Genomic DNA, 60,948 nt, shown 5'->3' on the forward strand with positions numbered 1-60,948 from the left:
TCTCCTCTCTTATGATACGTTGAGAACTGATTATAAATGCACCATATACGAACGATTGTAGATTATTGTGTCTACTTCTCTCAAACTAAGCAACATTCTTTAACACAATTTTCTATACTTTTCAGGTAAATACGAAACGCTTCTCGACGATTCTCTACTAGCCCTTCACACGATCAACGCCTCACATATCCAGTTCCCCCGCCTCGCCCACACCTCGGGCACTGCCGAGAAGCTCCACAGGTACTTCTCGCAGTTAGAATTACCCCTCATCAGGCGACTCTACAAACTATACAAACATGACTACAGAATATTCAACTACGATTTGGACAATATCGTTGGTTTTGATCTGGGATAAGTCGTGTCTTTGAACGCTGTCAAGTCTTCGAACAAATGGTTTTTGAGACTCGGCGTTCAAAGTGCCGTTTCGTGAACCAGTGATTTTTTGTGTTTGATACTGAAGTTTTTAGATTGATTGATACGTAAAGGCTGTGCCTAAATAAAGAGCTTGTTACGACACAGGATGACTGCGTTGAATTGACTTGACTATTCGTACCTACTGATGTATTCAACTGTTCTTCGTGTTTTTAAGTGTTCGCGCTCTAAGTGGCCTAATTTTAAACTACAAGACCGCATTTCATGACAGCTTTTTGCTGCATAGGATTAAGTTGTTACTTTCCTTTTTCATAAAAAAAAATCTACCTGCAAATGACATTCATTGAAGGCCATCAGAGTTTTCCTGTCTGATTAGGAGTGATTATCGATCATGTCAAATTTGCGATTTTTAAGGACAAAACAAAAGGATAGTTTGATACAATTAGAACGTACTAATAGTCAACTCAGATAGTTTAAGTAGATTGAATCAAGCGAATTGTAGATTAAGGGATTGTAATTATACATGATTATACTTTTTACGAGGTTACGACAAGGGCCGTTGTTTCATTTAGTTTATAGTAAACCTGTATCTTAGACATAAGTTTCTAAAAGAACAAATTAATTGTGCTACTAATATAGCTTATTTCTAATTATTAGTTCAAGAAAGTATAGTTCTCAGCTCCATACATTTTAGAAACTTTTACGAGTAACGTGTAAGTAATTGGTTAGTTCTCTACCGTACCTAATACATTAGTCTAGTTAAATTACTGTTTATTTTCTTAGTAATTGGATAGTCCAGTTAATCTCTAACGCTCTTGCTCCCGCCTGAAATAACATCAGCTAAATATTGTTTATGTAAAACCCGAAGAAACATAAATAGCGCGGTTGTTTACATTAAAATGTTATAAGGTAAAGTAGTTCTGAAAACTGTTTGAAGAAGAACAGGGCCCCAATTTTTCTATTTACAAAGCAGTGGCGAAGGGTGAATTTTCTTAGAAGGGAAGCCGGACCAAAAAAAACCTTACCTTGCTTGTGATGCGTGAATTCTAGTTATTATGGCTTGTATCTTATATCTTGTACGATGAATTTTCTTTAGCATTCTTATTATGAACTACATGCGTATTAGCAAAAAATGTTTCTATCCTATGATTTCCGAAATCATGCAATGATAAACAACTACGGATATGTTTTTCGGTCTGAACATGTTTTTAAATGAATTTGTAAGATTATTGATATCATTAAATCCCGTGTGGCTCCATAAACTGTTAGAATCTGAGCATAACAAGCAAGGAAAACAAAACATTTTATTTAATTTACAATTTCCCGTGAGCCAAGGATACTTGTTGTAAAAAGAACTATTAAAATGTTTGAAAAACCCATCGCGTCGCTTATAATGAAATAATCGTGTCAGGGCGAGCACGGCCTAAATGAATTACGTGCTTTTTATTTTCAAAACTCAACTTTGAAAAGGATGTTTCCTCAGTCAACAAATAATCTGTCAGGCAGCATTCTACATTCACTAATGCCGCCATGCTATCGAAGTTACTCTATTATAACATATTACTACTTAAATAACAACTGCTTCTATTAAAACTACAAAATAAAACAACTTACCTAAATACCTGCGTGAAATAGACGACTACCAAACAATATAACTAAACTGCACCACACTGCAATAACACGACACAAAACTATCACTAATTCACTCTAGTTTACACTAATTTACTCAAATAAATATTAATATCGAATGAAATGCAAATGGTCTGTTGAAAAAAATATAAAGTTTGACAGATAAATGACCGCGAACCAAAAGTGAAAAGAAACTATCATTCTATCCCGTTCCGGCGGACAACGAAGTTCGGTATCATTCTATCTCGTTCTGGCGTATCTCTCCGTCCCTATAACTCGAAAAATTGCGGCTTCCCTAGCTCCTAAGATTGGCACGCTTTGTGACGTCAAGGTCACGATCGGTGCAATAGAAACTTTGTACTGGATTCCTGTTTCGCCTTACGAGTTACCTTAGTCCTTACTAACGACGACCAAATGTGCGTGAGCGGGATTTATTGCGCGGTGTATAATGGTAGGCGGATTTTTTTTATAGTTATTTTTAAAAGCAATTTTATTGTTATATCTATACTATAACTTCGTAAATTATTAATTTGTTTCAATGATAATGAAAAATAATAGACACTAGTATTTTCTATATTTCGAAAGGGAAGCCGGTAGGAATCGAGTTGTATGGAGCCTTCGCCACTGTTACAAAGACCGATGAATGAATGAAACTTCGATTAGATTTGACAATATTCGGTCACTGTAGATAGCAGAATCGGGGCCCTGGGGGCCTACCATCATGTCTCAAAATAATATAAGAAATGCCGGTAAACGCCTTGTATTGTATTGTCTCACTCACAAAACCACAAAAATATTTTGAGATGTTTTGGTAGACATTTTGATCAATTTCGGTATTTTCGGTGACCTACTTTCAAACTACTCACTTTTATTTTCAAGAAGTCGCAACGCCTCACTGATAACAGTGTTTAATGTAACTTACGTGCGTCCATAGATTTTTTATTGCCCGATAAATTTAATCTTTCTTATCAATAGCAATAAATTTATATGTATTAGATATAAGAAAGTTATAAGGAATAGTTCGATTATTCTTTGAGAACGGAAGACATCATTTTAAAATGCTGCTCTGTTAATAAAAAGTATGGTATTTTCCGTCAAGATTAAATGAATTTGGTATTTCCATGTTCGTCGAGTTTTTAACAACAAAAACATAGTCGACTTCAAATAAAAACTACTGAGCCAAGCTTGATGAAAGTGACAGCTACGTTAAATGAAAAATGAGAACAAAATCGATTTATCCAGATCGAGGTTCCGAGATCACAGAATTGTGAACCTCTGCCTTCTTGAAGTCGGTTAAAAGTTAAATGTTTTTGTTCAAATACTATTTTATATTCTACAACATTTCGATAATTTTGATACGCAACAAAACAAATCGGTCAAATAAAAATACTAGGTATCATTTTATCTCAGAAGTACAATTAGCGGAATAAGAAAATAATATAAGTACTTATATTGGAGGTAATGAATCAAGCATTATTTGAATTCCTATCTATTAAAATAATGCAATAACATGTTACACATTTAGAATAGTTGTTGTGGTTCCGATCGTCTTTCTATGTATACAGTTCATTGTTTCAAACGTGTTATGATGTATCTAAGTAAAGTGCTACTATATATTGGTTTATAAAGTCGGGCCGTGGTTTTGACGTGAATATTTATACATGTCATCATCGTCCTATGTTGGGGTCGGCTTCCAGTCTAACCGGATTCAGCTTAGTACCAGTGTTTTACAAGGAGCGACTGCCTATCTGACCTGCTCAACCCAGTTACCTGGGCAACATTTAACCTTTAGTTTACAACCCTTAGTAAAACTGGTTGTCAGACTTTCAAACTTCTCATCATTCCTGGGTTAGCGCTCCAAAACAAACACAACTTTTCAGGTTTGTAATATTAGTATAGATATCGCTCCATAAAAAGAGGTACTTTTATTAAATTGAAAAGATTGTTTTATTCATTCTTGTTACCTCAAAATTTATTTAAAAATATCAGCAACATAGGTATAAAACTCAGACAGTGTCAAAATAATATATGATAAGTAATAAATTTATCCGAGAGTCAAAACTTGAAGTCATTGAACGAGCGTTATCATAACACTAGAACCGCAATATTTTACAAATAACCATACATATGATAAATGATGGAACAATGAATTTTACACAATAGTACGGTAGTATTAACGTCCTTAACTCAAAGTAATAAGATCCAAATTCGCTATTAAATTACATAGGCCTATACCTACTTACAATAGTTGGCTTCCTTGTATGTATAAACATGAAGTATACCTAATTGTTATTGATAATGTCATTAAGTGATGTTTAATATATTGTTTTTGCAAAAGCAGTACTTGGAAAACCCCAATAAGGTTGCAAGCTCCAGTCACATAGCATAGTCGTGTGATTTTATCTCAGGTTGACCTTTAACCTTGGAATAACACGACTCAGACTAAAAATATTTTATTATCTTACTTCTTGGTAAGGCCTGGCCACTGCCACTTACGTAATTCAAATTTTGTGAAGGCCTTGCTACTAAATGTTAGGAAATTTTCCTAGAAACCTTACTCCTAAAAAGCTCTTTCTATAGTGCACTACAATTTTGGTTTAATATCATTTTAAACCACACATTTATCGTGTCGTTTGCGGAGATTTAAAGACGTCAAATTGAAAATTGTCTCTTTTCATCGTGTCCAGATGGCGCTGTGCGCTCAAATTTTGTCGACCATTGAAATCCTAGCATCTTTCGGCAATTGAGGATCCACCATCAACTGTAAAATCACAGCATGCAACTTGATAGTAGGTAATTGTTAACACAAACCAGCAAACAATTAAATAATATTTCAGCCTATACTAAACTGAAACAATCCCCAATTACCGAAAGACCCATACTTGTTGTGGAAAAAATATTGATATTTCGTAATGAGTACTTGCTTTGTACCGATAGTAATAATTTAAACGATCCGAGCATTAGGTTAAATGATATTAACGAATAAATAGTTGATTAACATTCCACAATGATATTCCAAAGCTCCCTGTGATAAGCTTAAATGCGGTAGCCTTAATTAAATGATTGATAACAACTCGTAACATACGTGTTAATTGTGCGATAAGAATCCTTATCGAGTCTTATCATTGCTTTCGAATGTAAAAATAATGATTTCATATTAATATTACAATTGTTTATAGTTTGTGAATGTTTATCAGTAAATGTAATGATTTATGTGAACAGTAATTATTGTAAATAGTAGTACTTATTTAGCAATGACGTGAATGTTAAGCGCCATGTTTTTTTTTTTAATTTTTATTGGTGTAAATTTGGTTTATTTTTATAAGTACATTGCATGTTTATCAAAAGATGTTAATAATTGAAGAAATTAATAAATTGATCCTTTAATGCCTTTCTAAATTATGTTTTTTTTATTTAACAATCTATGGAATTTAACATTGTCTGTATTGATAAATGCACCTTAACACCCACTTACTAAAACACAAATTGGCACAAAGACAATTTTTGTGTTTTATTGTAAATCCTCTTCAACAATGACACAATTGAATGTAAAATCTATATATTCGATCATTTTCATTATTGCTGCATGTTGCGTAATATACATAAGTGAGTCTAACTCAGTATTAAGGTCAGTGACATTAATATTTCCAACATCAGCATCTCACTCAATTATTACAAAAAACAAAAAGGGCATACTGCTGTTTCGTGGAGTGACGTGACGCGTCATAGGCCAGATGTAGCTCACCCCTGTGTGAGACACGACAAATGTTTTAAACATACCCTTAGCGAACGTTCCTAATGTAGTCAGTTTTGTCTTCCAAATTCCAATAATTCTTTACTCTTCTATTTACTCTGTTTTTACCTACAGAAAGCCACACTTTGCTCAGTCTGCGTTCAGCATAACTTTAAATTATGTTACTATGTAAAGTCAAGAGTTTTTTCATTCTAATAGTTATTTTTCTATTACCTTCTACTGTAAAAACGACTTCAACAGAAATATCTTTAATCATATTAAATGTATGAATACGAGGTTTGGTTGCACGTCACGTCCCGTCGCGACACATCAGTATGTCTCCGACTAGACACTTGTCTCCACGAGTTTCATAATGATTAACTCTGCAGTTTTGGTTAGGTATTGTTTTTGCAGACGGTTTTATCATTAGTCACATGTTTTATTACTTCGTTGGTTGAGATTGTTTTTCCAGAAGCTATACAAGGAGTTGGTAGGTAAATGACGATTAATTGCAAGATGCTATTCACTTGACCCAACCTTTCTAACAATTGTTAAGAACCTTTGAAAATTATTATATTATATATATACTACTATACTTATACCATATTATGTACTAGTTTGTACTGCACACATCCTCAATAGATTTATTACCTTAGCCCTGAAACACGGTGACTTACTTCTTCTGTCTGCTTATTTCATGCATTGAATTAATGATTGTATCAACACAAGTCTGAACGGAATGGAATTATATTTTGAGTTAAAAAATAATATCTAATCGACCTTTAAAGCCAGTAGGTAAATATATGTTTATTTTAGCTGTTTATAATTGAAGATGTAACTATTAGCTATTAGGCCGCCATTGTACCCGTTCACTGTTTCATATTATTTAAGTGCTTTAATTCTGATGACAATACTAAATATATTTTAACAATTTCAATACTCAATAATGGTGCTACAAATTCCATAAATTGGAACAGGCTGATATTATTATAATTAAATAAATGTAAATAATTAATTAAACCAAGGTTTGTACGTAACATTTCTGTGCTAATTATTATTAAAAAGAGGTTATCAAAAATAATAGGTGATTAGTTAACTATTTTTTTAATTAGATTGTGAATTGGAATTTATTTTGATAATACAAATACTTATTATGCTAAAAAAATATTTGTTTTATTTTAATTAATCCTCTGTTACTATGGCAGTCCTTGAAGATTTATGTCCTTGCATCCGGGACAGGCGATACGTCGTTCCTAACGGACCTACCTAGTAATAAATATATTAGATACATCTGCATAAAGTTAGATACGCCATGTTTGAAGACTGGAATACTCTCAATAGAACCTCTGGGTAGGTTCTGTGGTACTGTTATGAAAAAATATAATACTTTTTCGTTTGTTAGCTGTTGCTAGCGATTTCATCCGCCTGGATGTCGATAACAGCTGCAAAAACATTTTTAAGGGAACGAAATTAGATAAATCTCTATGAGCTATCTATCAATCTGATAATCTATGTGCTATCTAATCGAAGGTGTCAACTACCCACATTAGAATTTTTTATCAAAATAGATTTATCCTTTTAAGTGTCACAATAACATTAGTGAGACTTGAAAATAAATAAAATACTCAACTGTGCCGATGGTTCAATTCTTTTATGAAATCTTTGATTGATGAGATTTCAGGTCACACTTGACAATTTGTGGTTAATTATAGTTATAACAAATAATTAAACTAGATTCATTTAAATTAATATTTATTTTGGTATGATTAAATTAGTTTAACAATACACTGTTAATATTTACACAAATGTCTTTATTATGAGTAGTAAGTAGTTTTAAATGATGACCTATAAATTAGCTATAAGTAAACATGGTTTGTTTTTTTCCAGAAAAGTGGTTGTTTGGTCATTAGCATTTTAGCCTAGCAATCAAAGTAAGTCATGATATTCGATTTGACTATAAATTGACATTTTCCTATACTAGCAAGTTGTGAGAAGCTTTAAATAATGAAATTGTTAAGAAAAACCTTAAACAGATATGAAATGATATTTGCTTTCGTTTAAGATTTATGAATGAGTTTTATCTTAAATTTTTAATTTCCTTCAAGTTCAATTTAATATTATGTTTTTTAACTATGTGCCAATAGGCCTTAAATAATTCTGTCCAATGATGTCCGAAGGCAGCTTGCAGTCTTTCCATTGCTCTGAACGTATCGTAAAAGGTCCAGACCCTGGTAGAATCACTGAAAATATAGAAATAAATGTTTAATAGCTAAGGAAACTAAACGGTGCGAAATTAATCCTGCTTCTTGCATTTATTAAAAATTCTATTATATTATCGTTCAATAAGAATGTTAAAGAAACATCTTTAATCACAGAATCTACGTAAATACATATTAAATCATATGAATTTACGTACGTTACGTACTTTTGATATTATTGCAAAAATATCAATATGTCAATATAAAAAAAAAAACTAAAACATCTTTTTCTAAACTGGCAAGCTCTACCATCACGTCTTAAAGTAACATTATTATGATTGTGGGAGCGTGACAGCGCAATACACAGCTTAGAGCTGTATCTCTTCCAAACCTGCTATAAAAATTCTTCAAGACTTGGGTGTAGACCCCCAGGCCTTTGAACTATCCTGAGTATTTATGTCAATATAAAATAATCTCACCTGTAACACCGGGTGCTAACGTGATGTTATATTTGCCGTCGTTCAGCAAAAGCTGCCAGTTATCATCCAGTGACGTCACGCTTAGCCTCGTGCTGTTATTCTGTAACTCCAGCGTTAGGTTTGCGCCGAGGTATTTGATTCCTTCGAAAAAAAAGGGAAAAGGTCTTGTGTGTTCTAAACTTCTGTTTTTTCTGTTCGTCCGTGCCTTTGTGCTTTTAACTTAGCTTATTCCATTTAAAATCGTTAAAAAACTTTTGCCATTTTGAGAATTAGGTAAAAATAGTTCAAAACATGTCTTCCTATTGCACGCCTACCTTTTATAGTTAACTTCGTTGCATCAGGCGGTAATCGAGGCTTGTCGATCTCCAGCCGGTCCATGTGGATGCTGAGGCCTGCATATCCGAATATCAGGGCCTGCAGGAAGCCTCCCATGCCGGTGAAGAAGTTTGTAGCACCGACGTCAGGTCGACGGAGTTCAGTCCAAACCTGCAAAGACGGCAGAATTTGATGACAGAATGATGTAGACCGAGCAATTGGGTGGTTGATAATTGTATAAGCTGGATTTCCAAAAATATGTGGTACCTACACGTACCACTTCTGTATCATATACGTATAAACTTTCTTCTGTATCATTTCACTGTGTAAGATACGGTTAATTTATAAATATATATTATTATTTAATGCATAAAACAAATAAATCATTTTTAAGAAATGTGCCTGACGCACAAATTCTTTATTGCCATCCGTATTGCACGAGTTTATATCTAATTTCCAGATAAATAACACGATCATAACAGTTTGTTATAGAAATGATATCCAAAATACTCGAATCAGGTACTGATTTCTCTCAAATTTCCTCACCTTAAATGGTTCCCTAACGAAACCTTCGTAGCTCATATTGAAGACCGCCTTAGCTTTCCTCTGGTCACCCAGTTTCAGGTGGCCTATAGTGTGCATACTCCATGTCATAGCAGGGCCGTTCTCGCGAGTCACCGATTCGTAGTAATTAAGGTCGTTGATCCGTGTTGATCTGTTAACAGAATTTTAGATTGGTGCTTAATTGTCTGCACATAATTTATAGGTCTTCGACTTTTGATCGCCAATGCATTGTGTTAAATACCTGAGTAGGTACTTAGATTTATGAGTTACCGTAAGAATTTTCGCTTCTTCTTGTAATATCAACAACCGGTATTTTAGACAAAAGTTATTTTAGCTAAATTTGGACAACGTTCCCGGGACAGCCGTGAATTTAATGTTTGCATAAGCATTTGAAATATTTTATATTTACATTCTAAAGCACCTAGAAGGATTCCGAAATAATCCAACCAGAAAAATATTTTGCAATTTTAGTGCTCAAGATTTGTGTAAGTGTATTATCAATTTGAACCTCAAATATCAGTGTCAAGGGAGTCACGAACTCGCGATTTGCTAAAGCGAAAGAGTTATTTCTGGAGTTTAAACATTTCGTCACTGAGAATTACCCACGGCAGTATCTACTTAGTTTAGTAAATAAAATGTTTTGTTAGTTGACTATGAAAAATAAACAAGATCTTTGTTAAGGCTAACCTAACCAAGAAACTGAGAGTGGATTCGAAACTATTCAGTAGGTACTTACTTCTAGATTGAATACTATACTTTATGCTTCTCCTTGTTTATTCTAGATTGCAGTCCGTTTCGGAATCACGTATCGTGTAAAAGCACAGCAATTGGAAGCGATGGACATTTAAGTTAGGTATCATCTTGACAGCAATAATTTGTTTTGCCCAGAAAACCCTCTCATCGATACCGCTTTTCACGACACGTTATACTTTCCACTTCCATTAAAATACCTACGTATTCATAGCATATTGCAGAGGGAATCCCAGCAAGATGGCGTCTGCCTGCTTGATTTTTTCACCTCGGTGGTACCCGGAGAATTGGGGATGGTAGTTGTGCTCCTGGTCATAAGGTAGAGCCAGACTCCAGGCAATGTCTGCCCAGTGGTCGGGGTCCTTCGCCATGTAGTATGATTTGCACAAGCAGGACACGTATCTGCAAGTGGACGTTATAAAAATGTTGTTTTGCAAAATTTACCCTTTTTCTAGTATTTGATTTTCATTAAATTTTGAGTGCTTTATAACAGTTTTCTAGGGAGATAACGTTTGTATAGAATCTCCAGATACTAGAAACTCCCTCCCCCGATAAAGAATGAATTACGGTCAGTAATTTGTGTACTCACTGTGCTAAGTAAAGAGAATATCCAGCCACTACGTTTGTAAAAACAGAGTTGGTGACATTCCTGTGATCTTCGTCGGGGCCCATCACATCTGTAAATGAACAAGTGTAATCGGTGTTTCAATATTTTTATCATATACTATCATAGTATTCAATTTTCATTCACTACATGACTTTGTTTGCGGGGACAAATGACTTTAGGCAGTATTTTTTTGTATATTTGTTCAACAATTTTTCTACATGATATTTGCATGCACGAGTTAAAGGTTTGATCCCAGAGCACTTAAAATACCTATGTACATATGTAGTATATATGACTTTTCCGAGCTACTTTATTGATTAAATTCAAGTTCCAATGAAAAAAGGTGAAGGAACATCGTGAGGAAACCTGGAGTACAAATGTACAGTACAGTGAGCTAACACGGTAATTAATGCGCAAAAGCTTCCCTATATGGGAAGATACCTGTGCCCATCAGTAGGACGTATATATGTTGGTACTACAAGAAATTTTACTTGATATATCGTAAAGCCCAGTGTTATAGTTGATCACAGCGCGTGAAGCCCAGAAGTCAGCAATATTTGTAACGATGTCGCAACCGCCATGCTGGAAAAGTTTGTTTTACGATAAGTGTCAGTAATCACCAAATATTAGCACACCATCTGCGTGTCATAATTACAAGCAGGCGATGTGTTACTATGGTTTAAAGAAAGATTACAATGATTTTAGGTCGAGGATACCTAGTGCTTTTTATAGTAACTATCGTGAGACTGATTAATTATTAAATGATGTCGTTAATGAAAACGGTTTACTCACGCGTATCTATCGGGAGTGCCCGACTATTTTCGGACCCAACCGGAATCCGGAGCTGTGTTAATCATGATTAAAAACTCCGGTTGGGTCTGAAACTATTCGGACACTCCTGTTGCATCATTTACCAAGGATAGTGCTTTGTGCCTGCAGGACTCTTGGCTTAAAGTATCTTTAAAGTTTCTTTGAAGCACAAACTCTTAGATATTTTAAAATTCGTAACTTGTAGATCATAATATAACTGAAGGCTTACTTTCAACCAGTCCTCATCCCTGGTAGTGGCGAGGTACTGCCTGACGGCGAAGGCGACGCAGCCGCTGATGTGCTGCTCGTACAGCGCCACGTCGGGGCAGCACGGCTGCGTCACCTCCACGCCCGTGTACGCACTCTCCCATGGGAACCTGGAAATTTACATCATTCAAACGTTATTGACTGGCCTGTTGGCCTAGTTGGCTGTGATTGCTTTATGGGAGGCTTTGAGATTGAATCCAGGACAAATGTCTGTGTGATGAGCACGATCGTTTTTTCTGTATCTGGGTGTAATTTATCTAAAAATGTATTTATTTAAAAATAAGAAATAATTATGTCTATCAGTTGTCTAGTATTCATAATTCAAGCTTTGTATAGATTGAGACTACATGGGGTTTTATGTGAAAGTTGTGGAAATGTCAACGAAATCAGAACATTTTTTCAGGGCGCAGTGGACAATGTGTTGATATTTCAAGTTTTTTAGTTAGCCCTATGTGTGTCTTACTCTGGGTAAACATAACTGAAATTGCTGTATTGTCAGTTCGCATTTTACATTATATCGTACTATAATACATTACACAGGATAACCCCTCCAAGCACCCTAAAGATTAGTTGTTTACCTGTAACCTTTATGTCCAGTTAGCTTCGCCAGTTCAGCAGCCACGTATGCCATGTCAAGCCGGTACTGCAGTAGCTTGTTCGCGTACTGAGGGTACAGCAACAAGATTGAAGGGAACATCCAGGTTTCTGTGTCCCAGAAGTTGTGACCTGAAACATATTATTGTGATTTGAGGAAGGTCAATCATAAATTAATTGACGTCTATCGATTCTTGGTTGAAGTCATGAGCATTTCTTGGTGTAGCATTTTGCTTTTAAACCGAAAGTCTTCGATTGGACCAAAGGATTGGACAGACATGATTGAAGAATGCAACATCTTGGCTTTTTGTTGCAAGATTTATTAGGTATATATTTGAATAGCTACCTTCATAGTCTTCAAAGGTTCCACCTCTAGCTAATCCAGTGGGACTGAGGCCGTAGTATTTGTCGAGAGGCTGGTAAGACGACTCTGATGGCAACGAGCTCAGGAAGTAGTACCAAATACCATTTACTATTTTGCCCTGAAAGACATAACAAACGTATAAATGTAAGTATTAAAATTTAAAAAAATTAAAATTAAAAAAAAAAATTCGTTATTATTATAACCATTTATTGTAAATGGTTACAATAAATTAATTTAGGTCAGGAATCCCTATTGAGTGAAAGCAGTAAGACCCAATTTTAGGAGAGTAGTTATACCGTTCCCCCTTTCCATATTATTTTCAAAAGATATTCCTTCGATTTGTACAAAGTGAAATCTTGATGCACAGATACTAATAAAATTCCATTGCTTCACTTCCATTGCATCCACGATTGCTTCCGTCTTATTTGTATTACTATCTGATCTTGATTGTGGATTTGCAATAAATAATATAAAATGAATGAATTAAATCTCTCACCAGCTCCAAGTTCCCTTCAATATCGATGCCGCCCTGCTGGTACAGATGCTGCCAGTGGTCCACATGCATCTGGAACAGCTCCTCCCCATCCTCCTGCAATACTATTCAAGCGTGTAACTTTACCATACGGCCACATACATTATGTTTAATTAGTTAACTAAGTGCTGCAAAATAGACGGTATAAGATGATGTGTTATGTCATCTATTAGCATTATTGTGTAGTCATAAAAGGTCTTCGTTTAAAATTGGTCGATATTTCATCACGTACCGACGAATATAAATATTCTTTATTTTGGTACTTCTCAGGTTATTGAAAGTTGTTACAAGTTTTCAAAATACAGCTTTGGCATAAAAAAACAGTTTTAATCTAAATAGGACTAATCAACGAGATTAAGCCAAGCTATTTTAATAATCGCAAAAATTAATACAATTTTTCTTTAAACTTTGTCTCATAGATTTAAAAGTGCTTACAATCCGGAAGCAGTACTTAAAACTGAGAGCTGCTTAACTCCAACTAAAACTACATTTATCCTACTCTAACTAACGAGTAATGACCCAGGCAGAGAATAATCAAGCCAAGCGCCATTTAATATGCTAGGTCATGGTTTTAATTTAACCAGTGTCAGAGTGATATCACCTCATCCTGTATGATCTTTACATGACTTACGACCACAAGATTACGAAAGATAGTAAGTTACATAAGAATTATATTTGGAATGACTCTTGGAACATGTAATTGTAATGCTTAAGTTTTGACTACTAATTTAAAACGAATACTTTTCATATTTCTCACAGGGTCACCGCGTCATCCAATGAGCTAAAAAAGCTACGTGCAAAAGGAGATCGTAAAATTATATTTTCTTAATAAATAATTTCCTTTTCTGTCATTTTATGACGGAATAAGCCCATATACTTATGCTACAGGTGCTAATAAGTGCTTCGAATTGGTTAGAAAATGTGTTAGTTCATAAAAGTCAATAATCACAAATAACCTTTGATCAGCTCCTGTCTCGCAACCGTCTTATTTTTATCAGCTGTCATCGCGAACGTGAAGACTCTTGAGCCTCGCTGAGGGACGACGAGGTGGTCAGGGACTGAAGTCCAGAACGCACAGACATCGACGGGAAGTGGCTGGTATGTTAGGTCCTCAGATTCCATTGTTTGTCCGCAAGAACTCCAGATTGTCCTGCCATCTATGATCTCCGGAATAGGGTCTTGGAAGGCTATGTCCTTGCTTTCTGGTCCTGGCATCAGCTTTATTGCTATCCAGAGTTCTTGGTACAGAAAATTGAGATCTGGAAATATTTTTTTTCGATAGAGTATTTTTGTTGATACTTCGAGAGTTATTTATTTTTAGCTTACAAAACAAACTCGGGCTAGGTAAACCACTTTTATGTATAGAACAGACAGCGCCTGGGTAAAATAGTATAGCAAATTTGTGTGGCTTAGTTTGTCTTTATGAAAAGTATTAACGTTTCTTAATGATTACATAAAAACATATAATTACAGTATAACATACCATAATGCGTCTTCGAGTCCACAGAAATCTGGTTAACAATAGCTCTCGTATAAAATCTATGAGCGTAAATCCGTTGTGTTACAACAGACCTTTCTCTGTCGACCCTTACTTTGAAAACTCCTTCTTTCGTATCAAGGCTGTATACGGGGCTATAGGGGTGATGAGTAAGGGTAGAGTTCAGTCTTATGTTAGCCCAGGCCGGGATCCGAGCACGATGACTGTAGCCGGCGCGGCCGTTGTAGAGACCGTTCATGTAGACAGTATCGCTGAATACGTTGGTGGCGATGTGGCCATTGCCAATAGACGGCATGAATTTGTCGTTTGATGGGAGACTGAAATAAATTTATATTTTTAAGTTAGGCAAGAACAGCATGTAACTGTTTTTCGTACCGTTTTTTTTTTGTAACGCCTACCTGTTTACTACATTTATTTTGCTAGCCGTGTAAGTTTTTTAGTTTAACATTTTTATCAGGCGCTTTGAGCGTTCGCTTAACTGTTTGGACGCCTCTTTAGAGAATGTTATTGGCTTAACATGTACTGTTACAGGAGACTTTGCATGGATTTTTACTTTCTTCTCTCAAGAAGGAAGGCGTCCAAAGGAATCTTCTAAAAATTAGAACTCGAGACTGACCGAAGAATTTTGTCATTAAATGTGTCTTAAATCAATAACTAGTTTATGTTTCTCACGAATAGTTCATGCTTGATATCGGAATTAAAACAGTCACAATAAAACAAAATGACATAACAACATTTACATTTTTTTACTGCTTATAACAACAACGTTACCTAATGCATTCATATTTACAGAAATAAAACAAACCAACCTGTAAGTCGAGAATACATGAGTCGCGGGACTGACGTCTTCTGGCTCTTCGACTCCGTTATTTTCTTCTGCATGACTTCCACCCTTAGTAGTAAGGATAATAGTTAGCACCGCCGCCACAGACAGCAACCCCAACATCGCTCCCACCTGCTTGTTTCGCGCCAAAAAGTTCCACATCCACACAATAATATTAAAAACTCTTTATAAAAGAAAACAAATACTGTCACTTAAAAAAACAAGTGTCGATTTTTAAAAAGATTTTAAGACTGTCAAAGTTTGAATTTAGAAGGTGTTATTCGCGGTCGTCAGTCGGTGGGACACTCCCGTGCGCTGCGGTCAGCGACAATGTGTAGATTACACGACCTGCGACCTACATGACACACATTATTGTTCTATTAACAAAGATAATAATAATTAGGGTCATCTCTTTGTTTTAAATCACTGAATATTTGATTTTATCGCAACCTTTTAGCTTTATCCTCATTAGTTTGTTGTATGACGATGCTATTTCAATTATTTCTTTATGTATTGTTAAAAAGAAAGGAGTTACACAGTATCATGTCAAGCCAATTTTAACCTAGATTTATCTACACGTCCTTCATAAAGAATATAAACCTGCTCAATATTTTTATACCTAAAACTGCTTATAATAAAATACTTAGTATTCAGGACAGCCCTACAAATAGAGAGATCGGTCCGACGCTAATTCAATTGTCGCTTCCTTATTACACGACTAGATACTCAGCTTAGCATAAGTCATCGTGAGATTAAATTAATTGTCCCAAAGCCGATTAGACAAAGCTTAATGAAAAGTACACGAGACTCTGGCCAATATGACATTACCTACAATATTCTACGTTGGAGGGAGATCATAGTATATTTACAGGGTGTGTATAACAAGGACGACGATAGTTTGTCTGAATATCGACTAATCAACTTAATAAGTACTTTCTGTTCTTTCATATACCTGCCCCTTTTTTTTAAAAACCATGCGCTACTTTTTAAATAACATAAAAAGAAAGATTTACAGAAAAAAATGTTGGTGCAACAACCCTAGCGAAAAGAATGCAAATATGCATTGTAGGCGTCATATAGGTAAACATTTTTTATCGTAGATCGCGTCATGGCGTCATAAAAACAAACTGCAGACAATACAAAGAGGTCTCATTACGGACAGTTTTATAATCTCCTTGCATTTGAAACTATTTATAGCTTTTTCTATTTTGTTTAAGGATTAATTTAAATGCGACAACAGCTCCTGGTAGCGAGGATCTGCAATAACACCAAGGAATAACCGTCGAAACAATTTAAACGGTGTGTACCAGGAGTACGACTGGCCGTTTTGGAAGAAGCAGTGAAATTAATCAGAAGAAATTAATGCGAGGAGAAAGAAAAAATGTATTTGAATATATGGAGGCAAAAAAGGTACCTCTCAGGATTGTGTTCAGCAATTTCAAGTAGGTATCATTTATAATATCTTTATCTTTACCAAACCTATTTTATTCTTGGCTACGTTTAATGGAAGATGTAGTAAACCTTTTTCTATCCCGTCTTTCCAACCAAATCCTCATTTGGTAGATTTCCAAGGATACAGATTTTACCCTAGAAAGACAACTAAGTTATGTTGCCCTATACAATAGGCAGTATTGTTTCAACAATTCTGTTCAGCACTCTTCTTTATAAAACTAAAAAGAATATAATTTTTCATTGGCCTCCAAAATACATCAAAATCTAGTACAATAAAAACACATCATTTTTAATTTTATTATCATAAATGTCATTCATAGAGCGAGCTGATCGTACGATTGGCGTGCGCGTGCGCATCAGACCGTGTGCCCTCTAGTTACGCTCTGGTACTTCGAATGAACTGGTGAAAACTTTTGGGTAACGATTTGCTTTGCTACTGGCTACATAACCTGTAATATAAGTTCTTTAAATAATTGTAATTGTGGAATGTGTGATGGGCAAGCGAGACGCCGTTATACGCAATATAGAGCGCCATCTCTCTCGCACATCAGCAATAGCCATCGTTTATCAGTTCATGGTAGTGGTGCAGGTGTCATAGATCAGTTGATTTACAATAGTTTGTTCACAGCGGTTGAGCAATAATTGAAATTGGTTTGTTCGACGGGTAATTTTTATCAAGTGTTGGATCGTCCTTCGGTTAATGGTTTATCTACTCTATTCAATAGGGCTAATTTTTGATTCGATTAATGACTATTTAGTTTAGATATCGTACAGGCAAAAGGGCAAATAAGGTACACAAATGCTTTGAAAATGTACTTGGAATTCTTGGTTTAATTACTATTTGTCTGTTATAAGAATTCACTTCGAAACAAAAAGTATCATGTATACACGATCGCCATTAACTGTCTGTTTATACAACAACACCAAACTGTTTTATTCTAAATATTAAAACACCATACATGCATCAAAAATAATAGTAATTGTTTTGTAGTTATATCGTACTACATGAACACAAATCATCAACAACCCACAATAAGTCCACTTATGTCATATCGGCCTGTGTTCAGCCTGTGTCCGCTATTCAATTTCGTGAATTATTTCTGTGTTAATTAGAAACCTATGCAAATCTTCTGTCTCTTTTATATCTTGAAAATTATTATAACTATTATCGTGATGCGGATTCTTATTTGTTTAAGATATTTTGACACGGTTAACTTTTGTATGTTTATTGGGATTGCCAAACTAGTTTTGGACCTAACGCGGACTTGAGTAATAGCTGGCCAGTCCGTTCTCACACAATATCTTGAAAAAAATTACTAGAATGTAAATAATTTCAAACAATTATGATGGTCAAAAATGATGGTGACAAAATAATTTTACAAACTTGCTCAAACTGCCCACTTAATAAGCAACAGTGGACTATCACTGTTTTCGGATTCAGAGAGAGAGAGAGAGAAGTCTGGAAAGGATTGGTTACGTCCAATTCGTGTAATATCAACATCTTGAACTCGAACATTCACGCTACAGTGATTTACACAACTTCCATAAAAGCCTCTAAAACTCCATGTACACTATTAAACAAGACATAAACCTTTCCGTAGAACCTGCTTGAATTAATAATAAGTTAAGCAACAGTGAGATATGATTGGCCTAAGATCCAGTGTCATTACCGCGGCGCGCGGCGGAGCGTAGCGCCCTCCGCTCCGGTCCGCTTCCTCGGCCATCCACCTCACACTTAAGACACCATTGAATTATTATGACGGTTAAGAACCAAGATTTATATTGAACGGAGAGAATAAGTATGAGTTCATGAGTTAAAATTTTCGTTATATTAAACGTCAGTGGACCCTTATCTAAGCTGAAGCTTGTATATTTTGGGCCTGAGTGGTTCTTAAATGATTTTTCTTAGATGCTAAAGAAAATACTTTACTGGTGTTTCGAAAATTGCTTTTCCATGATACAAATACCCAGCTGATTTTATAGACAAAATTGAATCATGAAAGTCAACATGTACCTGAAGATAGAAATATGGAGAAGTGTAAACGATGTTTACGGCCACGTGGTTTTTCCAATTGGAGTTAGAAAATCACATTTTATATAGTGACATCAAAAAAAAAAAACAAAATGTTTTTATTTCTAGTATGCCAAAATAGACAGGCATCTGATTACAGAACTAGTGTAGATTGAAGGTTAAATTTGAAGCTGAAATCATCCGCGGCTCTCAGTAAAAGGGTTCCGTTTTACCTCTTTGATTAAACATCCAAAAGAATATGAATACTCGGTGTTTCGTTTTTCCTCATATTTCAATAGCGGCTTTGCCCACGTAGTTTATGTTATTTGCCAATAATTACGTTTTTCAGAGCTGAAATAAGAAAATTTGTTCCCTGATTTAGGCGTATAACTTAACAGATAGACTTTTGTAGGAATTTAAAAGTTAGTCATGATTGGAATTTTATTAAAGACAAGAATGCAGTATGAAGCTCTATTACTAAAAGTTGAATTTAATCTTTATAGATATTAATAGTTTTACCATAACCATATTTAGACATTAAAGATCTTAAGGAACTTTTCAGGAAAAGTATCTTCAGAAACAAGAACATACTTATTATATTATATTTAAAATTACTTTTATTTAACTCATAAAGTGTTATAAAGAAGGTTGATTAATAGCTGGAAAACTTACCTACGGCATACAGATACCAGAAATATATTTGATGAAAATATAGCGAACAGAGATCAAGCACAGGAAAAACATTTGATGTGCTTTCCGAAAAATGGAAGCTGTGTATCTTAAAATCCACACAAAATTAGACAAGTGGGCAAGTGGCTTCGGATCTAACTCGAGACCTTTGTCGTGGCAATACTGTGATCTTCAAATAAGATTGTTGTAAAAACTGCTATCGGAGTGATCCACTAAACAGCGAGGGTGTAGCGTCTCTTCTTCAAAATTTCTTCTTGTTTTAGGGTTAATCACCGGCACATAAGGCTTAATCTAAAAAAAAACAGTGTCTAATTGCTAATTGGTTGCCGCATGTGTCCGACTTATACGTCATTAAGTATCATCACATCTGACCTTCACTTTACAAGTAACTCTTCTTCAAATTACTGAACTAAAAACCAATCCAACTACCACGAAAACAATTAACAAACTTTCTACAGTACATTTAAAGGAATCAAAACAGCTATTTCATATCTACAAGCATTTGTTGGTCACGCTACGCTGACCTCCACGCTCCAGCGACCCTCGCCTCATGACAACAGGTGCTATACTTGGATGCTACTTAAAGTGATTATTTAAACCATGTTAACGAGCCCTTAAAGGCAAGCGCTAGAATTGTTTTATTGTTTTATGAGCAGCTGTCTCAAGCTGCTATTAATTTTTGGTACTTGGTGTAGTTTGTAGAGTTGGTAAGGCAAATGATGTTTGTATTTTGATGTTGAAGATTTCTTAGCAATAGCACTTGAGTGATACCAGATTCTCTTCTTATTGATGTTGAGCCGGATTTGCTAGGTGTACGATGGGCCTAAGTAGATCTCAGAATAATGTGCTTGGAGAATATCACGGCGAACCTATGCTACTTACTCAACTCTAGTTAAGTGGACTACCGATCATTTATTTTAGAAAGGCGAAAATTAAGGGCACAGTGTAGTTTTATTTTATATTCGTTACTTCAAACTTCGGAGCTGATAAACCGATTTTGTTTTTTTTTTTTATTTAATCTGAAATAGCTAATAGTTAGGATCAGACGGCTTTTGCTTTTGTCATAAAAACTACCTGAACTGACACGACACGAATTTCATCAGACAGAAATCGTCACTTAAAGAAAGATGACACCACATTAAATGATTTTAGTGACATGTGATTACATTAAATGGTCACACGTGGGTTGTTCCCTGACTAATAGTAGCTGCCCACTGCACCGATGATGTTTGTGCCCTGTCATACCCTCGTTATAACTGTGAGTGGGTGGGCATTTACCCTAATGATTGTTTGTTGAGCAATCATTTGCATTAAGTCGGTCTACTGTGAGATTTTCTCTTACATCACTGCTGTGTTTGGTATTGAAATGTAAATTAAATAATTTTTGTGCATTTAAGAAAATATGATTTTATCAATCAAAGTATTATCAAACTATGCCTCAATTTTAAATAATTTGAGGAAGCCAGGAAGTCGTATACCGTTCAAATATATAAAACTAGTAATTTCACTTTTTTTTTTTCGTTATAATTTACTACAGTCTCAACAATACCAAACAGCCACCGAGACAATTCCAGTTCATTGAAAAAAGATAGCAAAACATAACTTGCAAATAGCATGGATAATGTAAACAAACTCCATAGATACACCTCTAAGATTCCAACACAATATTCTATTCGCCCCACTAAAATACCTGAATACAACCAACGTCACATCATAAACAAGGATTAAACTATTAGTTCATAAATAGTAGAGCTTCTATATCGTGGCCAGCCTTCCTGACATTTCCCCTATTACTAAGGGAATGTTGCCCAGAAGAAAATCAATAATTACCGCTGCTAACCACAATTGCGTGTGTACTCGTTCAATGCAGGGTGCGCTTAAATTGGCCGCTACTAACACCGATGTGTAATAGGGACATAGATTGTTACTTGATATAGGCGGCGAATCTAGTTTTTTAATTTATGAAATATTTTTAACCAGTCCCTCACGATACGACAACCCCTTTCGATGGTGACTTTCGTTACGGTTGATGGAAAACGATAGAAATAAAATATGTACTTTCAATACGCTAGGGTGTTTTCTTTTGATGCTGATTATGGCAGAATTGACAAATAACTTAGGTTAGGTTCAAGCTAGAAAGATGGCGCGTGGTGTTTCCACGTACCTCTCAATTGGCGAAACAACATAATTTGAATGTTACGGCTACCTAGTAGCGTCCCTGCCTAGAATACGGCGGTTTGCATCGCATCCCCGATGTTCCAGATAAAAGGGAAGGCACTCAGCACAGTGATTTTAGTCGGTAAAAGTCGATACTGGTCCAAGAAAAAAAGTAATTAAAAAAAAATCTCAATGACAGTCTCCAAGTATTGCAATTAACGATGATAAACAATTAGCAATGAATTTAACATCCAAGTAATTAAAATAATCTGGGAAAAGTGTCTTAAAAAAATTACATTGACACTACATCCACAGTAATCCTACTTCGTGTACACTAATAAATAGCCAACATTATTTTATGTACCAACAATACAACTGCATTAAAAGCATAAAACACATCACCAATCAACAAGCACTTAAAAACCGATACAATTACTTAATTTAATCGCTTCGGTGTGAGAGACGGCTATGTTAATATATCGTAGCACGTGCGGTCGGCCTGCTCGTTAAGGCCGCGTAATGAGCCGCCTATATTTACGAGAGCACCTAATACTACGCGTCTTTGGACTAGGACTAACATTTACGCGACTATCAGGAATCGGAAAGATATCATGCTGTTTCTTTACCATCTATTGCTTCACCAAGTTTTTGTATAAGCAATTGAACATATTTGACGCTGACCTTAGTGGTATCAATCATACCAAAGAGTTTTCATTTTTATTTTAAATGCTGAAAAGATTGTAGAACAGTTAAGTTTGGACCAGTCTTATTTATGCATATAACTTCTTAAGATCTTTTTGGTTTAATTAAGGTGTCATGTCGGCGGATCATAATCAGAAGGCGTCCGACTTCTGATTATGATCTGGGTTCAAGACACTAGTCGGACAATCACAGGAAAAATGTGTGACTAAACTGAAGTAAAAACAAAAAACCGCCTTACAAGAGCAAGAAAAAGAAAAGAATTTTGGGATATATCTAATTACTAGACTTATGTTTCTAGATTTAAAACATATTTTAGTATCTATCCAATTGGAGTTTTTATTCTAAAATATGCGTTTAATAACATTGCGTGTTTAGATCATGCACGCGCACATTTTATGGTATTCATATAAACTATTTCTCGCAAAAAAGTGGTGGTAGAGATGTCCGCATCCAGCATATAGGCTCCATCATGTTTTTGCCGTTTATCGATTACGTTGCGTAATCGATGCTGATTTGAATCGATATTAATTCATACGAGTTGTGGAAGAAATGATAGTGTCGTAGCGTCTAGCTTTATGGTGGCATTTATCTTAACTAGGGCTCGAGAATGTTGGCGCACCTGCGTGAGATAGTTAAACGCAAACGTTCGTTACACTGAACAATTTCTTTGTACTATCGACAACATACAAAACGAAATTCTACGAATAATTCCAAATTGATAACAACGAAATGGTTAAATATGATTATCGATAAGTTGTTTCTATGTACCTAATGGTTAAAACTGACCTCAAAAAGGTTATGTACATTATTTCCAGAATTAGGCACACCCTTATCCAATATCTAGACTGAATTGAAATCGTGGTATAACTTGGAGAGTATGAGTCATGCAAGTTAAATGGTAATCGGCGTTTGGCATTTGAAACGAAGAGAGAAAACGTCCATAGAAATCTATGAACATTAACTATAATTTTACATTATTATACTGCAAGTTAAGCAACTTGTTTTAGGATGCAGACAAACGGATATAGTCTATGTCTTTACTTTTGATCATAATAATTGTCGGGGAAATATTAATATTAGGTCTTAAACAGCTGACATTAAGAAATCATAGCTAGGCCTTTCATGTTTCCTCAGCGGTAATCAGGTAAAAAGAGCGAGACGCTTAAGGTGCACCACAACACTCGGGATTTTCGGATCAGCAATCTGTTCAATACGTATATCTCTGCATCCATAGTAAATGCAATTCAGAGAGCATCTTAGATGAAGAAAAAGAAAAGACCTAGTAATTTCAATTCGCTAAGAAATCGAACGCATCTCTTAACTTTCCTCACTTACACTTACTGCTGGGCACGGGTCTAAGGCCATAAAGGGAAGTCAAGACAAAAAAAATTGAGAACTCCAATAACCAATATTTGAACAAACCTCTATCAAAACAAACAACTCTCCTTATTCTATCACCCACAACCCATCACATTTCCCATCAGTCCCTTGTTCCACAGCCCAGTTACGAGGTAGACCACCACGGTCCTAGTTCATGGGAACGTATTAGTGTTAATTATAATATGAACTCAGTTAAAAGTAATCTGTGGGATTAAGAGCATCGGCCACAATGAGCGGTCCGGAATAATTATATGATAGTGAAGTGAGTGGGCTTGAGCATCTGATAATAATAATTATTTAATAATCTTCTGGTATATCTGGTTTATACGATCTTTCTGTAGATTTTAGATGATGTGTGGTTTAATGTAATGGTCGGTTATGAATTTATAAGCGGAATTTATGGAGGTTGGATGAACATGGATGTAAGTTTCAATTGGAGTTTTAACTGGGAGTATCTCACAAACGTAAAGTAGTCCTTATTTTAACATTCAGTTTACTCTATCTATAACAAACATGGAGTTAATAATTCTGTTTTTCTTTATACTGTCTTCTTCGTCTAGCAGTCTCTCTCAACTTGGGTTGAAATTCTTATAAGTCGTTCAGCGGAAAAGTCCTGCTACGCCAGGTACCCCGTTTGTCTTCCTAACAGTATGTTTCCTTACCAAAATAAGGTAGAATTCATATTCTCACGTGGGACAATCCATTAGCTGCTTTAAAAATAATTTATTTCTGTCACACCTGCATTCAGCTGCACAAATACCTACTCAACACATACTCGGCATTGTATGTATCCGGTAGTGACAAAATATGCAGAGATAAACATGAATAAATTCCATTTGACAAATGACAGGCGAATTCCCATTCCTCAAGGGTACGTGTTGTAAGGTGCAAATGAGTTTTATAATTGGCGGTGCCCAAAAGTAAATGTTTCGGAATTTTGACATACCTCACATTTATATGTGAGACTTTTGACGACTGTGGACCGTCACCAATTAGTCGATCAACATTTTAGTATTAATTTAATTGGCCCCGTTATTTTCGTGTGAACGACCCTTTGATTTACAAAAAATATTAATTATTTTATTTCGTAATGCATCCAAGCATGCATAGGTACATCCCTTTAAGGAAGATGTCAGATTTGATCTAAAATTAAATTACAATCACGTATTCTCACTCATAATTTTAGAAGAGACAAAAAATTTGACGTCTTTGCCAACTGTAATATATTATCCTGAGGAAAACGCCATTCCCAATTATAATATCTTACTTCTACTTCCATAGTTATTGTCCTTTGAATAACAATGCAAATACAATTGTGCCGGAGTAATCCATTATTTTGGGTTTATGAGACAGAATCCTTTTGGATATCCACCTCCTCGAAAGATCACTAAGATTTAAAACGATTCTTTGTCGTATCTATAATATGCCTCCCCTAGATTTTCTAAACTTACATTTGATAACAACAAGAATAACTGTTTCGTTATAATTCCAACAGCGCTAAAGGCGATATTAGCATAGATCGGCGCGCGCGCAACCACACTTATCACTATCTGCAAACCCATACATAGTAGAGCTGTCAGTAACAAATGCTGCAACAATGTTGTACGCTTAACTAATTGCTTAAAAAAACTACAAAAACAATCGATTGCGTTTCTAGAATTAGCATTAATTAATATTTATGAAGGCAATTAAAAGAATCGTAATTATATCGAATCTGTTAATCAACGAGTAAATTAGTTCGTTAAGTTTTTTTGTTTTCACCTGAAATGTATATGCTATGAAGATATTTGCTGCAGAATGTTTTGTAAGCGAGGATGCTTAAACGATTCGAAATGATTATTTGTTAGTTGTCAGAAGTAGTCTTATTAAGAGCTACCGATTGTAATGAAAACATTTTACAGACTCGTCAACTAATTTCCTATGAAATAGAGAAAGGAAGAAATAGGTGCAAGCGATTCTACCGGAGACAAAATCGCCATAGGTTTGCAGTAATCATTGCATAATTTTAGTCATGATTTCTGTCTATGCTTTTGTAATACGTACCCAAACAAATAACAATAGTGTAAAAAATATCTTGACATGCAAATTTACTGAATTTTTACGGCTGAAACGGCTGGACCGATTTGAATATTTATTGGATGGCTCCCTGAATGATGTAGACTAATAAATCAGCCTGATAGAACGAAGTTCGCCAGATCAACCAGTTTTTTTTTTGGTCCATTAACCATTGGTCAAGTACGCGTAATTCCATAGATACTAAATAGGTTGGTAGGTGGGGCACTAGGCTAGACCTAGTAGTAGGCTAGAATTGATCTGCAATTTGTGTTGATACTACTTGTAATTCTGATTGGTCTATAACGCAACAACGCGTAGATAAGAAATATTGCGTTATAAAATACTTACTCACTGTACTACACCCGTACAGCCTATAACATTATACTCTAAGACTTGGTGCGAGCATGACAGCGCATAGATGGTGTATAGTGCTGTCTCTTTCCCACCGCTGCAGTTATATTATTTTAAGAGGAGGTGGTGTGTCCTCTGGTTTACTTCACTGAGATTTTGCTCTATAAATGTTTTATTGTCTAATTGGACTGCAATTGAGTAAAATACCTACCCACCTGTAGACGAAGTTGGCACAAAGTTTTTGTTGTCGAACAAAGGCGTTTTTTTTATATAGTAGCTTGATTTTTTGGGGTTTCGTAAAAAAGGGTTAAAAATTAAAACCCGTCACAGGGCTCCGCTATCCGTCTTTGCAGCTTTTGGAATTATATTCAATATCCATTACAGAATTAAAATTCAACAAATAATTCTGACACCTTAGAACTAACTTGCGACTTTTGTTGTCGACAACAATACGGTACCAAAGCAACATTTTAATTGTAAAATTGTTAGGTTAATAAGATTAAGTCATTACGCCCACAGACAAACTGTGCAAACAGTTTTGTGGGGTTTATACAAAGTAAATAAGTATAATGTAAGCAGTTTAATAAATAAATGAAAAAGAAACCGTTCTTAAACTTTGTCAGCTTAATATTACACTTAACACCTTAATTCCAAGGAAAGCTGTAATTTTCTGATACAAGGCAATAGTTATCATGTTTGATTATCGTCAAAAACACGGTAGTTTATCTTAAAATAAATTACAAGTTAATGCTTTTGGACGTAACACTGTTAGATCCGAGCTTGGCCGGTCGCGACAGGCGCCCAGCTGTCTTGAACACGGCATACAAATGATTTAATATCTTAACTAAATGTGGTAGGATTTCGCAAAGTTACTGCCCCTCTTGCCAAGCAGCATTTCTACAATCTTAAAAGAGAACACAAATGTATGAAAATGACATTTTTGATAAGTCACGTGACTTGACCTGTCATATTGTCACAATTGTGCGTTTTCTATCAATGTTAAAGATTCTTGAAATGTATATTTTCTAGAGATCCCACCACTGACCAGTCAGTACTTGGAATCTCACTTGGTGATCTAATATCTACAAGGGGCTTGTCACCAGTTGTTGCAGTAGAAACGAGGTAGTGAGCTAGACGGTGTGGGGAGCCGTCTCTTTTCCTCAAGTGTAACAGTATCACTTTATGAACCAAGCTTTACCACAATTTTGGTTTGGGTTTGCAGAAATATAAATGATATAGACCTTAGACCTCATCATAAACGCCAACTTTAGACCCCGTCACCAACAACGCTGAAACGTGCACTTTGATTTATAGCCGTGAATAGCCATGTTTGGTATGCCAATGAAAATATAACTGGTTTGTTGACAGATGGATAATTAGACTCACTATCGCATTAAAAAAAAAACAGTCTAATGACTAACCTAATCTAAATAATCCACGCAATCAAATCGCCAATATAAATAAAACGTATCTGCCAATCAAAATAATCAACTGTTCACATACCTACACTTATCTACCAAGTTAGATAACATGATTCGTGCTCTATCTACTACAGAACTTTACTATAAGGTGTGTAGTGAGTATGATCTAGGACCAAATAAGGCTTGTGCTCAATAAATGTGTCGTAACGTGCGCTGGCGCCCGGCGGTCTTGCCGCGCTGCGTCGGGCACGCCTTGTCAACGTCACGTGGACTTTCTTGCTTGAGAATACGGTAGTTTGGAGCTGTTGGTGTGAGATACAGATAGTTCGCAATAGATAATGAAAATTAATTTCTGTATGTATGTTCCTAAAATTATCTTAGTATCGAGAAAATTAAAATAGAAAGAGATATTTTGTCAAATTATGCAGTTTTCCCGAACGCTCAATTTAACTGTTTCATCGAACTCTAAACAACATTAGTTAAGAGAAACTGATTATATTAATATTTTTGTAAAATATAAAAGATAAGCAAATTTGTGTTAATAATAATTTGATGGTGAAAATTGTATTTACTTTACAAATTAGCATTCATCAGAAACACCGCCAAATAAAAATAAATCAATACAAAAATCTACTTTAAACGCCTACACCAAAACCTTGTTAGCCGGTTTCTCCAGTAATTAACTCGCTTAAATAAATCGAAAAGCAAGTAAACTATAAGACAGTAAACAAGCGTCCAGCCTCTATCATCTAATAATTCTAATAAACACCGCGTTCCATTTTCTGAACTCGTAAGTCGTCCTGCCGACATGATCGCTGTGTGTTTCGCGAGAAAGCTGGATCGGGTTTGGGACACAAATCATGGCGGGCAACGCCCCACTCTTACACGACTTGGGAGTTACGAAACTGTGTAAAAAGTTTGTTCAAGAAGCTAACGGTACGTGCTAGTTGGTGATTTAAGGTTTTCAGACTTCAAAGAGGAGGAGGTTCTCAATACGTCTGTATTTTTTATGTTTTTTTAGATCAGAACTGGTTTTTTTATTCGTTGAAATGGCTGTTATTTAGTTTCATAAAAATTCACCAAATTTGGATCGTTACTTTTTATTTGAAGTCGGTTGTATGTATCTTTGTAAGTCAAAGAGGTACGAAGTTTTTCTGCTGTAGTGTGTTTTTTACAGCTTTACGGCTTTGGATAGTTGGAGGGATTATGCGAGAATTTTCTTGCTAGACAAAAACTCCAGATTGGTCATACAACAATCTGTCATATTTCCAGGAGTCATTACAATTCCAATAACCTTACTAGGAGAGAGCAATTGACTAAAGTACAATATTTACTTGCATCTGACTGAATAGTATTTTCCTATCAAGCTTTAAAAACAAGAGTTAAACCTGTGTGTTTGCATGAAAACCAATTTGTTTTCATGCAAACACACAGTTGCAAATACCACCTGGTAATCATATCCTGCACGAGGAGAAAGTTTGATCCCAACAAAGACAGAGTATTGTCTTTTTTCTGAGTTGCATGTACTTTCTTTACCCATTTCAAGGAAACAACGATACCATTGACAAACGGTGAAGCGAACCATCGCTGCATCGTGAGGAAACCTGGATTCCAAATATAGGATTTTGAAATCATCCGCAGTTCAATGCTCAAACCTTCCCTATGTGAAGAAAGGCCTGCGGTCAACATGATATTTATCTAATAAGCTGGTATTATTTGATCCAACTCCTTATTGTGAATTTCTTATCAAAACAAATCTAAATAAAGCATGACATCATCATCATCAGCCCATATTCGTCCGCTGCTAGACATATGTAGGTTTCCCCAATTGCACTCTATCGAATTCTATCTTCTGCTGCTCGCATCCAGCTCCTGCCAACCATCTTGCGCAGATCATCACTCCACCGTGCCTGAGGACAGGTTGATAAACTTAATCAAATAAAAACCATAGCCTTTATTTCGTACATCCTGGCTGTTCGTCTAGTATGGAGGTCGAGGGATCCACCAACAATTTGTATGGGGTAACACAAACTCACGGGGAAAGTGACTGGCGTCCATAACTCACTCGTTCAAACGTTCAGCGATTTACGAGAACAACGCTGTGTTATTATTGTTGAACTAATTTCAACAAGTTATTGTATTTCAAATTGTAATTGAAAGATGCTTTGTGAAGGGATTTGTGCTTTGGAGTGAAATGAAAATTGTGTAACTATCTGACTGTGTAGCTATTGAGAAATCTAAGTCTGTTTTACGTTTGAAACTATTACTTAGAAGGTAGACGATGAAGTAAATTTAAAGGTATATAATTTTCTTCGAAATAATAGATGTACCAATAGTGCATTTATAAATTATTTATTAATTAACAATAGATTATTTACATATAAATTTAAAACAATAATGGATAAGATATTTTTGATTGATCTAATCGTTAAAAAAGTAAGGTAAATTGTATGTAAATTCATTCGTCATTTATTTGATGTCGACACCACCAAACAATAGACAATCGGAGATCATTTCCCAAATATAAAATCAAGTTATTACCGTAAGGGTAACACTTTCATTACCACTACGATTTTCACGATGATTACTCAGATGCCGCCTACATTTTACGTTGGACTCGCTAGGCGAGTCGCCGGCACTGCAACATGAATTGCATCGACTCGCCACGCGAGTTCAGTGGCGTTGGGTTAGGGTAAAAACAATGTTTTGTTATTTTTGTGGCCGTGACAGTCTACGTTGCCTGTTTAACGCAATTAAAAAGTGTTTAACTAACATAACATATAAAAATGGCAAGAAACACTGCAGATAAAAGAAAAGGTATGTTTGTTTCGTAATTTATGCTGTGGTTGTCAATCTTATAAATAGTGGTAATTGTTTAGGTTATATTTTGAATATTTAATATTGTTTTATAAACAGGTTGTTTTTAAATATAGTTTAAAAGACAGTAAAGTTTTAAAATGTTTATTGTGAAGTTTCGAAGAACGTTTATATATGTTATGATTATTCAATTTGTTATGTTTTAAGTAAAATTACATTTTGAATACGTTCGAAATTTATTAAGAACATAAGACAGCACCCGCGCTATCGCCCATCCTTCACCGCTTCCTAAGTGCTTTAGCTGTGATGAAGAAACGGCGCAACAAACTCCCCAGCAGCACGCTGCCACAATATAATATAAACCATAAACCAATTACATACATACATACATGAATTGAATATGAAGGAAGTATTTCAGTAGTCCATTCCTTTGCCTATATAATAACACGAAATTCGAGCCCTACAAGTTGTAGAACACCATCCGCCGTTGTTTTGCAAGTGAATGTGACTTTTGGTAAAATGCAAATAAAAGTATCTACCATAATTATATATGTTTCATTAATAAAAGTTTGAGATTCTATGTCAGTGAACTCGCCTAGCGAGTCCAAGGCATTGCAGAATAGTTTATTTTCTTTCGATTATAAACTGCGTCTGCACACCCGGCCCACCACGTAATTCTTTAGATTAGGGTATATTTGGTCTTCAGTATTATTTTAAGCAAAAAATACACATGCATTTTGGAAAAAATCAGCAAACTCATTGAACTCGCCAGGCGAGTCTACGGCACTGGAATAAAATTTACGTGGACTCTCCGGGAGAGTCGGTGGCACTGAACGTGTTAAACACATGGAGTATTTTAGACTAAAAACGCTAAAGTGAAATTAAGTCCTTCAGAACCTACATATAAACAGAAGATGAGGGTTAATTGATTATAATTTAATATAAATCTAAATGCTGACTATTACAATTACATAAATAACGTAATATACCGGCCAACCGTTTCTTAAAACGCTCGTCAACCTTTAAAACACACCGTGTGTAGGCGCCCTAAGATGTATTTTAATACCGTATTTGTCCATTCGGGTTCTAAAATTACGACTCAAATAATACACAATGGTTCTCGTGACTAATCTCATAATTGTATCGGCATGTCTTTGATTTGAGAGTGTAAGATGCAGCCGAAGACTAAATTGATCTACATTCATTAATTGGCTAGTATAACTTGCTTCTGCTTTTTGCTAGTTTATTTTTAATTACAGTTTGTATGCCTGTTTTGAAACGACTTTAAAGGAAAGGAGGTTGTCATTTCGGTTGTTTTTTTTTACTCATCTTATTACCTCTTTATAGGATTTTTCTTCAGTGGGCTTAACCGGCTTTATCCCGGCGCGCCGGCATACACAGGGCAAAGGAAGGAACATGGGTGGCTGTTATTCAGACAGTAAAAAATCCCTTCCACTCAACCCAAAGCTTTAGCAATCGTTTGATAATATCCCTCCCGAAAAAAAGGTTTTGATCATGTTTTTGGAAATGAATGAACCATATTCATACATATTAAATAGGATGGCTGCATCGTCTCCAAAATCACAAAAACGTTCGAAATGTAAAAAAATATAACAGTGGATATAAAGAAATTTAAAACACGCATTTTCATAACATTAATGCAAAATGAGCCATTCACTTAGCGAAACAATAGAAGCTTACTAATATTTAACTATCTGTACAGTAAATCCACGACGCTAAGTATCTTTTAACCGTTCCGTTTCAGGTCACAGATCAAGTTCAGGCATTCTAAATCGTTTCGTTAGCTTTTATTCCGAATCTAAAGTGATCTGCATCGAATATTCAAATTTTTGCAATTATTCGGCGGTTAAGGCAGTTATAGGTAGGTGGTTAAGCGTGTGAGTTTGTCAAGCGATGTTAGAGCTTGGTGTTTTGTGCTCGGGAACAATAAGGCCGTTTTGTTGCTCCTCAGAGGCAATCACAGCCCGCGATAGAACTCTAGGAACCGGAACACAACAGTTATGCCGCTCTTCTCCAACTAACGGTTCAACCATTTGCAGTACTTTTTCTTTGTGCTCACTGCCAGCGGAGCAACCGCGCATTAACTCGTTTTGTTCTCGTTGAATTATCGTTCCAAATTGTGTTCCAATTTACGGTAGTGGCTTCGCTGTAGTTAGGATGTCGCGGACCGTGAAAATTTTACGAAAGATGACTTGTGGCTGAATGAATTTGGATTGTAGGCTTTTATTTATTTATGAAAATTAAAAATGCTGTTTTACCAACATTTAAGAAAGGAGTGAAGCACTTTAAAACAAAACAATTATTCTCAGATACACATTCCCTTTCGCACAGCATCAAGTTTTCGATGGATTTGAAAAAAAAGTATACCTATATACCCTTTAAAGTTGCTGTATCCTAAAAAGTATTTATTTCTTGAATATAATTTACTCACTTTAACGACCCTTCATTCTTCCCAATAAGTAAGTCCTCTTTTTCGAATTATACAATTACAAATTAGGGTTTAAAAAAACTTTCTTTAGCAATAAAATATTTCTTTATTATTTTACTGATTTGCGGACAAAAATTTACACGACTTATTTACACAAGCACAAGAAAAATACGCCATCAATGAGCTATCAATATCACAGATTTATATGTGCGCATCAAAGTGCGCAGTCTCGTCAGTAAAGCGTAGAATTAAGTTATTAGCGTGGTGTTTACTTTAAGTATGGTACTTATAGGTTTGGCTCCAGGGCTGAAGCCAGCGTTATAAATCTAAGCTGTATCATAAAATCTCCTATAACCACTGACTACCGGCCCGTTAGTCCTGACTGCCAAGATCGGGGATAATGCTAAAAATAATTGTGAACGAAATTATTATGTTTTTGTCGAAGCTGTGTTGATTTGAAACGGCTATCGGGATTAGATTAACTTGAATAATCTGATTAAGCTACTCGTAGTATTTCTGTTGTTAGTGAAAAAAACTTTCAAGTGAGAATCGGAGTATCACGGCATTGAAAGTTCCGCACAAGTAGGATCAGAAATCAGAAATTCTTTGATTTTTCCACAACTGTACGCAATAGTTGCAATTGGTGTACAAAAAATACACTTGTATTGTCTAAATAACTGACTTTCTTTTATTTTTTTGGCTGTTATTAATGTTTTATCGCCATTAATTCTGGATTCGATCTAAAATGCCATAGATATACAGGACAGCGTCCCTCGTATTTCATTTTTATTATCCCATAGGTCATTGTTATCTGAAAACATCGCCAACACCTCACGCTCCTTGGCACTTTCCTAAAACCATGGCTAACTATACTTAAATACCTTCTAACTAATGTAACTTATTTTACCCGACGAGATCTGATCAGTATTTTGTGATACCGAAATCCTATAAGTTGGCTTTGTGTACCAATTACACAATTTTTCAAAGATTGCACATTCCTCGCAGTAGTACGTAACACCGTGATACCCCAGTAACGTTAATCGTCCGTATCACAACAGGTAATTGGAATACCGGTCAATCATAGTTTCATTAGTCGATGTAAGGTCGCAGTCGACAAGCTTGATTTCACGGCAAGTACCATGGGGACCAGATTTAATTGTGTTTTATTATGTTTAATCAGTTTCGTGAATGGGAAGTTGGAACCGATCGTGGTAGGGGGGAGTTTCGCCCATATATCCCACTTCCCACATTCCGTATTCATGAGTGTACACTGTTTGGAAGAGAACGACATCGAGCTGTCGTGGATCTGCGGAGGTTCTATCCTGAACCAGGTGATCACGTTGACAGCTGCTCACTGCTTGTATGGTTGTAACCAAAACAGTACGGTAAGCGTGGGAGTAGGCCACGTTCATAAGGATTATGGAGACCACACCACGGTACACAGCTACTTCATCCATGAGGACTATGACGTCACTTTGGCCATTAACGATATAGCTCTGGTCCGACTTAACACTAAATTGAAATTCAGCGAGAATGTGAAGCGAATCATATTGATGAAGCATCCCCCGTACCATGAGAAGGCGCAGATCGCTGGATGGGGTATTACCAATGTGAGTTCTTTCTTAATTTGACTTTACCACTTTCGGGAAAGTTTTGACTTTTTTGTATGACCAAGAATACTAAAACTTAGCATTAAAACTCTTTTGAATAAAGACAGACACAGAGAGACTTTGATTTTATGTTTTTTCTTATTAGGCAGAGACGTTGTCAAATTCGGATTTACTGAAGTTCGTAGACCAGTTTGTGTGGAATAGCGCCGAGTGTCAAAAAATAACGAAAAACCTTCCTAGAGGAACAATTTGCGCAAGCAGTAGACGAGATGAGGATTATTCAACCAGGTAGGATGTATGCTATGTACAATTATGCAAAGATTGAAGGAGTTTTGCTTTAACATCAATATTCATAAGTAAGCGAAGTACTAGTATTCAGCTTAATTGAATGATATTTTTTAAGTTATTGTTGTTTATAATTTTTTAATCTTGAAAAACTATAAATTATTTATCTATTAATATAAAGAAAAATAGGCTAGAAACTTCAAAGACTCACTTATCAACCGACTTCATAACCAGACCTCGGACTGGACGAACCGATTTTGTTTTATTTTCTTCACTTTCCTTAAATCAGTCATTTGAAAACATGGAAAATTTTGGCTTAGCAGTGTTTGTTGAAAGTTGGGTATTTCTTTTTGGTGCTAAAATAATATTATTTCTCGAATTTAAATAATCACTCTTTTTGAAACAAATAACCGCAATATTCAAGGTTTACCGTCGTACTGTTGAGCGCGTTATTAGGTTAAGTGGACGATTTCGACAAAGTTGCGATAATGTCCTGTTCCTTTTGTCCTCCAAAACTTTATTTGACTATTAAAAGTTAAATCGACCAGTACTTATGGAAAACAAAGGAATGTAGACGAATGCAACTAGAGTCAGTAATGTAACGTTTTAAAAGTGCCTGAGATACGGCCTATTTGAAATAAAAACTTTTTGATTTTGATCTGTGCAAATACTTACTCTTCAGGATGAAACACGTGTAAATATGTAACAGATGTAAAATTACCGTTAATGGGTCACGGTTTGATGGAGCTATCCACATACGTATCTAGAAAAGTACCCGGGTTTAAGTTATTGCGTCCCCTAAAATGTAGGAGATGCAAATAATGACTTATTTTCTAAATATGTAGCTGCACCTTTGTGTGTACACACATGACATGTATACGTAGGTATTGTTATACGTCAGAGGCCTACGGAGGGCTTAAACTCTGTCACCACGTTGAACAACAACCATACGATAAGAAGAAAAAATTGTATCAGCCTGTAACTGTGCCATTTCAAAGGGCTCTCCTTATGTTTATTACAGAGAAATTTTAATCAAATATTTGTTACAGAATAGGAGTTATATGAGTAATTTCTTTTTCATAATGTTGCTGTTCTTGTTAGGATTTTTTATAACCTCGCAATACGAAAGCAACAGCGATAATTTTGCGATACCGTTGTCAAAATGACATTTGCGCAAATATTAAATGACAAAATATCGCAAAATGTCATCTAAGGTGTTTCGTTTGCAAGGAATAATAATGTTCGGGTGTATACCAATTATTTATAATTATCTGGTTGTTTTATTCATGTGGCTTGAATGTTTGTAAAACCCTCCGCCTCATACCGGGTTAAATTGTATACTGTGGGAGAAGCTCATTTAAAAATAACACTGTTTAATAAAAACTATTTCATGTACAAGATACAGTAGTTAATTAGGCACTGCCTGCTGGCGTGTTGGGTCGAGTCTTCTCCTACTGTCTAATATAGCGAGGAGGATGCTGCGTGTGACATACTCCACAACTTCTGGTTATGGTTACTGTTCGTTTTGCTCTATTGCTGACCTTGATTTATACGTCTCAGGTGTCAAACTCCATGAAACTTAAACATTTGTGTATTTTTGTGAGGTCCTTTGACAACATACAGTTTCGTCTTCACAGCCAGAATAGTGAAAAGTGGACGGTACTGGATGCTCTACTTATTTGATGTTTTAAAAGTGCTTCTTAGTACTAGAGTATTTCATTGATACTTTAAAAACAAAAATGAATAAATGGATCAGTTGTTAAGTTAAGCCGGACTTTTATTTTACACAATACAATAAAATGTATAGCAACCGAAAGGTGAATTTAGGTAAATGGTGACATTTAAATAATAAAAAACAGTTTTCTGTTTCTTTTAGCGATTAAATCCCTGAGACACCGTTTAGTTTTTACAAATTATTTTCTATTAAGCTAAATAGTAGACGAGTGTCATAGAAATAAAATAGTTTCTGTCGTATATTTTTTTCTACTCACCCTTTTTCTGGCCATACACACAAACACATATCAAACCTCACCTCGCTTTTATTCCAAAACGTCATGTGACTAATAAAAATTTCTACGTCATTAAGTAATTAGACGATAACAGTGTGAGATTCGATCTCGACGGAGCTAGTCGCCGCGCGACAGCACACATGAGAATTAAATCGCTACTAACTCTAATTTCTTTAATAAGTCCGATCAAATGTGAAATGGAACCTTTCGTAGTTGGTGGAAAGCGTGCTAAAATAAAAGATTTTCCTCATTCCGGGTTTTTAAAAGTACGTTGTAAAGAAATTTCAAGTGGTGAAATTAGTCCGTGGGTTTGCGGATCCTCCATTCTGAATACGAAAATTGTATTGACAGCTGCTCACTGTTTGTGGGGTTGTGCAACCAACAGCAACATCACCATAACTGTGGGGCACTCCCATAACCATCGAGGCAAGTCACACACTGGACACAGTTTCGTCGTACACGGCGGTTACGTGGACACTGAGTTTTACTACGACATAGCTTTGGCGCGAATCAATGCAGAGTTTGTATTCGGACCTACGATTAAAAGAGTTGCCTTGTTGAAGAAGCCACCTTATTTTGAGAAGGCGCAAGTCGCTGGCTGGGGATTGACTGATGTAAGTTTTGTAATCAAGAGGCAATCTCCTAAAACGTCGCGATTTCTATACTGTCAGTATGCGTTGAAAAAGCTTCTTTGCTTCAAGTCTCCCTTAGCGTTGTGAACAATGGTTTTTGAGAGTTGTGTCTCCTGTTTCAGGAAATTATGGAGATATCATCAAACATACTCTACTATATAAATCAGACCGTATGGAAAAAGGAAGATTGTGAAGATGTAATCGGAGCAATACCCAAAGGGACAATTTGTGCAAGTAGCAAGCGCATTGATTCCTACGTTGCTATGTAAGACGACTCAGACCTGTGTATGTAATTATCATAGGCATATTTATATTTATTGTAGATCTTTTTATTCCAAGTATTTGTTAGGATTATTCGATTAATTTCGGACCCTAGCGAAGCTAAAAGAGTCGCGACTCGAACATTAAGTGTCAAAAACCTTTGGAATTTTACAACGTTACATACAACAGGGATGATTTCATCAAAAATAACTCAATTATTAACAAAAGTACAACGAGTTGTAGGTTTTGTTAATGAAACTCGGTGATTTATTGGACATTTCAATTTTGAAAGATTTGACCATTAGTACGACTTAGGCCTGTAAAAACAAATGCTCACAGAAATGTAACGTGTCCTACGTTGAACAGAAAAATCAAGGACACGTCACTTGTTGAAATAATGACGTTCCCATTGAAGGGAGTATTCACTCGTATTCACTTTAAGTTTTTCATTTTAATGCGCTATTAGGTACTTTGATTTTTTAGAAACGCAAATACAAAAAATCTGATCGAGATAAGACTACGCTTCTTACGGACATAAATTTCTTGGTAGGCGACAAATAAATTTGAGGGTTTCATTCGTTTATCTCGAGCCTATTTGTCCACTTACGTGCTCTCTAGCTTAAAGGTTATTTATATTCCATTTGAATTTTATTTGACAATAAAAAATCATAGGTACTTCTTCGACTAATTAAACGATAAGATTGAACAATTGGTTTGTATGCGCGTTAACTACCACATTCGCTAGCCAACGCTTTGCTCGGAACTAATGGAAAACGGGTCGGTTTTTGTTATATTCTGTTTAATAAGTGCTATTGAATGTGAAATGGAAAATTTCGTTGTTGAGGGCACGATTGCTAAAATAAGGGATTTTCCACACGTCGGGTTTTTGAGAATACTGTGCTATGATAAAAGTACGAACTTGCATACCTTGCGTGCTTGGAATTGCGGCTCGTCTATTTTGAACAAGAAGATTTTGCTGACAGCAGCTCATTGTCTGGTGGGCTGTGAAAGAGAAAGCGTCGGTGCAATAACGGTGGGGCATTCTAAAGTAGACAATACTGTTTATTCAAGTATAGACGGTTATATTATTCATGAGGAGTATTCTCCAACGCTAGCTGATTATGACATAGCGCTGGTGCGATCTAGAACAGAAATTGTATTTGGCCCTAACGTGAAGCGAGTTGCCATAATGAAGGCCCCACCTTACTTTGAAAAGGCACAGATAGCCGGTTGGGGACTGATAGATGTAAGTCATTTTTGTGTTTAATGTACCGAATATTTATATAATCCACTGTTTTCCTACTCTCATTGATCGGACCGTATATACCGGGGAATTGTTAAAGTTGTGTTGGGAAGTTTTTAGATCAATGCTCAATGTGCAGCATGTTGTGTCATTGTCAATCGGTGATAAGGTACCTATGGTTCCCAAAGACTATTGGTGTCTAGAAGGTCGTGAATTTTCGGTGATCGTTCGTAAGGTTTTTGTTGCAGACTTGTAGGATGAAAGATATGCCTGGAAAAGATGTTTCATAGCATAGCTTGGAATGTATACATAGTGATGAGGAAAGAAATACGTGGATAAAAATCATCCCCGCATAGAACAAGCATATTATGTGCTTTGGATCGCATATACGCTTGTCCTAATTTGATTAATGGCTGTCCATATTAAGGGTATCTTTGTGCTTATGATGTTTGTAAATCAACATATTCATGAAATTGTGTTTCAAATATGTATATGTTGTTTCAATTTCAGGCAGAAAGACATATTCTCTGAAAAAATGTGTGTTCGATGGTGTGAGAGGTGGCATGTGAGATAAATTAGGTTATAACTGTGTGACTGGTAATAATTGCTTTAATGCATGGATATCCGAGTGGTTGAGGGTAAGACGCCAAGCACACAGAGAGCAACGAGTGGCAGGTTCGAGCTTCGCGACGGAAAAGCTTTTGTGTGATCTAAGAATTCTTGTGCCTTGCATGTTTATGAGACCCTTGCGATATATAGTGCAGGAGTTATTATTTTATTAAACATAATAGGGAGTGTTTTGCTTGTTTCACACAACAATATTTTTAATTCCTTTTTTTCTCAGTCGCAACGAATGGTTTCAGGAAATAAAGCGTATAGCGACGAATCAACTGTTTTATACAAATCAGTATGTTTGGAAAACGGAGAAGTGTCGAAAACAAATATCAATTTTCCCCAGTGGATATATTTGTGCCCACAGCGGAAACGACCGTTCTTACCCCAGTAGGTAAGGGCTAAAACTTTATATTATGTATGTTATTAGATTTTACAAATATTACGGCATTTCTTTTGAGATTACTACAGTTATCATTCTCGGAACTTCGTAGCCAGAGGGTAACAATGAACCCTAAGGAACCTAAATAATACTTTGTTGTTTTCCCAGGCGTTGGTTACTCTTACTTGGATGTGTTTTTTTTGTTTAAAAGAAACCATGAAAGCTCCACTATGTTTTGATGTTAATATTATAAATATCTTAAATGAAATATTTGATACGTGTTAAATTTCGGTTTACTGTAAAATGTTTTCTCCGATGTTTCTTAACTATATATATACTATAAAACAAGACAAAAGGAAACAAAATGTTTTTTCTAATATATAAAATTCTCGTGTCACGGTATACGTAATTAAACACCCGCGAAACGGCTCAGCTCTCATGAAATTTCGTGTACATATTGGGAAGAACGGAATCGGGCAACATCAATTTTTCATCCCCCTTAATGGTAAGGGTGGTTTAAACCAAAAGTTAAAAAAAAATGTTTTTTCTTTTCCAACATAAAAAAAGTAGTCAACCCTCTACGATCAATTCCTATTTACAATATGGAAAAACAAAGTATGGTGGGTAAGCTAGTTTAACATAGTTACAGACAGAAAACAAGAAAGAGTATGTATGGAGTTGCTTATATATTTTTAAACTGTCACATCCACGTGTGATGTGTACTTAGATATCTGGGGGCACGACAGTGCCCCAGCCAATACTCGAGCTAAAGAGGACGGCCGTACCATATGGACGGCGGTCCATCCGTATCATTCCATATCATTTCGTATACTATACGAAATGTACCGTGAATTATGTTATTAATACATTTATACAGTGATGTTATAATTGTAAGGAAATAATCATATACACAGCACATATTACATAAATACTGTAGTAATTAGGCTCAGTGAGTTTGTTGCGAGGATTCAGCAAGTTTCTCCAGAAACAGTTGTGAACTTTCATTTACGATGCGTAACGGTTAGTGGATATGTTGATTTCGGGAAAGGGACTTCCAAAGTAAGACTAGAGAGCTAGCAAAACTAGAGAAGTGAGAGGACACAGGAGAAGATTTCTAGTGGACCGGGTAACGGGAATGGTTGTCGCACTTTTAGCTTCAGTTAGGTGAAAAGTAAGTAGGGGGAGAAGATGATGTCCGAAAGGAAAAAGAGCAGAAAGAGATAGGAAGCCAACTTCAAGGGAGCGGTAAGCAGACAGATAATGTGATCATACTTTCGAATATTTAAAATAATCAAATGCAATTATTGAGAAGTCTATCAAATTTATTCAGGTGATCTGCATTCAAGTTAAAAAAAAACACGCATCGTCATAGTCGATCTACGGTAAAAAGGGGGGATGAAACGTCATCAGGGTATCCTCAAATAACATAACTCCCATCGGTTCAACTGGTCATTTCAGTTGTACTGAGTTACGGATTTCAAATGCGGGCTCAAACCTAGTACGTACACTACCTACTGATCTTTATTTGACTATAAAAATTATACTTCTTTACTAATTAAAAGATAAGATTGTGCAAGCGGTTTGTATGCTCGTAAACTACCTCATTCACTAGCCATCGCTTTGCTCGGTACAAATGGAAAGCGGGTCATTATTTCTTATATTATGTTTAATAAGTGCGATCGATTGTCAAATGGAACCTTTCGTTGTCGGGGGTAAGCCCGCTAAAATAACAGATTTCCCACATTCCGGGCATTTGAGAATACTCTGCCACGATAAAAAAACGAACACCTCACGTGCTTGGACTTGCGGCTCGTCTATTTTGAACACGAAGATTTTGCTAACAGCAGCTCATTGTCTCGGGGGCTGTCACGAAGAAAGCGTCGGTACAATAACGGTGGGGCAATCTAAAATAGGCAATACTTCTTATTCAAGTATGGACGGTTATGTTATTCATGAGAAGTATCTTGATTATAGAACTGATTATGACATAGGGTTGGTGCGATCTAGGACAGATATTGTATTTGGCCCTAAAGTGAAACGAGTTGCCATAGTGAAGAAGCCGCCATACTTTGAAGAGGCTAAGATAGCTGGATGGGGTCTAATAAATGTAAGTACCTTTCGATTTAGTGTTTTCCCTAAAATATAATTCATATGGTTTTCGAATTAGAAGTAGGATAACAAAATTTTATCCCGTGGTTGTTCTGAGTTCAAATTGTACATCTTGAATGATAGGTGTATTTATGATTGCATTTCAGTGCCTTATTGGGTGTTTTGCAATCTTTTTGTACTGAACCTATGTCCGGAAATCGAGAAAAGCAGAGGGTAGATGCCATATGAAAATAATTTATGGTAAAGGTCTGTGACGAGGAGGAGCGAAATGTTTGTAAAAAGTATGGTTAACTAACTGCATGGACAGCAATAATGTGAACACCTTAGTACTCGAGTCGTTTTGTCTTTCATGAAAGGTTTATGTGTGGTTAGACAGGGAGTGGTCGAAAATGAGTGTGAGGGATAGCGTTTCATAATAGGATTGTAAACGAAAAGACAGCGTGCTGCTGAGGAGTTTATAGCGCCGTTTCTCCTCTCGCAGTAAAAGCACTTAGGAAGCGGTGAAGAGCAGGTAAAACTGGGTGCTATCTAATATAATTTGACCTTCAAAAAATGCTATTTAATAGCCTAATTTAAATTAATGTGACTTGATTTTGATTTTGTGCATGTTAGATACATAAATAATTTAATTGGAAGGAGAATATAATGTAAAGGGCAGCGAGCGCTGTATTGACGTTCTGAACTTCTGACCAAAGCGTACGACTCAAAAACTCATAGTTTGTAATTTAACAGTAAATTATTTTTAAAATGATTGAGTCACAGAGGGCGATGTGTGGCAGGTTCTAGATTTGCGTTGGACAAGTTTTTTTGTAACATAAGAAGAATGATTGTGAGTGATCACTGAGTCTGGGTGTCTTTGTGCATGTGACTTGAATGTTTGTGAAAGCCTAGTGGAAGTTTTTTCTTAGTCGCATCGAATGCTTTCAGGAAATAAAGCGCATATCGGCTGATCAACTGTATTATACAAATCAGTATGTTTTGAAAGCGGTCGAGTGTCGAAAACTATTTCTAATTTTGCCTGGATCTATTTGTGCTCACAGCGGAAACAATGATTCTTACCCCGCTAGGTAAGGGAAATGAAATATAATATATTGCAATCAGGATATATTTTCTGCCCGCTCGTATGTCCGACCGGCTATTACTAGAATGTTTTTTCTTTACTTAAACGAAAACACACAACCTCGACTATGTTACAACGGGGCAACATTAGTATTATAAGTGCTTAAAATATGATATATTTGAAACGGGTTAAACAAACGTTTCTTTCTACAAAGCTATACACAACTAGGAGAATGGAGTTGATTTCATTTGAATTTTATAATTGGTCTACAGATTAAATGTGACAGTTTCGTCGTCAATAAACCAGGTAGGTACTTAGATATAAACATGTCAATTTAGTTTTATATAATGATGAACACATAGTTGGCTAGTTATTATTTTTAATTTATAATTTTGTTTTTTTTTTAAACGCAGTTATGTATCTTTTTTAAAATGCTGGCATTTAATTTTTATAGACAAAATTTAATGTATTTATTCATTTTGCTGCAGTGAGCCAGTGTTTAAGATTTTCTTCTTTTTCTTTGTAAATCTGGAAGCAGATACGTCATGCTTCCTTAGTTGCCGCTGCCTCCGGTGTCGTTTTGGGTCGGGTCACTTCGTTCCCTCTAACATTGCCAGGAGGTTGATAGCTGACCCTTGCGTTGTTTTGCCTCGCGAACGGGTGATATTTATGATGACTGGTCGTACTGCTGACCTTTGTCCAGTCATCTTTGGAAAAGTTGCCTTGTCCTTAAATACTCGTTGATATTCTCTTGAGGTCATCACGCCAAACCCACCGTACGCAACGTGTCGCGGGTTCGATGCTTGTTTTGAGTCTGGGTGTCTTTGTGCATGTGAATAGTATGTTTGTGAAATCCCCCGCGACACAAGGATAAAATTCGTTAGTGCGGGAGTCGTTTTTATTTTTATTATCTTGTGAAAAAAAGGGAGCGTCCTTTGCTGTAAAATTTGTTGCGCCTCTTCCTCTCGCCATCTGGAGGACTCAAGGGGTTGTGAAGGGCGGGCGATACACAGTGCTCTCTATAAATATATTTTGTGACGTTAAAAAATTTCTTTGTGGCCTTGCTTGAATATTGAATTCAGATTTTAGCTTAAACCCTAAATCAAATCCAAAGACCCTAAACCAAAACCCTAGATCGTACTAGCTGAAGCCCATGGGCCCGACCACTACAAACAAATGCTGCCATTGTCGATCTACGATTAAAAAACGGGGTGTAACCGTCACCTAGTAACTAGCTTTTCGCCCGCGGCTTCGCCCGCGACGGTTACATCGCGTTTCCAAGAGAACTCTTCAAAAGTCCGGGATAAAAACTATCCTATGTTCTTTCTCAACGTCAACTCTATCTCTGTACCAAATTTCATTAAAATCAGTTCAGTGGTTTAGACGTGAAAGCGCAACAGACAGAGTTACTTTCGCAATTATAGTATTAGTAGGGATTATTGTTTCCAAAATTTTTGATTGATTTTTTAAAAACTATCTTCTGACAAAATCAAGGAATCAAAAATATTTAAAAACCTCATTTACGGAAACGTGACGCCATATTGCCGTCCTAGCCGCGCGGCTTAAAGAAGTTTACTTCAAACCTTCAGAAAGTGTTTGCATTTCCTTTATTTTGGCTGAGACAAAGTTCCGGCAATAGAAGGTATGTAGTGTGCTGGTGACTTTATATGAAACGCTAACTTAAGCTCGCCAATAAAATGTGGAGTCCAATAAAAGTATAAAAGATTTACGTTTACTGTCTTGATGACCGGCCATTTGTTTCATTAAGTTCTTCGTTAGTAGTGCTCATTATTTAAGAATATCTTTAATCCAGAAACACGAAGTTTCAGGAAACAGGTCTTATGTTTTCCTCTAATATCATAACTCATACCAGTCCCACTGGTCCATTTCATTTCTGAGTTACGGATTTTAATCAAATGCGGGCTCAAACATAGTACCTACTGATCTTTATTTGGCTATAAAAGTTATATTTCTTTGACTAATTAAAAGATAAGATTGTGCAAGCGGTTTGTATGCACGTAAACTACCTCATTCACTAGCCATCGCTTTGCTCGGTACAAATGGAAAGCGGGTCATTTTTTCTTATATTATGTTTAATAAGTGCGATCGATTGTCAAATGGAACCTTTCGTTGTAGAGGGTTTGCCCGCTAAAATAACAGATTTCCCACATGTCGGGTATTTGCAAACACTCTGCCCTTATAAAGATAGGAACATACGACCCCGTGCTTGGACTTGTGGCTCGTCTATTTTGAACAAGAAGATTGTGCTGACAGCAGCTCATTGTCTGGTGAACTGTAAAGAAGATGGCGTCAGTTCAATAACGGTCGGGCATTCGGAAGTAAACACTACTCCTTATTCAAGTGTGGACGGTTATCTCCTTCATGAGGCGTATGTTCAATTGGGCTCTGAACGTGACATAGCGCTGGTGCGATCCAGAACAGAATTTGTATTTGGCCCTAACGTGAAGCGAGTTGCTATAATGAAGAAGCCGCCTTACAATGAAAGGGGACAGATAGCTGGTTGGGGACAGATAGAAGTAAGCATTTTTTTTACTTACTATAAAACATAATATTTATATTAGTAGTTTTATGATGAAAAATAGGATCACATCATAACATCATCCCGGAGACTCCCGGCATGACAATATTTTTTTAAATGCGGATCGGTATTTTCTCAGTGGTATCGAATTCTTTCAGGACGTGAACAGGAACATAAGGACATATACACTGCATTATACAGATCAGGATGTGATACTAAGGAAGGAGTGTAGAAATAAAATTACGGACGTACCCGTTGGAACCATTTGTGCCGGAATAAACTCTAGTTCTTACCCCAGTTGGTGAGGGCAATAAAATGTATTATTATGTTATTAGGATATACAATAACAACGGTATAATCGTTTGGAGCTTATCTGAGCCAAAATTGTACGATGACCCAAATTTATTTGTCGCCCAACCGGTTTGGCGTTTTTCCGTTATTTTTGGCGAACTACCGAACCCGTGTTAACTCAGAGTTGCAAATCCGACTCGCCCTTGCCGGTTTTTATCGAAGGACCCTGAAATATGTTGAAGCAAGCTCAGGAGCTCACATTTTTTTTCATGCCTTGAAGTCAAAATGCACATTTTGACTTCAAGGCTTCAAATACCAGTAATTGTCTACAGTTGTACTGTACGTTGTTGTATTATCATATCGCAAAATTTTATTTTTTGGGTTATAGTTTTACACGTAGAATTTTTTTTAAGTGAGTTTATTTATTTTGTTTAGGTAAGTGAAGTTATTTTGTAAATCATTGTATTTGAGCCATTTATTGTATTTCGTATTGTTTTATTAATTTCTACTTCGTTTTATTGCACTGGGTCGGTATCGGGGATGATAATACATGTCATCTACGAATTAAATACATTGATGGTTTGTTATATAAAAAAGCTCACTAATGTATAATAAGAATAATAGGTCCCAACACACGACCTTGTGGGACTCCTGATTTGTGGTGACGATCTTGCGATTTTTGTGTATAGTAATAATTGTACTGTATTGTTATATGAAAAAATACCGAAGCGAATGGTCCATTTCATTTCAGTAGACCAGAGTTACGGATTTTAATCAAATGCGGGCTTAAGCTTACTGCCTACTGATTTTTATTTGACTATAAAAATTACACTCCCTTGCTAATTAAATGATTAAGATTGTGCAATTGGTTTGTATGCAAGTTAACAACCGCATTCGCTAGCCATCGCTCTGCTCGGTACAAATGGACAACCGGTCAATATTTGTTATATTCTGTTTAATAAGTGTGATCGATTGTCATATGGAACCTTTCATTGTCGGGGATGAGGTCGCTGACATAACAGATTTCCCACATTCTGCGTTTCTGCAAATACTCTGCTATGAAAGAAAAAAGAGAGCAAAAGACATGCTTGCTTGGAGTTGCGGGTCGTCTATTTTGAACGAGAAGATTTTGCTGACAGCCGCTCATTGTCTCATGGGTTGTGCAGAAGAAAGCGTCGGGTCAATAACGGTAGGGCGTTCTAAAGTAAACGGAAATCCTTATTCAACTATGAAGGGTTATGTGATTCACGAGGAGTTTTTTCCAATTAGAGGTGAATATGACTTAGGTTTGGTGCGATCCAGAACGGAATTTTATTTTGGCAATAATGTAAAGCGAGTTGCCATAATGAAGAACCCACCTTACTTTGAAAAGGGCCAGATAGCTGGTTGGGGAATGACAGATGTAAGTAATTATTGTATTTACTAAGAACACTTAATATTTATATTATCTGCTAGGTAAGCAGGCTTCGCTGTCTTTGTAGTTTTCGGATAAATACCTAATAGGATCATATCATAAAATCATCCCGCATTATGGCACTAATCCAATTAAAAAATCTTGTAAAAATTCTTGTAATCCAAGAGCATGCAGATCGTTTAAGGAAATTTGATGTCATTCAGGCTTAGTACTGGATTATTTGTGAATTGTTTGTTTTGATGCTATAAGGTAAAAGACGTGCCTCAGGAGTATATTAAATTGTGCCAGCAAACGACAAAAAACATAGCACGGGGTGTCTTTGCGCATATGATTTTATTGTTTCTAAATAGGTGGAAAAATAGATGGGGTAATAGCACGTCCGGTAGCAGAGTTAACATGACAATATAGCTTGGCAAAAAAGAGTATGGTTTAAATGAGGTCGCTAGTTTCGCACATGTGGCAAGCTGGAATTTTATGAATAAATGGTTTTGATACTTGTTATTTTTTAAGGATTTTTTTAAATGTGAGCAGTCATCTATAGTCCGATTTTTAATTCGAGGCAGTAAAATGACATTTCCAGTGTGGCAGGTTTTTAATTCCAAATAAATAGTGATGTGTTAGAATCGACTTATTACAATCAAAAGTTAGTCGAGCTTACATTTTTTTATTCAGATATCAAATTAGCTCTGTATTACAATTAATCTGAAATAAATCTTTTCTGAGTTGTTCACGGCTTCCATCGTAACCCAACTCCTCTCTTACTACCGGCGGTAAATTTCTCAGTTTAGGACCCTGAAACATAATAGAATACGCACTGTTGACTAATGTTGACATGGAGTATACTATGAGTTGACAAGTGAAGCAATGTTGCCACAATAATCGACTTTTAGTTTCAGCTGTCACCGCGTCAAACTCTTATTTGCCAAGCTATAGGTACAATCGATAGATAATATTTTCTCAGTGGCATCGAACGCTTTCAGGAAAGGGAGACAAAAACTACGAATCAACTGTATTGTACAGATCAATATAAGCTAACGAAGGAGGCGTGTGCAAAATATGTGGATGATATACATCCTGGATCCTTTTGTGCCCACAGTGGAAACGATAGTTCATACGCCAGTAGGTGAGAGCAATAAAATTAATTTTATGTAAATAGTATTGTATATCACAATAACAACGTTACTCGCCCTGGGGTTACCCGAGGCGAAAACTACATTATTCATTGTGAGTGTGTGCTATGAATGTGTAATGTATTTTTTGACTTTTACTTGATACACCTACTTCCTGCATCACCCTTTGGTTGACTGGTAGAGAAGGCCTCAGACATTATGTCCGCCATTGTACATGAATTGTATAAGACGTGTAAATATATCTACCCATATTATAAAATTGTAGAAAAGTAAAAACCGTTCATTGAATATTTAAAAAAAAATGAATAATTTCCCGGTGGTCCACGAACGATTCCGAATCAGAAAATATGATATTTGGATTTTTTGTTTAAATGTATGTACGTCCGGAAAGATTTCGGAAAGTACTGGATAGATTTGATTTAAATTTGAGACACAGTGAGCTCATACTTGCGTAAGTGGGACTACAAACAAATAGTTAAAATATAAAGGTAGAATGAGCAAGATCTCTTGTCAAGACCAAGATACCTGCAAAGGTGTCGAAATGACTAAAATCTAAAATTAAACCGCGATAAAAACCGTAAAAGTAGTTTTACTCCAATGTCTAACATTCGCGTAAACCTAAGAAACCACTATAAATTGAAATGGAGCTATGATGACAGACAGATAGTCAGGCATGTCAAACTTACAAGACCCCTTTTATGTTTAAATGAGGAAAAATCATAATAACTTTAAAAAGTTGGACTTTTGCAGAAGCGTAAACGATGAAACATGTCTGAATCAAACATCTGATCGATTCTGGGATGCTCTCGCTGCATATAATAGAAATAAATAAAACAATAAAAATAAATAAAATTTATAAGAAATCTAGCTATCCCAGTAAACTTTGTTTTGCCATACAAATTAGTGCCAGGGAATAAAATAAAATGCGATATGAAAAGTAGATGTCCTATTCTCAGATTCACCCAACATGCAGACAAAATTTCGTGAGAATCGGTCGAGCCATTTCGGAAGAATTTATTTTCGTACACTGTGATACTGGAGTTTCATGCAATAGAGAAGATAGCTACGACACAATTTTAGAATAGAGCTAAATAGGATTGCGTTGCATTTTTGCGTTGATGGTTACTGTCAAAATTGATTGTTTTCACTTCTTGAAAACTACGCAGAGAAAGTCGCGGGCAACAGCTAGTTTTGTTTAATGAGTCTGATCAAATATAACCTTTCATAGACAAGGGAAAATAATCGCAAAATAATACTATATTAAAAGGTACACGTTCAAATTAACTTAATTACCTACCTGATTTTTTTCCAAAAAAAACCTTAATTGTTCGGAAATATACTCGTGACGATCATTGTTTTAAAAGGCTAGTTGCCACTATTTTTATTATTTGATAGAACGGTTCATTACGATTATATAACACCATAAAATATTAAATTTTTCTGAAGCACCTATCCTAATATATTTTGAATTTTAAAATTTATTTTCGCTATGCTATCAAAAACGCCGTCCGCCATGATGGTCTATTAATTATCTGTGCCGTGACGTGACCATTCTTGTAAACACTACACGTGACTCTAACATAAGACATATCTTCGAAAGGATTATATGATAAATATAGTAATTACCACTATTGTATCGTGCGGGAATCAATACAGAACCCAGATAAGTTGTGGATTAAATTTACGTGAAATAAATAATTATCAAGGCGTTTAAATGAAAGACCACGAATAACCTGAAACTAGCGTTTGACATTATGTTGTTTACAATATTGGTGACGTAGAAACATGGCGGACGGTGTTTTCAAGCAAGAGAAAAAAGTAAGGGTAGTAAGTAATTTTTACAGCAATCCTTTATTAATATTTATTGAAGTTTATATATTTCGGACCCTTGCACAGAATAATATTTGAATTTAAAGTTATTTTTATAAATGGTGACATGAGGCAACTTGCCTATTAAAACAATCTTAATGGGAGTGTACTGTTTTCAACCTATATGAAGTGTTATGTTTTCAGTAAAAATAGACTTAAAAAAAGACCAAACTTGTGACACAACACTCAAGACAAAAAACATCACTCAGAACAGCAAATATAAATTAACATCGATACAAAAAAAATTACTCCCCTACCCAAGTATCACCGTATTTACTCCTAGCTACTGGTGTCATTACTGATTGCGTCTTAGAAAACACTCTCAGGATTTTTCTCTTATGATAATTGTGGGCAAACGGAAAACAACTTATTATGCATCAGACTGATGCATTTCATTTCATTGGGTTAAGCATTCAGTTAAGGATTTAATAGGCTTAGAACTTTATTTAAACCATAAAAGTTGTAATTCGTTGCCTAATTAAACGATAAGGGTCGGGTATTCGACGTAACCACAGATTACTAAATAGACGTAACTAACTCAGTCGTTATTCACCACGCGGAAACAGCACAAATGAAAAACGGGTCGATTTTAGTGATATTCTATTTAATAAGTGCGGTTAAATGCGAAATAGAAGCCCTAGTTGTCAAGGGTAAACTTGCCAAAATAAAAGATTTTCCACATTCCGCGTACTTTAGTATGCTCTGCACAGACCATACCCCAGCCTCCACCGGTTGGAGATGTGGGGCTTCTATTTTGAACTCGAAGATTTTACTGACAGCAGCGCATTGTGTGCTGGGATGTAAAAGGGATAGCGCCGGATCCATAACAGTGGGTCAGTCTCGTGTAGAAGTTAATGCCTACTCAAGCATGCACAGCTATCTAGCACATGAAGGTTATATTGAAGACCAAGCAGAATTTGACATAGGTTTAATAAGATCTAAAACAGCTTTTGTTTTTGGCAAAACCGTGAAGCGAATTGCTATACTAAGGAATCCGCCATACTATGAAGAAGCTAAAATAGCTGGATGGGGACTAATAAATGTAAGTTTCATTCGTTTCGATGAGTTATTTACCCTAAATATAATTTATCTGGATTTCGGATTAGGAATAGGATGACAAAATTTAATCCCATGGATGTTTTAAAATTCCAAGTGTCGAGGAAATTCGTAGTTCAGTCCATAATGTGCAGCACGCTAGGACATTCGTACTGTAAATTTACGATTGCTTTTCCCTGTGTAAAGCAGTGGGAACAGGAAGAGGTATAGCATACAAAAACGGCTTATGGTATAGGTCTGGGACGACGATGAACAATAAATAATGCTTGTAAAAAATGTTTGTCACGATAGCTAGTTCGGTAAGCTGTACAAAAACTTTTTGCCAAGGACAAGACTTAATTAGGAGCACCAAAATTTCCATTAAAAAAACTAATACACGTTTTTTATTGTTACGCAGATACCATTTTTCTCAGTCGCATCGAATGCTTTCAGGAAATAGAGCGTATATACTCGGATCGACTGTATTTCATAAATCAGTACGTTTGGAAAGCGAAGAAGTGTCGGAAACAAATAAAAATTTTCCCCGCTGGATGTATTTGTGCTCATAGCGGCGACAATAATTCTTACCCCAGTAGGTAAGGACAATGAAATGTAATATTTTGCAATTAGGATATATTTTCTTCCTGCTCGTCGGTCCGACCAGCTGTTACTAGATTTTTTTTACTACAACGAAAACATGATCTTCTGAGTTTATTTCGACAGGTTTCAGGGTAAGTTAGATAAAACTAGTCAAACGCGAGATCCAGAGGAAGACTGAGGTTTTCAGATAAGACTAAATGCAAAGATCTATCATCATAAACCTGTACCGGTTTATGAGATGATAAACTGATGACAGACAGACGGACAAAACATTTAACCATTTGGAAAGCATTATTTATATATTTTAATGCGATAGTGCGATTGTCCATCATATATTATCAGCTTTAAGTTGAAATTTGTATTTTTTTTAAGAACTCTTCCTGCGTACGCGCTGTTTTTCACTGTTTCAAAGGACTCTTGTTTTTATTTTCATCATACTTGGATACCCCTGGCTTTTTCGCGATATATTTCGTACTTTTTCTATTGACGTAACTGCACAAACATTGTTTTAAATTGTTTAAAATCACGATAGCGTTATGACACTTGGACTTCCAAGTATGAGGTCTTAAATTCGAATCTTAGCATTCACCACAACTCGAATTATTGTGCATATAATACAGCTAATTTGACACTCATATACAGTTCCATATTAATATTCAATAAATTAATTTAAATTTAAAAATGTTACTTTGAACAACCTCCGGTCGACTTGTATTTGTTATTATATATATACCTATATAAGCCGCCTAGACGCTTTATCTAGTTGCCAGCTCACAAAGCAATGACGTGATGCCGCGAGTAAACGTAATGCATGTTATTCACAGGGTAAGTCATTCTATGAATGAACTTTCGCACAGAGTGATTACCATTTATTTTGAGTAACACTTTTATTATTTAGTTTGTTTGAAAAAAAAAACTTCCAATTTGCGAATTATTGAAACCTATCGTGACTCATTGATCGATGACGTCAAGTTGATAAAAGCACGTGACAAGCCACAAGCATTTCCTTAATCTCGGCTGGAAGAAAGTTTCTAAGACGATGAAGGGCACGCTGTTTGTTTGTGATTTTCTTTAAAAAGAACAAGAGATCGATCACTGTCAGACAAAAATCGATAACCGACAATTTGTTTCATTAAGTTCTTCGTTCATAGATCTTTAATCCTGAAACAAGAAAAAAAGCTTACCTTAAGGTAAGTCTCAGGAATCATCATCAGCATTTCATCTTATGTCATAACTCACATCGGTTTCGCTGGTTCGTTTCTTTTCAGTTGACCAGAGTTACGGATTTTAATCAAATGCGAGCTTAAACTTAGTACCTTCTGATTTTTATTTGACTATAAAAAGAAAACTCCTTTGCTAATTAAACGATAAGATTGTGCAATTGGATTATAGGCAAGTTAACAACCACATTTGCTAACCACCGCTCTGCTCAAACGGACAAATGGACAACCGGTCAATATTTGTTATATTCTGTTTAATAAGTGCGATCAATTGTCAAATGGAACCTTTCGTTGTCGGGGGTGAGGTCGCTGACATAGCAGATTTCCCACACGTCGCGTTTTTGGAAATACTCTGCTATGATAGAAAAAAGAGAGTAAAAGACATGCTTGCTTGGAGTTGCGGGTCGTCTATTTTGAACGAGAAGATTTTGCTCACAGCTGCACATTGTCTGATAGGCTGTAGTGCAGAAAGCGTCGGTTCAATAAAGGTGGGGCGGTCTAAAATAAGCGGGAGTGCTTATTCAACTATGAAAGGTTATGTCCTTCATGAGAATTATATTCCAATTAGAGGTGAATATGACTTAGGGTTGGTTCGATCCAGAACGGAATTTTATTTAGGCAATAACGTGAAGCGAGTTGCCATAATGCAGAACCCACCTTACTTTGAAAAGGCACAGATAGCCGGTTGGGGACTGAAAGATGTAAGTAATTATTAAACATTTACTATGACAACTTAATATTTATATTATCTGCTAGGTTAGCAGGCTTCGCTTTTTTGTAGTTTTTGGATAGATCATATCATAAAATCAAAAAGTAAGGAGAAAGATGCCTCCTGAGAAGTATATTAAATTGTGCCAGCAAATGACACGGCACGAACGGCTTTACTTGAGAAAGTAATATTAGTCAGCAAATAAGAAGACTAAATGGGGATCTCTTTATGAATACACCTAGCTTTTTGCCTGAACTGGCGGGCTTAACTAGCGGGGTCCACTCCGGGTCTTGGACTCCCGATGATGAAATCAGCGCATCTTCATGCACCCCTAGCCTATCTCACAGGTGCTGCCCAATTATGCTGCCACGACAGGCAGCTGTCATGGCAGCATAATTTTGGCATATTTTTTAAGTTTTGTAGCTATTATGGTCCGTCCATGTCTTTTCGTTTATAGAACAGCCGTGAATGACATCATTTAAAAATAATGTACAATCGAACATTACATTTTCAACAATACTTGACATGACATGATTTTTATATACGGATAAACATTTTCTAAGTAGCATAGAACGCTTTCAGGAAATTGAGAGGTATCCTCGAAATGAACTGCGTTATCTAGATCAATACGTGCTAACGACGCCGCAGTGTGAAAGATATTTGGAAAAGTTAGCACCTGGATTATTTTGTGCCCACAGTGGAAACTATACTTCTTACGCCAGGAGGTGAGTTCAATTAAATTTAATATTATGGAAATAGGATATACCCGAGGCGCAATTGTCGAGTGACAAATAAGTAAGTGGGCTAGGCATTCAAACCCGCACTTATTTGTCACCCAAGACAAACTTTATAAAAACTATATATTTGATACTATGAACCTTTCAACCATCTAATTATGACGGTTTAAGCAGCGGTTCCTGAGAAATAGGGTTAGAACCCTAAAAATTTCAACTCAAGTGGAAGTTTGTCACCCAACCGATTTAGTCTTATTTTACCCTATTTGTAACGAACCCGTCGTCAACGCAGTATTTTAAATCTGACTCGCACTTGACAGGTTTCTATTTAAGGGGCCTGAAACATGTCGAAAACTTTAACCAAACTCAGGAATCCACATTTTTTGCTTTTCTTTAATTTAATTGAAACATTACATTCATAATTGGCCTAGCCTTTTCCCAACTATGTTGGGGTCGGCTTGAAACATTACATTGTGGAAGTAAAAAAAAACTTAGTGGTATTTTAAAAATCAAAATAAAACCAGTTCGACCTAGGCAACTTTGTGCTAAAGTAATTTTAACTTCAAATAAAATACTTTAAATATAGTTACCTAACTAGATACGCCTAAATAGTAAACCAATATTAAGAAAACACAGCCAGAAAACAAAAACTTTAAAACATTAATGTTATAGATCGCGTCCCTATAGCCGTCCTATATATGTCGTTATTTAGAATTTAACGGATTTCGAACCAAGTCTATGACGCCAATTTTATGATGACCGAACTTAATTCAGTCGTAAAAGCTACATCTCAAAGAGTAATTAAACGATAAGAGAGCGAGAGTCCATTCGTTCTCGACGGAACTAGTAACCGCGCGACAACACACATGAAAATTAAATCGCTTCTTACCTTATTTTGTTTAATAAGTCGGATCAAATGCCAAATGGAACCTTTCGTAGTCGAAGGAACAGGTGCTAAAATAACGAAATTTCCCCACTCTGCGTTTTTGGCAATTTTATGCCACTATGAGGAAATCGGCGAGACACAACCTTGGACTTGCGGTTCGTCGATTTTGAATTCGAGAGTCGTATTGACAGCGGCGCATTGTCTGTGGGGCTGTGCACAGAGCACCAAAGCTTTGGTGATGGTGGGGAGCTCAAGCATAGCTAAAGGTATTCAACACGCATTCGTTGTAATGAATTTTGTGCTACACGAGAAGTACGTAGACCATAGACACGCCTATGACTTAGCCTTGGCGACTACTGAAAAACCTTTTGTTCTTGGGCCCACCGTGAAACGAGTAGCACTGATGGAGAACCCACCTTACTATGAGCCGGCGGAAATAGCTGGATGGGGATATATTAATGTGAGTTTTCTCCAAGTATTTACCATATTTCGTTTATTTTGCTTCATGCTGGCCACACAAAATCATACGGTCGTAAAAGCCTATGGCTAGATTGTTGATAAGCGGACGACCCCGCGGTTCCAAAGGCACTTGTTAACAGTGGATCATTCTACTATTTTCAGGAAGACCTGGAACCAGCAGAAATATTGTATCACACTGATCAGCAAGTATGGAAATTAAAAGATTGTCAAAAAGTTATGAAATCATTACCCATCGGAGTAATTTGTGCGAGCAACAAAAACCCCAAGTCTTACCCCGCTCGGTAAGAATTAAACACGTATATGTAATATTATACCCAATCCGTTTAAGGAGTAACCTTCTGACAGTTACAATGTAAGTGCAATGTACAATGTAAGTATGAGTATAATGTTGGGTTTAGATTGTGTTTAGAGTGTGACTTTGACAGTCGTTACAAGTAGTCAGAAGCTTGAAAAGTCTGATAACCAGTCTGTTACAACCCAGTTACGTGGGCACACACGTAATGTTGCCCACGTAACTGGGTTGAGGAGGTCAGATAGGCAGTCGCTCCTTGTAAAACACTGGTACTTGGCTGAAACCGGTTGGACTGGAAGCCGACCCCAACATAGCTAGGAAAAGGCTAGGCCGATGATGATGCACATCTGGTATCCTCTCCACTCGGGCCTCGGAATATGAATGTCTCGGATCAATTGCTAAACCAAGATAACTATAATAATTCACGAATTTCCTCAACTAAAATGGGATGAATTGCTGAAAATTCACTCAAAAAAGTGCTAACCATAAATAGATCTGAAATGAGGGAAAAACTGTAATGACGAAATTTATATTAGCCGCCCTAAGAAGAAGCTGAAGTCGAAGACAGAATTAGGAGCACAAATGTTTTAATAGATATTAAAGTGACGAAGTAAGTATCAGCCCTATTAAAGAAGAAAGGAAATGTCTTAGAAGTCTATTAGAGACGTTTGAAAAAAATATGAAAATCACTTAACTTCTTAGGAATGCGTGTTGAGCAGCAAATATCTCATATGCTTGAATTTCGTTTATGAAGCTTCCCTTACTTAGATTTAATCGATGTGGAAGAAGACAGTAGAGAAAAAAGAAACAAATATCGCAGATAAGCTGCATTTTAAACTTCAACATGCATGGAGTTACATCAAATGTGAAAAATGTACACCGAAAATTACCTGCTACGACCACATACGAAACCAAAAATCTTATACCAACAGATAAGTAAAATAAAATGTTTATAGAATACCTTTACTGTCAACTTCCACTTGAATTTTTTTCGGTACATCTCTAGAATTTTATTGTATACACCTTTGTACGGTGCTGTTAAAACCGGGTGGATGTTTAAAGCAGTTTCTAGTTTCAAACATTAAGTTAGATTTGCTTTCGAAGCAAATATAACTCTTAATTAAAACTCTTTTTATAGTAATAAATAATGCATAATTTAAATATGAAATATAAAGATATGTGATGTATGTACTGCTTATTGTCAAAGTTGGAACAGCCCGTAGCCTTCTGACGTGACTCAACAAAACCTTGAAAAATCCTTATGTTCGGGGGTTTCCTCGACAACAGCAACAGTCATACCGCTAGGCTATCACTGCTTTTCACTAATGCTTCTGGTATCAGGTGCCGTTTTAACTTAAAAAGACCGTAATTTATAATACCTTATAAGTCACCGTCGTAAATCCTTATGTGAAGACTCATTTAATTTTAAAAAGATTTTTTACGTTTGCATTATTTAGGGTACGAAGTTTGCCGCTACAAAACATTTACAAAATTTAATTAAAAGTTTTAATTTATTACGACTTGATAGAAACACAACAGCGCACTACGCAGCGCAGAGCGCCGTCATGGTATTAATAACACTGCAGCAGGGATTATGCTAAAAAATATTCTATTCTCTTAGTTTCTATTTTATATTTTCCTAAACTGCATCGTTTTAAAACTAATTTGAAAATATTTCCTCATGCGCCATTGGATGCGTTTCCTGTCCTAAAATATAACGTTACAAACTATGATCGAGTTGAGAGTGAAAAACCTATCCAGTGCCTAATCACTGCAGCTGCGAATATCACGCCGCCTCCACGCCGTTAAATTTCGTATTTTTTTTCTCCGATAATTTACTTGGCTATAAAAGTTATACGGGTACACCTCACCGACTAATTATCCGATAAGAGAATAATTCGGTGTCGGCTAAGCAAGTCGCAAATGGGTGTCGCGTCGATTTTTATAATATTCTGTACTGTGAGTGCAATTAGTTGCCAAATGCAACCTTTCGTGGTCGAAGGGAAAGGTGCGAGAATAACGAAATTCCCACATTCCGCGTTCATGAAAATTGTCTGCAGGGAATCGGCATCGGGAAGAGAGATCCCGTGGATTTGCGGATCGTCTATTCTGACTGAGAAAATTGTTTTGACAGCAGCACATTGTCTGTCCGACTGTGAGGGGACCAGCCGCGCTATAGTATCCGTGGGGAGTTCTAATAAAAAAGAGGGCATCGCAACAACTGTGCTCAGCTTTATCGTACACGAGTTGTACATGAGCCTTAAAACTGCTAATGACATAGCTTTGGCGAGGACCAAAACAGACTTTGTGTTTGGTCCTACTGTGCAACGAATAGCGGTGATGGAGAATCCACCTTACAATGAGAAGGCGCAGATTGCCGGATGGGGTTTGGTAGATGTGAGTCTAGTTTGTTGATTAATTTTAAATAGTTGTAAGTACATCTTCTACAAATACATTTGGCAATTTAAGGATTAGTTAATCTTGCTGTTTTAAATAACATTCCCATTGTTACCTGATCCGAATTACCTTATTATGGTTTTGGAAGCGTGTTAGCCAAGGCAATTGCCGTTGCTGCGTGGTACCAAATTGCCCCTGGACTAAGTGTAAAAGTAGAAATTGATCCTAATATTTGCCGCTCAAACAAGGATAAAGTACCCTAATATTTCTGTGAATAATGATTTTAAACAGTCGCGTGTAATATTTTCAGGAAATAAACAAGATACATGCAGATATACTATATTATGTAGACCAGTATGTGTGGAGCCCATCGGAATGTAAAAAAGTAATTACACGCTTACCTGAAGGAACAATTTGCGCGAGCAGTGTAGAGCCAAAGTCTTACGCCGCTGGGTAAGGCTCAAAATAACTGCTTAACTAAAAACCGGGTGAAAACATATTTTGCCATACATTACATAATTTAAAATTTTGGAGTTGTGAAGCGAAGTATTTACGAGCATTTTTTCTGTGTCATATGACTGTGATGTATAAGTTGTATATTTTATTTGTATATTGTAGTTGTATGTTGTATATTATTAGTCGTGTACATTATCTTCAGACATTTGGATTTTAAAAGACGATTTTAGGGTATTATTAATTAATGAATAAGACTATGGTTGGTGAGATATAATCTTTATTAAATTAAAATTATGTTTATTTTCTGGAATCAAAAACTGGTATATCATAAAATATTATTCGCTTAAATGATATCATAATCGAACTAAAATTGCTTTCATAAAAATGCATTGTGCAGTCAAACAAAACAAAATACTCGTGGACGGCCAACGAAAATTTTATTCCTCATTAAAACAGTAACTACCTCATGTAATGTGTAATTACACGATAAGACATTCATTCATCGATTGAAAAGAGCAAGTTCGCATAACACTCGACATGATCCAAAAGCAATCAATTTTCGTAATACTTCATGTGGTGCGCCTAATTAATTGTCAAATCGAACCATTCATTGTCGGCGGTATTTATGCACAAATATCGAAATTTCCTCACTCTGCCTTCCTCAATATTTTTTGCGTGCAAGCTTCTGGGATTGCGGCGCCTTGGATCTGTGGAGCTTCGATCTTGTCTGATAAGTTACTGTTGACCGCGGCGCACTGCCTAGCCGGGTGCGGCAGCCAGAGCCGCGTCACCATCCATGTTGGACACGAGCACAAGGACCTAGGCGCGGTGTCCAGCATGTTCAACTACATCATCCATGAGAAATTTAATAGTGAGTCTACTGAAAACGACATAGCGCTAGTGAGAGTCAGAACGCCGCTGACCCTTGGATTAAACGTTAAACGAGTGGCCCTCATGAAGAACCCACCTTACCACGAGAAAGCACAGATAGCAGGTTGGGGAGCTGTTAATGTAAGTTTAGGTTTTTATTTATTGCTTGACAATGAAAATCTGTAATGAGGTATCACAGGTTTTCATTTATTTATAAGATTTCATCAGAAAAAAAAATAAGAATGGATGCCTCGGGCCCATGCAATATTCAGCAGTTCATCAACTACTACATTTTACTCTAAACGTATTTGTAAATGATTAAGATAAGACAGTTTTAAAAGACAAACCGTGAATTATTCCAGGAAATTACATTTCAAACTGCAGACCTACTGAAATTCACTAACCAACGTGTGTGGACTAGAGAAGATTGTGTTAAATTAATGGATGATTTGCCAATCGGTGTCATATGTGCCAGTAGCGTCGATAATAAATCATATTCTAGTCGGTAAGACAACCCTGCCTCCAAGGAAAACTGTCAATTTGATAAGCTTAGACGTTAATAGAATTTGCTGAAATGTATGGACATGACATTTTTCATTAAATTAGACCACCTGTCACTTCTATAAACCCAGACGATTTGTTCCGAGCGTTTTTTTTTGAAATTGGATAATGGATAGGATGAGAAACAAACCAATCTAGTCATGTTTAATTTGACTTAATTATCAAGGTCATTTCGATACTTCAACCTTTACGGTATGATTTACTTTTTAAGTAGGTTGTTTTAAATTCTTCACAATCTTCGT

At 36.1% G+C, this 60,948-nt stretch overlaps 5 protein-coding genes across 5 annotated transcripts in view; 4 read left to right on the plus strand and 1 right to left on the minus strand.

Annotated features, from left to right (window-relative positions):
* Positions 1-925, plus strand: part of LOC113493162 (carbohydrate sulfotransferase 11) — a 31,677-nt gene extending 30,752 nt beyond the window's left edge. The window contains exon 4 of the mRNA XM_026870990.1: positions 126-925. Coding sequence (XP_026726791.1) covers positions 126-355 — 230 coding nt within the window. The 3' untranslated portion in view covers positions 356-925. The remainder of the gene's footprint in view (positions 1-125) is intronic.
* Positions 926-7,605: 6,680 nt separating this feature from the next.
* On the minus strand, positions 7,606-16,944 carry LOC113493163 (protein-glucosylgalactosylhydroxylysine glucosidase). The gene is made up of 14 exons (XM_026870991.1): positions 15,522-16,944; positions 14,698-15,029; positions 14,171-14,473; positions 13,179-13,279; positions 12,665-12,800; positions 12,303-12,450; positions 11,687-11,834; positions 11,139-11,229; positions 10,630-10,717; positions 10,245-10,442; positions 9,273-9,441; positions 8,726-8,897; positions 8,412-8,552; positions 7,606-7,974 (listed from the first exon to the last, which is right to left on the minus strand). The coding sequence occupies exons 1-14, from the start codon at positions 15,695-15,697 to the stop codon at positions 7,865-7,867; spliced, it is 2,313 nt and encodes a 770-aa protein (XP_026726792.1). The 5' UTR covers positions 15,698-16,944; the 3' UTR covers positions 7,606-7,864.
* Positions 16,945-33,617: 16,673 nt separating this feature from the next.
* On the plus strand, positions 33,618-35,062 carry LOC113493165 (trypsin delta-like). The gene has a single exon (XM_026870993.1). The coding sequence runs from the start codon at positions 34,160-34,162 to the stop codon at positions 34,649-34,651; it is 492 nt and encodes a 163-aa protein (XP_026726794.1). The 5' UTR covers positions 33,618-34,159; the 3' UTR covers positions 34,652-35,062.
* Positions 35,063-36,956: 1,894 nt separating this feature from the next.
* On the plus strand, positions 36,957-37,825 carry LOC113493117 (chymotrypsin-like). Its single transcript, XM_026870938.1, has 2 exons — positions 36,957-37,538; positions 37,679-37,825. Exons 1-2 carry the CDS (start codon positions 37,065-37,067, stop codon positions 37,823-37,825), a joined length of 621 nt encoding a protein of 206 aa, XP_026726739.1. The 5' UTR covers positions 36,957-37,064.
* Positions 37,826-38,640: 815 nt separating this feature from the next.
* On the plus strand, positions 38,641-39,591 carry LOC113493118 (hypodermin-B-like). The gene is made up of 2 exons (XM_026870939.1): positions 38,641-39,063; positions 39,571-39,591. Exons 1-2 carry the CDS (start codon positions 38,641-38,643, stop codon positions 39,589-39,591), a joined length of 444 nt encoding a protein of 147 aa, XP_026726740.1.
* The last annotated feature ends 21,357 nt before the right edge of the window (positions 39,592-60,948 follow it).

This window comes from Trichoplusia ni, chromosome 4 (assembly GCF_003590095.1).
Source record: "Trichoplusia ni isolate ovarian cell line Hi5 chromosome 4, tn1, whole genome shotgun sequence".
Taxonomy (NCBI): Eukaryota; Metazoa; Arthropoda; class Insecta; order Lepidoptera; family Noctuidae; genus Trichoplusia; species Trichoplusia ni.

Coding starts and splice junctions, on each gene's coding strand:
- LOC113493117 (XM_026870938.1), top strand. CDS start 37,065: ATGAGAATTAAATCGCTACTAACTCTAATTTCTTTAATAAGTCCGATC. Junction 37,539..37,678: donor CTGGCTGGGGATTGACTGAT/GTAAGTTTTGTA, acceptor CTCCTGTTTCAG/GAAATTATGGAGATATCATC.
- LOC113493165 (XM_026870993.1), top strand. CDS start 34,160: ATGGGGACCAGATTTAATTGTGTTTTATTATGTTTAATCAGTTTCGTG.
- LOC113493163 (XM_026870991.1), bottom strand. CDS start 15,697: ATGTGGAACTTTTTGGCGCGAAACAAGCAGGTGGGAGCGATGTTGGGG. Junction 13,280..14,170: donor GAGACAGGAGCTGATCAAAG/GTTATTTGTGAT, acceptor ACGCTTGAATAG/TATTGCAGGAGGATGGGGAG. Junction 12,801..13,178: donor TTGAAGGGAACTTGGAGCTG/GTGAGAGATTTA, acceptor TATGTCTTTCAG/GGCAAAATAGTAAATGGTAT.
- LOC113493118 (XM_026870939.1), top strand. CDS start 38,641: ATGGAAAATTTCGTTGTTGAGGGCACGATTGCTAAAATAAGGGATTTT. Junction 39,064..39,570: donor CCGGTTGGGGACTGATAGAT/GTAAGTCATTTT, acceptor TTTCAATTTCAG/GCAGAAAGACATATTCTCTG.